General features: G+C 48.9%; 1 long non-coding RNA gene and 1 pseudogene across 1 annotated transcript; one reads left to right on the plus strand and one right to left on the minus strand.

The window, feature by feature from the left end:
* Nucleotides 1–283: 283 nt before the first annotated feature.
* LOC142302050 (uncharacterized) lies at nucleotides 284–32,438 on the minus strand. Its single transcript, XR_012752920.1, has 3 exons — nucleotides 32,213–32,438; nucleotides 9,187–9,386; nucleotides 284–348 (listed from the first exon to the last, which is right to left on the minus strand). It is a non-coding gene; the product is annotated as an uncharacterized LOC142302050 (long non-coding RNA).
* Nucleotides 7,019–8,453, plus strand: LOC142301209 (peroxiredoxin-6 pseudogene; annotated as a pseudogene).
* Nucleotides 32,439–72,089: the final 39,651 nt, after the last annotated feature.

A 72,089-nucleotide genomic window follows, 5' to 3' on the forward strand; every position in this document is an offset into this window, starting at 1 on the left:
CTCCACTGCTGCCCCCCCCTCCAGTAAGACACCACCGGATTATAAGCCAGACGCCATATTTTTTTTTTTCTAAATTTGGGGTGCGTCTTATAATCTGGTGCGTCTTATAATACGAAAAGTACGGTAAATTTCGCAATTTTTTTTCCCCTTTTCTTAACGGCCTTCAGCTCGATCTCGAGCTATGGTAACTTGATGGATGAACGCTCTGTAGGATTATTGATCTTGTGCAGCCTACATAGGTTCATCAGGATCTTCTCCGCCATTATCTCGATAGTATCAAGCAATCGGGTTGCAGGTCTTCCTCCTCACCTTATTTCTTCCATAGTCTCATTTTAAAGAGTTACTAAACTAAAAAGAAGAGAATAAAAGGAAGATAAAAATGTACCTACATTGTTATGTTTTAACATGCAAAGAAAACTGACATCAGTTCCCCCTGCGTGCCTTCTATTTTAGCAGATGAGTCCTTAAAGGAGTATTGTCACGCTCCCCGGGTCCTCACCCCCGTTCCCCGGCTCACCTGCCACGCTCTCCGCTCCCCAGTCACCGGATTCCGTCCGTCCCAGGGCTCCGGGCCCCCGATCCCGGCGCCCGACAGCTTCCCTGGACCTGGCCGGCTCCCCTGCGTCCTCCTCGCAGCCTCCTTCCCTGGCTTCTGGCACCCGGGCGGCGCGCATGCGCATTAGGGCGCGCGCGCGGTCACTGACCCTTTCTTAAAGGGCCAGCGTCCATTAACAGGAAATGAGGTTGCACAGGTACAGGGTATATAGGGGGTCATTGTCCAAGGGGGCGGGGCCTGATCTTCGTGTTCCCTGAGCTAGGAGTCAGGTCTCTTGGTGTTTATGTGCCTGTACTCACCTCTCTGTCTTTGTAGAGCCGTACCTGCCTCGCCATCCAGTCTGCCGTGTCCTGATCCCCGCACGCTGTCCGTCTGCCATCTGACAGTCCGTACCATCCCGGATCCCTGCGGTGACACGTCATCTTGCTCCAGAGGTTCCGGACCCCGCCTGATATCACCTCGGCCTCCGAACCTGAGCTACGTCACCAAGACCACCTTCTGTGACTCCGTGGTCCCTGGGACTCCTCCGCTGCCTTCTCTTGCACGGACTGTTCTACTGCCCATCAGTGCTTCAGCTGCCGGACTCCCTACCACCATCTCAGAGAGTTCGGTCCAGTGGATCCACCTCCTGGGTCTGCCCGACCGCCCGGCCGTGACAGTAAGATCAGGCCATGGATCCCGCTGCAGCACTAATGGCTCTGCAAGAGGAACTCCAACGCCAGCGTGAAGTCCAGACCCGCATGCTGCAATTCATGACCTCCGTGGACACCCGCCTGTACACATTACAAGCATCAATGACGCCTGCGGCACCCAGGTCCCCCGCCAGGCAAGCCATGGCCCCCGCACCAGTGGCAACCTCGTCAGATGCTTCCCGACTCCGTTTGGCGTCACCTCCTCGTTATGCTGGAGATCCCAAGACCTGCAGGGGCTTCATAAATCAATGTTCCCTTCATTTCACGCAGCTGCCACATCTGTTCGCCTCCGACCAAGCCAAGGTCGCCTTTATAATGTCCCACCTAGAGGGCGAGGCGCTGGCGTGGATGAACCCCTTGTGGGAGAAGGAGGACCCCATGACCAAGGATCTTCAACAGTTCCTGCAGGCATTCCGCAGCACCTTTGACGAGCCGGGACGCGCTTCTGCCTCTGCTTCATCACTCCTCCGCCTACGTCAAGGAACACTGACGGTGGGCCAATACGCCATCCGTTTTCGCACTTTGGCTTCAGAACTCGGGTGGAATAATGAGGCCCTAACAGCCGCCTTCTGGGAGGGACTCTCGAGTCGCATCAAGGATGAGTTGGCGGGTCGGGACGTGCCCTCCACCCTAGATGCCCTGATTGCCCTAGCAACTCGTGTGGACATACGTTTTCAGGAGCGCTCCAAAGAGCTATCTCGTGAGAGACGCCCGTTACGGCATTCATCTCCTCCTCAGAAGCCCTCCGTACCTCAGTCCTCAACAGCTGGGAGTCCCGTCCACGAGCCCATGCAGATTGACCGAGTGCGTCAGTCTGCACAACGTAGAGCAGAGCGGCTTGCCCAGGGTCTCTGCTTTTACTGCGGTGAGGGCACACACCTCCTCCGTTCCTGTCCGGAAAGGCCGGGAAACTCCAAAGCCTAGGGTTGGTAGGAGAGGCCACCCTAGGTGCTGGGACTCTCTCCGATCCGGTCACATGGACCGTGCAAGTGACAACGGGAGAGACGCGGTTCACGGCTGAGGCCTATCTTGATTCCGGGGCAGCAGGCAACTTCATCCAGCAAGCCACCGTGGACAAATACCAGGTGCCTGTTATCCCACTCAACAAGCCCCTGGTGATTGCCTCTGTGGATGGGAGACCCCTTTCTGACACCATCTCCTGGACCACCAGGCCGGTTGAACTGCGCATCGGTGCTCTTCACACCGAGAACATCGCCTTCTACGTCCTACCGCACATGTCCCATCAGATCCTGCTGGGTCTTCCATGGTTACGGACTCACGAACCATCAGTCAGCTGGGGCACTGGCGAAATCACCCGCTGGGGTGCTTCGTGTCATGAGAGATGCCTAAAATCCACACAACCCATCCGACGACCTCCGGTTCCTGAGAACCTACCGGGGCTGCCCTCGGCTTATTGGTCCTTTGCTGATGTCTTTGATAAAAAGGAATCCGAGGTACTGCCGCCACATCGCCCCTACGATTGTGCCATCGACCTGCTCCCTGGAACAACGCCACCACGAGGACGGATATATCCTTTATCTCCAGCCGAAACAAGGGCTATGTCGACTTACATCTCAGAGAGCCTGGCTAGGGGATTCATTCGGAGATCCTCCTCTCCTGCTGGAGCAGGTTTCTTCTTTGTCAAGAAAAAAGAGGGCGATTTACGTCCCTGCATCGACTACCGGGGTCTGAATCAGATCACTGTTAAGAACAAGTACCCTCTGCCGCTCATCCCCGAATTGTTTGACCGGCTTAGAGGAGCTCGTCTGTTCACCAAGCTGGATCTTCGGGGTGCTTACAATCTGGTGCGCATCCGCTCTGGTGACGAATGGAAGACCGCGTTTAATACGCGTGATGGACATTATGAGTACTGCGTGATGCCCTTCGGCCTGTGTAACGCCCCTGCCGTCTTCCAAGAACTGGTGAACGACGTGTTCCGAGACCTCCTCTACACCTGTGTGGTAGTATATCTAGATGACATCCTTGTCTTCTCTCCGGACCTCCCAACCCACAGAGAGCACGTACAGCTGGTTCTACGACGACTAAGAGAGAACCGTCTGTACGCAAAGTATGAGAAGTGTGTCTTTGAGCAGTCTTCTCTCCCCTTTCTGGGGTACATCATCTCTGAGACTGGACTGCAGATGGACCCCAAGAAGGTCTCCGCCATTCTCAACTGGCCTCCCCCTTCTGGACTGAAGGCAATCCAACGCTTCCTGGGATTCGCCAACTACTACCGCCAATTCGTCCCTCACTTCTCTGCTCTGACTGCTCCACTTTCCGCTTTGACTAAGAAAGAGGCAAATCCAAAGGACTGGTCGCCTGCGGCCGACGCCGCGTTTGGCTCTTTGAAGCGGGCTTTTGCTTCCTCGCCTGTACTTCACCGTCCGGAGTTGAACCGCCAGTTCACCTTGGAGGTGGATGCCTCCTCCTCAGGAGCCGGAGCAGTGCTCATGCAGAAGTCCTCCTCCGGGAAGATGGTGACTTGCGGATTCTTCTCCAAGGGCTTCTCAGCGCCTGAACGCAACTATACCATCGGGGACCGAGAGCTCTTGGCAGTCAAACTGGCACTGGAGGAATGGCGCTACCTCCTGGAAGGTGCAGTGTATCCCGTGATCATCTACACGGACCACAAGAACCTAGAATACCTGCGGTCCGCTCAGCGACTGAACCCACGGCAAGCCAGGTGGTCCTTATTCTTTGCCAGGTTCGACTTTCAGCTTCACTTCCGACCCGCGGACAAGAATGTACGCGCTGATGCCTTGTCCAGGTCTTTCATGCCCATGGAGCAGGAGGAAGAGACTACCCAACCCATCATCTGTCCTAGCAACATCATTCCGGTGGCCCCTGTTACCCTAGCCCAGATACCGCCCGGGAAGACCTATGTCTCCGATACCGACAGGCAAAAAGTGTTACACTGGGGTCATGCCTCAAAAACAGCCGGGCATGCTGGTCAGAAGAGAACATGGGGTGCGATTGTACGCCATTACTGGTGGCCATCCCTTCGCACGGACGTCGCTGCTTTTGTCTCTGCCTGCTCCTCCTGTGCCAGGAACAAGACGCCCAAACACTTGCCCCATGGCCGTCTTCTGCCTTTACCGATACCCTCAGTCCCGTGGCAACACATAGCAATGGACTTTATTACGGACTTGCCATTATCCTCCGGGCACACAGTCATATGGGTCGTGGTTGATCGATTCTCCAAAATGGCCCACTTCGTTCCTATGGCCGGACTGCCCTCTGCTCAGGAACTCGCGGAAGCCTATATACATCACATCTTCCGCTTGCATGGCTTTCCATCCCACATAGTGTCCGACAGAGGAACTCAGTTCACCTCCCGCTTCTGGAGGGCTCTATGCAAACATCTGGGAGTGACTCTGGACTTTTCTTCTTCTTACCATCCTCAGTCTAACGGCCAAGTGGAGAGGGTCAATCAAATCGTGACCTCATACCTACGTCACTATGTCAACGCCCATCACGACGACTGGTCCTCGCTTCTGCCTTGGGCTGAATTCTCCCATAACCACCACGTCAGTGAGTCATCCTCCGAATCTCCCTTCCATGTTGTTTATGGACTCCAGCCCGCCGTCCCATTGCCTATATCCCCTTCATCGGATGTTCCGGCTGCTGATACTGCAGTTCGTGACTTTGCTACCATTTGGGACTCTGTCAAAGCGTCCCTTGGGCGCGCTTCCCAGCGGATGAAGAAACACGCTGACAAGAGACGTCTGGATCCTCCGTGTTTCTCTCCTGGTGACCTGGTCTGGCTTGCTTCCCAGTACATCCGATTGAAGATACCTTCCTACAAGCTGGGTCCTCGCTACATCGGGCCGTTTAAGGTCCTCAGCAAGATCAATGAGGTATCCTACAAGCTACAGCTCCCGGCCACGATGAGGATACCCAACTCCTTCCACGTCTCTCTGCTCAAGCCGGTTGTCCTTGGTCCCTTCTCCGCTGCTGCCAGTCCGGCCCCTCCTCCTATTGCCGATGATGACATCTATGCGGTAAGGGATATCGTGGCCATGAAGACCGTACGAGGTCGACAGTTCTTCCTGGTGGACTGGGAAGGGTATGGTCCTGAGGATAGGTCTTGGGAGCCCAGGGAGAACGTGGGCACTCCTCTTATCCGTGCCTTCATGTCCCGGTTGCGGGGAGGGGGGCGTGGGGGGGGGGGGTACTGTCACGCTCCCCGGGTCCTCACCCCCGTTCCCCGGCTCACCTGCCACGCTCTCCGCTCCCCAGTCACCGGATTCCGTCCGTCCCAGGGCTCCGGGCCCCCGATCCCGGCGCCCGACAGCTTCCCTGGACCTGGCCGGCTCCCCTGCGTCCTCCTCGCAGCCTCCTTCCCTGGCTTCTGGCACCCGGGCGGCGCGCATGCGCATTAGGGCGCGCGCGCGGTCACTGACCCTTTCTTAAAGGGCCAGCGTCCATTAACAGGAAATGAGGTTGCACAGGTACAGGGTATATAGGGGGTCATTGTCCAAGGGGGCGGGGCCTGATCTTCGTGTTCCCTGAGCTAGGAGTCAGGTCTCTTGGTGTTTATGTGCCTGTACTCACCTCTCTGTCTTTGTAGAGCCGTACCTGCCTCGCCATCCAGTCTGCCGTGTCCTGATCCCCGCACGCTGTCCGTCTGCCATCTGACAGTCCGTACCATCCCGGATCCCTGCGGTGACACGTCATCTTGCTCCAGAGGTTCCGGACCCCGCCTGATATCACCTCGGCCTCCGAACCTGAGCTACGTCACCAAGACCACCTTCTGTGACTCCGTGGTCCCTGGGACTCCTCCGCTGCCTTCTCTTGCACGGACTGTTCTACTGCCCATCAGTGCTTCAGCTGCCGGACTCCCTACCACCATCTCAGAGAGTTCGGTCCAGTGGATCCACCTCCTGGGTCTGCCCGACCGCCCGGCCGTGACAAGTATTCCCAAAATCACAATATGGTGTTATAATAATGCACTTATATACTTAATCATTTGTGCCAATATAACCCAGTTTTAAATCTACCCAATTTTGCATATATCAGCACCCCACGGATGATCCTCCATGCTCTATTTAGTCTCCTTTATTACAGTGCACTGCTCATACCAGGTGCCTGACTGCTTGCAACTAAGAAGAGTGATATACTGCAGGCTGGTCTATATACAGGGGCTATGAGGAGAGATATACTGCAGGAAGGAGCTCTTTAAAGGGCTCTGTACACAGGTGCTGAAAAGCTAAATATATTGCAGGAGAGGGCTCTGTACACAGGGGTTGTGAGGAAAGATATACTGCAGGAAGAGGTTCCATATGCAGGGAACAGAAATGAGCGATGTACTGCTGGATGGGGCTATATACAGGAGGCTGAGAGGAAACATACTGAAAGAAGTAGCTTAATTCAGGTAATGGGGGCTCTGTATACTGGGGTGCTGAGATTAGTTTAGCTGTGTTTGTTGCCTTTGTTGAGAGACGAATGATGTGACACTCTTAAAGGTGTCCTATTGATGCATATAGCAGAGGATTGTCTTTTGTTATATGCACCAATTTGCAGTTCATAAAAATGATCTGTCAGTAGCAGGCAAAAAAATACAGCACTGGGTAGTAATTACAAGCTCTTGTAGAAAATAGAATGTTTGAGCTCTGCTAGAACCAGCCAATAATGTAAAATTATACCAACAGCTATACTGATATAGATGGCAGAAGATAAAATCGGCTAGGCAAGATACTGTAACAGAGAATAGAATACATATAAGCATAAGTTGAATTCTACATTTAGATTAGCTTCATGATAACTCAGAATGGTTAAGCTTGTCCCTAGCCCACATGAAAGGGAGGAAGGGGTCTGCAGCACTGAGCAGAAGCAAGCTGCTTCTTGGAAATGTAGTTTTAGCAATGTAAGCATAGGACTGAACTTAGCTATGTGAAGCTAGATGCACTGAGGCCAGAAGAAGATGAAAAATAATAGTTACAAGAAAGAAACATGCTTGACTAAAGGCCGCTTTACACGCTACGACATCGCTAGCAATTGCTAGCGATGTCGAGCGCTAAAGCACCCGCCCCCATTGTACATGCGATATCGTGTGATCGCTGCCGTAGCCAACATTATCGCTATGGCAGCGTCGCACGCACATATCTGCTCTGCAACATCGCTGTGACCGGCGAACCGCCTCCTTTCTAAGGGGGCGGTTCATTCAGCGTCACAGCGACATCACAGCAGCGTCACTGAACCGCCGCCCAATAGAAGCGGAGGGGTGGAGATGAGCGGGACATAACATCCCGCCCACCTACTTCCTTCCGCATTGCGGGCGGCAGCAGGTAAGGTGAGGTTACTCGTTCCTGCGGCGTCACACATAGCGATGTGTGCTGCCGCAGGAGCGACGAACTACTTCGTACACCGAGCAGCAGCGATATTCAAGAATAGGGGGGCATGTCGCCGATGAGCGATTTTAACAGTTTTTTCGACGATTCAAAATCGCTCATAGGTGTCACACGCAAAGACATCGCTAAAGTGACCGGATGTGCTTCACAAATTCCGTGACCCCAACAAGATCGCTTGAGCGATGTCGCAGCGTGTAAAGCGGCCTTAAGTCTGTTTTACCTAGAGGGGAATCTAGATTTTCCTGCAGCTGGCGCAAACATTTAGTGTGGCGCCTCATCTTATGCACAGTCAAGGTGATTTGAGGTGTCACCATATAATTGCTCATATGAGATTTGCATATAACAATCAAAAAAATCTGGTTCCATGAATTTTTGTAAAACTCATGGGATGTTCTTTTCTCACATCCGAGGGCCATATATGCCACAGAGCAGGGGTGGGCTGTTAAGATGGCACCAGAACTCAAAAAGCAAAATGTCCACATGATCACCCTGTGAATACGTTCTGTGCCATATCTCGGCAGGAGCAAGGACATAAATTCTCACAATTGTATAGAGCCCACAGCGATCCTGTCTTTCTCAATAATTGCTGACCTCATAAGAGCAAAAGAGACCTTGCTGTAAAACTGGATATGCTGGACCCTGATGAGAAGGTCAACAATGAGATTTTGATGGTTGTTTCAGCTAATGGTCCACCACAATGTTGCAACACCTGTAGACTGGAAGCTTGGTGACAGAGTTATGGTTCCTCCAAATGTTCCTGAGGAGAAAGCTAGCAAGATCTTCACATGCAGTGTTTTCACTAAAGAACTAACTTCTGGGAAGATATACCTGAGATATAGTGTACAACCAAAATAAAGATTCTTTCTGCTGAGGAAGAATAACATTTTACAAATAAAATCTAATTGTATAAAAATCGCATATGGATTTGTCATGTGATGACAGCTGTAACTGGCTAGCATAGCCAAATCCTAATAGTATATTAAAACTATTAAAATTTGGCATTCCAGAGTGCTTAATTTTTAAGATTAATTATCCTATGGATATAATAATTGTTAACTTGCACAATATTTTATTAACATAACCATGTATCACATTATATGAAAAGTTATGCATTGCTTTACATGTACATAATTGGAATCAATAACAGTACATAAATAGATAACCAGAACCACAAATAGTACAGAAATACAGCACTATAACCACAATCACTACATGACTACATCAACAAAACCATCATCAGTTCATGAATTCATCACCAGAACCACCATCAGTACATGTATACATAAACAGAACCACCATCAGTACATGAATACATAACCAAACTTATTACAGCATCCAACTGCAGTGTCAGTTCAGCCCCATATACAATTGTATCACATTACAACTCCCAGTATGTCCTTAACAATGGTAAAAAGGTACTGGGAGTTGTTAACAGCCATCATCAGACTGCAAACCATACAAGAACCACAGTACTGATGAGGTGTAGTCAGTGTGTTAGCCATTAAAAGGTATTAACCACTGAGGACTTCAGTTCTTTTCACCAATTTTTTATCTCTACTGGCTAACACTGTACAAAGATATATTTTACCTTTATCGAGGTGTAGTCAGTATTTCAAATAAATCTTTACATCCAGGTACATTACAAGTGAAGTCTTCTCTGATTGTAGTCATTCTCTTTCATTTTTTCTCCATCTTGTCCAGACACCATAAAGACTTTTCACATCCACAGCTCGTCTCTGTAGACTTCCATCTTCTCTGGTCTTCTGTAGCACATTCCGACACAATGCCCTTAAAAATATCAGTCTTATTAAAAAGCTCTTGAATAAAAATATCTGCCCTATGCTGTAAATAATTGACCGTCACTGTGCTGTCTGCACAAAATATGACCCACACACTGTCACTCTTATGGCATATGGCCTCAGCACTGTCTGCCCTTACTTATTTTATTCACTTATGGGACACCGTTAATTCCACAGCGCTTTACAAGCGTCATAATCACTGTCCCCATTGGGGCTCACAATCTAAAATCCCTATCAGTATGTCTTTGCAGTGTGGTAGGAAACCAGAGTACACAGAGGAAACCCTTTATAAACACCGGAAGAACATACAAACTCCTTGCAGATGTTGTCCTTGCTGCGATTTGAATCCAGGACCCCAGTGCTGTCAGGGTTCAGTGCTAACCACTGATCCACGGTGCTGTCCTGTTATGAACAATAACGACCAATGTCCATACTAATTAGCTGTAACTGCCACACTGTCCACCTTTATTCGCTATAACTGCCTCACAATCCTTTTCTTAAGTGTCCCATTTCCATCTTGGACCATCATCACACTGCCCCATGACACTCTGTCCTGCCTGTACTGCCCAGTCTCTATACTCTTCCCATTCCTCATAATCCACCCATCTATATTCTGTCAACTCTTTGCCCACTTTGTCCACTTCTGTGCCCACAAACTGTTCCTCCATGCTACCATCTCTATACTGCCCCAAAACTGCCCAGTCACTATGCTTTGCCCCATCACACCTTCCCCCATACTATCCCAATACTTCTCCCCATACTGTCACCTTACATTCTCAACAATCATACGGTCCCCTCACACTTTCCCTACCCATTCTGTTCCCTCAAACCTATTTCCCTTATATTGTCACCTCACTCTTTCCCAACATACTGTCCTCTCTCACTTTTCTCCCCATTATCTCCCTTCACATTTTTCCCCCACAGTGTCCACTCATACTTCCGCCGATTGTCCCCTCACACTTTCCTTTCCATACTGTCCCCTAACATTTCCCCCCAGATTTCCCCCTCACACTTTTCCCCCAGACTGTCCCCTCACACCTTTCCCCATACTGTTCCCTCACACTTTTCCTCCTCATAGTATCTTCTCACACTTTCCCCACATACTGTGCTTTCTCTTTCTTCCTCATACTGCCCACTCACACGTTTCCCCATACAGTCCCCTCAAATGTTTCCCCCATACTGGCACCTTACAATTCCCCCCATAGTATTCCTTTATATTTTTACCCTATACTGTCCCCTCTCAACTCTCTGCATATTGCTCCATCACACTTTCCCCTCACACATTCCACCCCCCATACTGTCCTCTCATGCATTCCCCCCCCATTTTGTCCCCTAATACATTTTCCCCCCATTCAGTCCCCTCACATTCCCACATTCTTGATGCCCAAGAAAACTTCCCTGTATGTTAGTGTCCATTGGAGTACTTACCTTATTGCAGTCCTCCTCCTTTGCGGAGCTGGAGTGACGTCAGCAGGCTGATCAGGTAATCTGATCATGTTGTTGATGTTGCCTTGACCTCGGAGGTGCCAGGAGTCAAAGCTTCAAGTGTACTCCCACCTCAAACAGACAAGGGCAATTGAATATAGGGAGTTGGCGTACCGGCTCGGAGAATCCACACATATAAGATTGCCGCATCACTCCTTGATGAAGCCCGTGGTAAAACGTTCATTGGAATGTAGAATGGCAGGATCACTTATACTTGGTATTACTTTGGTCAGGTACATGTATCCATGTTCTATAGGCATTGTCTTATATTGCAGTGTATAGCACTTTGACTCAAGCCGTGGCACCTTAGGAGGCTAAAGGACCTCTGTACACTCTTTTTTACTAACTCCTTAAATATACAACTTAGAGCATTTAATTGTCAGAGAGAGGACTTTAGAAGCATTAATCTCACAATATCATAAATTACCGGTCAGAAATTTGAGCCTTATCGACCATTTTTGTTTTCATTTGACTTGTTGGACAAAAGAATAATAACAATAATGGCCAATAAACAGGAAACATAGTCAACAATTATCTATTAACTATGATTATTTTTTGCCTAAATTCATCCTTTACTAAATAAGATGAGATATAAGGACGGCTCTATTTAATGCCTGCTTTTTCCTCCCCATTTTTTCAATGGGAAGAATATCATTAAATATACAGTATCAAAACCTCAAATAATACCTGATGGGCCCCTATGGAGTAACTAGAGTCTGATTGTCTCTGCTGCAAAAATTGGACTGTGCCCTCACCTGAATGTTGGTCATACACTGATGAGCAAAAATGATAATGTTTTGAACTTTTGACTTTGAGGCTTCATTCCTAACCATCAACTACAGCTTAAAACGTGAGACAACCTTCTTGTTATAGACAATCTCGGCTATCTCATAGATAAATGTGACTTGCATCTATTTAGCATATGATTAGTTATGCAGATTCTTGTCATGTCTCTGCATTGTTACTGTTTTGCTCCACAAAATGTAAATTTAAATTTTTATCATTTCATTAGTATTTGGTAAATTAACATTTTGTTTTTACCTCTGCCTGAATCCCTCTAGGCTCTCAATCAGATTAAAGCATGTCTCGATCAAAAATCTGTTCCCAGGTCTCTTCTACATGTTCCCAGTGTTGGTGTATACTGGTCGGCTCACTTGGGGATGTATACAGCTTTTTCTTCCCCCACAAGTATTGGATTGTGTTAAGGTCTGGGGACTGTGGGGACAAATTAGCCTCTCTACTTCTTTCTCATTGCACCATTTCTTCTCCAGTCTTGCCGTATGCTTCGGGTCGTTGTTCTGCTAGAACACTATGTCGTCCTTTTCACACCCATAGTACTGGAGTGTATGAAGTAACTAGTCTTGTAGGACATTCACATAGAGCTCAGCAGTGAAACTGTCGCGGGCGGCGGGGCGCTGCGCTCACCACGCTCGGGTCCGGCGCTGCTGCTGCTCGGTGGCTTGAGCGGTGGGCCGGATCCGGGGACTCGAGCAGCACTCCTCGCCCGTGAGTGAAAGGGGGTAGTTCGGTTTGGGGATTTGGTCCGTGACGCCACCCACGGGTTGTGGTGAGGTTGGGCACCACCGCTGCTATTGACGGGGATCCCGGGTGCGATGGCAGGGAGCAGCTGGGATGTTTCTCTCCCCTCCATGTGTAGGGGGTTGGTGGTCCCGGTGAGGTGACGGGAAGGCAGGGTTAGCAAGGTGCAGGGTCACTTGGACTGCGCAGCGCGGTGCCGGATGGCACGGTAGTACTCACTCAGCCACAAATGGATGCAAAGTCTCTGGTAAACCAAACGGCTGGATGGACGGGTCCCGCAGCCGGCTGCTGTGGTTTCTCCCGGACGGTTGGTGGTGGCTGCCTTTCCCTGCACCTTTGTGTATGTTCGGTCCCGATGGCTTCCCACCGGTAACCCGCTCCCCAGCGTGGATATGTGCCGGAGGAGCCCTTTTGCCCGCAGGCTCTGGCTCTTGGAACTCTAGCTGTGGCGGTAGCTGTATTTCCTTTTGCTGGTTGGACGGTTGCCTTCACTCGGGTCTTGGCTGTTAGGAAACCCCTGGGGTTCCGGTCACTGACTGATTTGACCTATTTAACGGCGACTCCAAGCCTGGTCGGGGTCCGCAGGCCCTGCCGGTTTCTGCTAGCTTCACTTCGCTCCCCGGTTCGGTACCGGCGGGCCACCGCCCGTCCTCGGTCCTACGGTTCCGTGTTAATCTGCCTCTCCTGCAGACGGCCACTACTGTCTGCCAACCTTGCTCTAAGTGCCCGGGCCATGTACCCGGACACTGTCAGTTTTCTCCTCCACTACTCCTTCTCCTTCCCTTACTCAACTCTCTCAACTGTTCTCTACTCTCTCAACTGACTTCCTTTTCCCGCCTCCAGGACCGTGAACTCCTCAGTGGGTGGGGCCAACTGCCTGGCTCCACCCCACCTGGTGTGGACATCAGCCCCTGGAGGGAGGCAACAAGGATTTTGTGTCTGACTGATGTGCCTATCTCGAGGTGGGGGTGTCATGTTGTAGTACCTGTGACGACCTGGCTAGTCCAGGGCGCCACAAGACCACCATCTATCCTGGTCAAGTATGCAACGCCTTTGGCTGTGAAACATCCCCATATCATCAGGCTTCCTCCACCAAACTTGACAGTTCCTTCAGTTTCTCGATCAGTTAGCCCTTTTTTTCCCTTGTTTCTTCCAGACCCATTTGCCCCAATCAGAGCTGTTTATTGACTTTCATCTCATCCGTTCAAATCTCCCGTTTCCAATCTTCCACTTTTCATACTTTTTTGCAAACTGTAAAACGCTTCTCATGGTGATATTGAAGTTGAGGCTTCTTCACCTTTTTTTGGGCCACCATTCCAGACTTGTGTAATGTGCGTCTGCATGGATGTCTGTCATCTCACTACTACGAAGCATACAAGTCGCCTCCAATGCCATGTTTGTTCCACCAGAACAGATAGACCTTGTGATGAGCGACTTATTGACTTCAATATTTTACCTGAACATCCACCTCTTGGCTTTTGAATGGATGGACAAACTTCATTTTTTTTATTCTTCCAGCTGTCATTGCCTCACATGATGCAGTTTGATCATTTTCTTGGCCGAGATATCACTATCAATGAGCTGGATGATGATGTTTCTCTTTTCTTGGGAAATCTTCTTCATGGCTGGTCCTCGATTCACACCAGTGACCTTTTGCTTGAGAATCAACCTAATAACACACTGAGCTATTAGGGAATGTGAGAAAATGTTGCAATTTGTTTTATACAGGAAGAAAAATATTTTTCCACCACCAGAAGCAAAACAGTAACAATACAGTGACATGACAAGAATCTGCATAACTAATCATTTGATAAATAGCTGCAAGTCACATTTATGTATGAGATAGCCAAGATGAAGGTCATCTCACGCTCAAAGCTGGAGTGGATGGTGAGATTTAGAGACTGAAAGTTAAAGATTCAAAACTTTGTTACCCTTTTGCTCGTCAGTGTATGCATAGGCCCTTGGCATTTCAGATTTTATAAAGACATACGTGTTTGTAGCACCCGCGGGGCAAGGGGTTAAGTTACTCGTCACTGGACCGGTGATGTCTGGTCAGGGGTGTGTCACGGGGTGGCCCTTTTGCCTGGTTTCGTGGCCCCAAGGTGTACAATAAAGAAGGGGATGATAATGGAGGTTTGATTTTGTGACGTGCCGGTCACCGTCGTGATGGGCCCCAGTCGATCCTGGATCCGCTGGAGGCCAGAACCGGTACAGCGGACGGTGGGGCCTTCCTCCTTGCGTTTGGTGTTGGATCCCCGTGGCCTGAAGCTTGTTGGGGACCCCGGTTCTTGAAAAGTGTTTACTCCCGTCCCGTATGCAGGTGCCACAGGTCCGTTATGGGTCCTGCCTTGGAACACGACCCCAGGCCCTATGTAGCACTGTGCTCTGGGAACTGTGGGGGCTGGAAAGACATGCAATAGCCTTGGATTTTGGTGGACAACCTGAAGTATGATCCACCCTAGGATTCTGCCACCCTGCTCTACGCCGATCCCAAAGGAGCAATGAAGCTCTCCCCTGGGCAACTGTATTGACTCCTGCGTCCCACCGGAGCCACTGGTAAAACCCAACTGCTCTATTCCTCTCCTGCTGGAGAACCCCTAACTGTTGTGTTGCTTCTGATTCCCCCTTGTGGGCTGTTCCTCCCCCCACTTCTCTGTTGCTTGTGGGTGGCTACCCCCCATGTTTGTAACTGCGTTAAGACCCAACCCTAGCCGGTCCCCAGTGGGGAGGCCAACCTGGTTGTGTGTGTGTGAGATGGTGTGTGGTGAACCGTTAACCGACCTCCTCTGGATCCAGGATGAGTACCGCACCTTAAGTGAGGTGCAGTACCCTGTGGCGACTGAAGCCTCGGGGGCGCCACATGTTCACCTCCTTGTAATAGTGTCACCCATCCTTGAATAATTTCCCCAATCCTGGCATCTTCCAGTAATATCGACCCCCCCCCCCCCCCCCTATCCTGTGACTTTCTATTAATGATGTCCCATATCCTGGGCTCCTTCTATTAAGTTTTACCCATCCTGGTCCCCCTCTTTTGCAACACGTAAAAACAAACAACAAACGATTCAGTTTACCTTCCCTCATTGCCACGACGTGTAATGTTCTCTTATATTGCCGGCACAGATGCTGGCAGGCGATGTGAGCATGCCCACATTGGGCGGTGTTTGACTTCGCTGCTATGCGCCGCCCAGGACGGGGATGCTAGGGGCAGGCTGTGCCGCAGACATGCGTCCACACATGCAGACATGCACTCGGGCCACTCCCTCAGCAGCACTGCACAGACGCCTGTTTCTTCTTCTGCGCGCTGCTTTAGATGTTTTCTAAACAAGCAGCTTTTTCTTTTCTTTTTTATAGCGCCAATGTATTCCATAGCACTTTCCACACATCAGCAACACTGTCCCCACTGGGGCTCACAATCTAAATTCCCTATCAGTATGACTTTGGAGTGTGAGATGAAACCGAAGAACCCGGAGGAAACCCACGCAAACACGGGGAGCACATACAAACTCCTTGCAGATGTTGTCCTTGGCGGGATTTGAACCCAGGACCCCAACGCTGCAAGACTGCAGTGCTAACCATTGAGCTACCGTGCCACCAATGGGCGCACACAGTGACAATGTTGTGGCCGGCCCAGCAGCAAGCAACTTAATGCATTGCCGGTCCAGCTGCATCACTAAAAGCAGACACGGCCACCCAGTGCACTGTTTGCGGCCATTTTTGTTAAAGTGACGGCCATCATGCAGAGCGCTCTGCAGAGCCATATGCCCGCCGGGGAGGAGCTTGACAGGAGACAAGCCTGGGGGAGGTGAGTGAGTCTTGCCGCCGGCTTTACCATGTCACAAATCTGTACTTCTAATGTGTCTGTGTGTGTCAGTGTATGACTGTATGTATTTATCTCACACAGAATAGGCCCCCGCATAACACCATCCCTTACAGGTTTTCACCAAAGCCAACAAAACCCTAGTCAACCCCCCCCCCCCCCAGGGTAGGACAGGCACACCAGTGGGCGGGACCAGGCGGAAGGACAATGCCCACCTAGGGGTCTTGAGAATCTGGGGGGGGGAAAGAGTCAGTTGAGTTTAGTTGAAGTCTAAGTTTGGAGTGGAGAGGACTTGGAGGAGAGAGGAGAAGGTCAAGTGCAAGTGAAGTCAGAGAGCAAAGTCATCGGGGTTGGAGCCCCGGCGTTCTGGCTAGGTGGCAGACGGTGGTCAGTGTCTGACAGGAGATGGGAAGACGGGTGCAGGAGATCCGAGGTGGATCGGGACAGGGTAGGAGCCCGCCGGCACCAATACCAAAGAACCAACCCAGAAACCGTTTACAGAGTGGGTACCTGGACCCTGAAGCAGAGTATGGAACCACCAACTTTGTTAATTAACCAGTTGAGGACAGGATTACAGGTCCTGTCCCACCCAAAGTCCCAAAAGCAGACCAGAGAGGGATAGGGCATCCGCAAGGGCCCCTTTAGATCCCACGGGTCAGAGTCTGCGGGCAAGGCTCCCACTTGAAGTTCTGGGAGCGGACTCCCGAGTTCCATACCGAGAAGTCCAAAAGAGAGCTAAAATAGTGCAGAGGAAAGTGACACAGACCATCCTATAAGATGGAGTCCTGGAGTCCCCTGATAAGAGGCAGGGACTTCAGGACTCTGCATCTTCCGTTCCTGGACACCACCAAGAGAGGATGTCTCACTCGTCCGGCAACCCGACAATGAAGGAGCCTGCTCCCGGAACTGCTGATTGGGTAGAAGCCCAGACCGCACGGATGTGCCACAAAATCCAGGCCCAAGCCAATTTCCTGCTGGCAGATGGACGGCCGAGATGAGGGATCTGGCTGCAGCCGTCCGGGCACGCGAAGAGGAGATGGCCTTGGAGGAGCGGGTAAGCGACCCACGCCCCCTATGTTCCACCGGAACTGGCCCAACCGGCTGAGGAGCTCAGTCTGCCCCTGTCCGCCACGTCGCCTCCCTCGCCGCCCGTACCTGTAGCTAGTGCCCCGCTCGGTCCGCTGCCCCAAGCTACGGCAGAGGAACCCATTGCATCAACCTGTGAGGACCTGGCAATTGGGATCTCAGGCCATGAGCATGCCACAGCTCCGGAAACCGTACCAGCTCCGCGCCAGACCAAAGCCCGGAAGACATCCCCTCCAGCCCCGAGCTCAGCCGCGCCTAAGATGACGTCACCCCTGGCCCCGAGTCTGGCCGCGCGTATGACGACACCGGCCCCGGCAGTCTGCCCGGCCGCATCGGAGGCAGAGCCGACCCGGAAGTCGACTGCAACAGCATCCCAGACTGCCGACTCGTACCCAGTCCCGGCTGTGGAGCAGCCGGGATATACCTGCAGGGGAGCTGAGCAGGCTAAGATGGAGCGGAGCTCTCAGCCGAGAATAGAGCCGGTCGTAGGTGGCACTGAGAGCATCCGCATGAGCCGAGCTCCCGAGCAGGAGGAGGAGTCTGAAGACCGTACCTTGTACTGGGAGTGGCAGCAGAGGCAGCTCAGAAAGGAGATCGCTGCCCGGGAAAAGAGAAAGGCGGAGGTGTTGTACCGGATATATCCAGAAAAAGAACACCTCCGGCAAGCCACCTTACGGGTGCGGGGCCCGACTTACCTTGAGCAGGTCCGCTATTTTAACCCCCAAAAGGGGTGGGGGTTCATTTATGAGCCGGACATGGACACAGAAATTTTTATATCCCGGAGGGATGTAGCCCCTCACCTGCCCACAGGACACCCGAACCGAGAGATGAGGAGAGAGACAGGAGAGATGGTCTCGTACACCCGACATTGCGGAGAGAGGGGGTGGTTCGCTCTAGTTGTGCTAAAGTAGGCGAAGGTCGATGGGCAGTTGTGCTTCCACCCCCCTCCACCGTCTTCAACCACAAAGAAGGAGTAAGGTAGCGGTTTCCCGGCTACCCAACAGTTGTTTATCCCCGTTTGAAAAATGAGGAGTTGGAGGAGAGAGGAGAAGGTCAAGTGCTAGTGAAGTCAGAGAGCAAAGGCGTCGGGGTTGGAGCCCCGGCGTTCTTGCTAGGTGGCAGATGGTGGTCAGTGTCTGACAGGAGATGGGAAGACGGCTGCCGGAGATCCGAGGTGGACCGAGACAGGGTAGGAGCCCGCCAGTACCGATACCGGAGAAGCAACCCGGAAACCGTGCACAGAGAGGGGGTATCTGGACCCTGAAACAAAGTACGGAACCACCAACTTTGTTAATTAACCAGTTGAGGACAGGATTACAGGTCCTGTCCCACCCAAAGTCCCAAAATCAGACCAGAGAGGGATAGGGCATCCGCCAGGGCCCCTTTAGATCCCACGGGTCAGTCTCCGGGCAAGGCTCCCACCTGAAGTTATGGGAGCGGACTCCTGAGTTCCATACCGAGAAGTCCAAAAGAGAACTAAAATAGTGCAGAGGAAAGTGACACAGACCTTCACCCCGGGTGAGGAACCAGAATACACCCGGCCGCAGAGCTCCGTTCACTGGCACCTTGGTTTACCACGGACTTGTTTGATTTCTTTAATAGTGAGTAAACCAACATCCCCCGGTCCGTCCGGGTGCGCCAGCCCCTGCCATCACCATCCTCAGCACAGAGACACTGGATCCGGGGGAATCAATCCCTACCCACGGAGGGTTAACAACAGCTAGCTGCCATCCCAATGCCCCGGGTGCTGCCTAATAGCAGCGGTGGTACCCCATTTTACCACACACCGCGGGTGGCGTCACGGACTGTATACAATATCCCCACCTACCATTACCCCCCCTTTTATTTCGAAGTGTCCGCGAGACCCCCGGGTCCGGAGACCCCTCGAGCCACACTGCAGATCCGGATCCGAGCAGCCCGGCTGCTGACATTGGGGTGATACATCTCTGCATACCGTGTGTGCATGTCTGCAATTTGTATGTGGTACATTTTGAGTATTGTATGTGCGCATGCCTGTGTACTGTATGTGTGCATGTCTGTATACTTTATGTATGTATGTATGTCTGTGTTCTGTGAGTGGTCAGGTCTTCATAAGTGTGCATGTCTGCTTACCATCTGTGTACATGTCTGCATTTTAGTGCATGTCTGTATGTGTTCGCGCATGTCTGAGTACCGTATGTATGTCTGCATGTGTGTGCATGTGTGCGTACCATGGGTTCAGGTCTTCATATGTGTGCATTTCTACATACCATCAGTGTTCATGTCTGTGTGTGCATGTATGACCATATGTATACATGTCTTTGTGTGTGTGCATGTATGTGCATGTCAGCATACTGTATGTGCCCATGTTGGCGTACACTGTGTGTGCATGTCTGTGTACTGTTTGTGCATGTCTGTGTATATGGATGCATTTTCTGTGTTCTGTGTGTATGCATGTCTGCGTATTGTATGTGGGACATGTCTGCATATTGTGTGTGTGTGCAGGTCTGAGTAGTGGATGTGTCTGTTTGCATGCTGTATGTCTGCATGTTTGCATATTGTATGTGTACATGTCTGCATATGTAGCTGTGTATCTAAAATTGTATGTATTTTTGTAAGATGCGTGTATGTAATAGTGTATTGTGGTGTGTAAAAACATTCATACAGTGGACAAAAATTTAAATGCAACACTTGTTTCTGTTCCCATTTTTCATGAGCTCAACTCTAAAGCGGGGTTTACACGCAACGACATCGCTAACGAGATGTAATAGTATCATAGTATCATAGTTTTTAAGGTTGAAGGGAGACTCTAAGGGCGGCTTTGCACGTTGCGACATTGCACGTGCGATGTCGATGGGGTCAAATCGAAAGTGACGCACATCCGGTGTCGCAGTCGATATATCACAACGTGTAAATCCTTTGTGATACGATGAACGAGCGCAAAAGCGTCGTTATCGTATCATCGCTGCAACCTCCGACATTTCCATAATGCCGGTGCAGCGACAGGTACGATGTTGTTCCTCGCTCCTGCGGCAGCACACATCGCTGTGTGTAAAGCCGCAGGAGCGAGGAACATCACCTTACCTGCCTCCCGGCTGCAATGAGAAGGACGGAGGTGGGCGGGATGTTTACATCCTGCTCATCTCCGCCCCTCCACTTCAATTGGCTGCCTGCCGTGTGACGTCGCTGTGACGCCGCACGACCCGCCCCCTTAGGAAGGAGGCGGGTCGCCAGCCAGAGGAACGTCGCACGGCAGGTGAGTGCGTGTGAAACTGCCGTAGCGATAATAATCGCTACGGCAGCTTTCACTAGATATTGCACGTGCGACGGGGGCAGGACTATTGCTGCAGCATCGGTAACACATTGTTACCGATGTCGCAGCGTGCAAAGCCCGCCTAAGTCCATCTAGTTCAACCCGTAGCCTAACATGTTGATCCAGAGGAAGGCAAAAAAACCCAATGTGGCAAACAAGTTCCAATGGGGAAAAAATTTCCTTCCTGACTCCACATCCGGCAATCAGACTAGTTCCCTGGATCAACACCCTGTCATAAAATCTAATATACATAACTGGTAATATTAAATTTTTCAAGAAAGGCGTCCAGGCTCTGCTTAAATGTTAGTAGTGAATCACTCATTACAACATCATGCGACAGAGAGTTCCATAGTCTCACTGCTCGTACAGTAAAGACTGCTGAGACCAGATTACCCTCAACCAAAACCCTCCCATGAACGATTAACCACTCCGAGACAAGTTAACCAAAAATACAAACTTTATTAGGAGAGCTTTATAAAATCAGTAAACAACTCTCATCTTTTGTTGTGGATGGAGGTCGGTCACAGCACAATTAACCATTATAAATAACCACTTTCAAAACGAAACTTTGTGCCAGGCCGGACTTCCGGCGCACTTTAGCTTTCGTAATTGAACTGTGTTCCTTGAAACCGCTGTGACTTTAAAAGAATCACCAAAAACCAGGGAGGGAGGGTGGGACAGCACCGTCCGGATCTCACAAGGTGAGGAGAGACCGGATCCCGGAAAAGAGGGAATATTTATAGGGGGAAAGAAAGGGATTATGGGAACATTCCCATTGGATAAACCCCTTGGAAGGGGAGGAGGGAGAATCGGACATGAGAGGGGGAACTTAACCCCTTACTACCCGGGCACAACAGTCAGGGTGCATTCAGTAAAACACTGACATGCCCCTGAAGAATCCTCGTCTGTGATTATGATTAAACCTTCTTTCCTCAAGACGTAGCGGATGCCCCCGTATTCCAGTCGCAGGCCTAGGTGTAAAAAGATCTTTGGAAAGGTCTCTGTACTGTCCCCTCATATATTTATACATTGTGATTAGATCCCCCCTAAGCCTTCGTTTTTCCAAACTAAATAACCCCAAGTTTAATAACCTGTCTTGGTATTGCAGCCCACCCATTCCTCTAATAATCTTGGTCGCTCTTCTCTGCACCCTCTCCAGTTCAGCTATGTCCTTCTTATATATCGGTGACCAGAATTGTACACAGTATATAAGTGCGGTCGCACTAGTGACTTGTACAGAGGTAGAACTATATTTTTTTCATGAACACTTATACCTCTTTTAATACATCCCATTATTTTATTAGCCCTGGCAGCATCTGCCTGACACTGGCCACTAAAGTGAAGTTTACCATCCACCCATACACCCAAGTCTTTTTCTGTGTCTGTTTTACCCAGTGTTCTACAATTAAGTACATAATCATAAATGTTATTTCCTCTACCCAAGTGCATGACCTTACATTTATTTACATTAAACTTCAATTGCCACTTCTCAGCCCAATCCTCCAATTTACATAAATCTCCCTGTAATATAAAATTATCCTCCTCTGTATTGATTACCCTGCAGAGTTTAGTATCATCTGCAAATATTGAAATTCTACTCCGCATGCCCCCAACAAGGTCATTTATAAATATGTTGAAAAGAAGCGGGCCCAATACTGACCCCTGTGGTACCCCACTATGGACTGAGACCCAGTCCGAGTACGTACCATTAATAACCACCCTTTGTTTCCTATCACTGAGCCAGTTTTTAACCCAGTTACACATATTTTCCCCTATCCCCATTATTCTCATTTTATGTACCAACTTTTTGTGTGGCACCGTATCAAAAGCTTTTGAAAAGTCCATATACACAACATCCACTGCATTTCCCTGGTCCAGGCTTGAACTTACCTCTTCATAGAAGCTGATCAAATTAGTTTGACAGGATCGATCCCTCATAAACCCATGTTGATACTCTGTCATAAGGTTATTTTTCTTGAGATACTCCAGTATAGCATCTCTCAAGAACCCCTCAAGGATTTTACCAACCGTAGAGGCTAAACTTACCGGCCTATAATTTCCCGGCTCAGTTTTTGTCCCCTTTTTGAATATGGGCACCACATTTGCTATGCGCCAGTCCTGCGGTACCGACCCTGTTATTAAGGAATCTGAGAAGATTAAAAATAATGGTCTATCTATCACAGAACTCAATTCCTGTAGTACTCTGGGGTGTATACCATCCGGACCCGGAGATTTGTCAACCTTAGTGATTTCGAGGCGGCGGCGGCGTACTTCCTGCTGGGTTAAGCAGGTAATATTCAAGGGTGAATTTATGGTATCACTGGTCATGTCATCTGCCATGGCATTTTCTTGTATAAAAACCATAGAAAAAAAGTCATTCAGCAGGTTGGCGTTAACCTCATCCCCTTCCACCATTTCACCAAGACTATTTTTAAGGGGGCCAACACTATCGCTTTTCAGTTTTTTACTGTTTATGTAGTTAAAGAATATTTTAGGATTATTTTTACATTCTCTCGCAATGAGTCTCTCTGTCTCAAACTTAGCTAACTTAATTTGATTTTTACATATTTTATTTAATTTTTTATAATTATATAATGCCTCATCACTACCTACCCTCTTTAATTCTTTTAAGGCTTTCTGTTTTTCTTTTATTGCTTCCCTTACAGCTCTATTTAGCCATAGGGGTTTCCTCCTATTTCTAGCATGTTTGTTCCCATAGGGTATATTTTCTGCACAAGCCCTATTCAGGATGCTCATAAAATTCTCCCATTTGCTTTGTGTACTTTTATTACTTAGTACATCATCCCAGTTTATTGCACTAAGATCATCTCTCAACCGTTTAAAATTTGCTTTCCTGAAGTTTAGTGTCCTTGTAGCCCTTCTACTATACATCTTACTAAAGAATACATGAAAACTTATTATTTTGTGATCACTATTCCCCAAGTAATATGTAGTATGTCGTTGGGGTCACGGAATTCGTGACGCACATCCGGCCTTGTTAGCGACGTTTTTGCGTGTGACACTGCAGGAACGACCCGTAACGATCAAAAATACTCACCATATCGTTGATCGTAGTCCAGTCGTTCCTATCCTGATTATCGTTGCTGTTGCAGGTACGATGTTGTTCGTCGTACCTGTGGCAGCACACATCACTACGTGTGACACTGCAGGAACGAGGAACAACATCATACCTGCGGCCACATGCAATGAGGAAGGAAGGAGGTGGGCGGGATGTTCGTCCCGCTCATCTCCACCCCTCTGCTTTTATTGGACGGCCGCGTAGTGACGCCGCTGTGATGCCGCACGAACCGCCCCCTTAGAAAGGAGGCGGTTTGCCGGTCACAGCGATGTCGCTAGGCAGGTAAGTATAGTGTGACGGGTGTTAGCGATGTTGTGCGCCATGGACAGCGATTTGCCTGAGACGCACAACCGACGGGGGTGGGTACGCTCGCTAGCGATATCGCTACGTGTAAAGCCCGCTTAAGACCTAAGGTTTTTTCTGTGAAATATTGTTCACAAATTTGTCTAAATCTGTGTTAGTGAACACTTCTCCTTTTCTGAGATAATCCATACACCTCACAGGTGTGGCATATCAAGATACTGATTACACAGTATGATTATTGCACGGGTGTGCCTTAGGCTGGCCACAATTAAAGGTCATTTTAAAATGTGACCTTTTATCACACAGCACAATGCCAAAGATGTCGCAGGTCTTGAGGAAGCGTGCAGTTGGCTGCTGACTGAAGGTTCATTTCTCTACCATATCTAGGTTCTGTTCCCATATCTATGTAGTAGACTGTTATGGTACTGTATTTATGTAGTAGGCTTTGTTCTGTTCCTATATCTATGTAATGGCCACTGTTATTTTGAAAGGCTTTTACATCTGCTGCTTTAATGCAGCGGCCAGAGATGAACAGTCCAATGGTGGGCTGCCGCCGCAATTCTAGGGCTACTGCTTTGTGATTGCTCCCCAGGCAAAATGTGGCTGTCAGCCCCTGAGGCTCGCCGACATCTGCTGGCTTCTGATTGGCTACCGGCATGTATTGCAGTGGAGAGAGCCAGTGGATCAATCCGCAATGCATTTCAGCTATATGTGCATCCTTGGACGCACATCTAACTGAAATAGGTGTTGGCGTCGGCGGGCCACTTTCCGACACAGGCCTGGTTGCAGTCGTACCCTCTGTGATAGCGATCATTACGCCCCTGATGGGCCCCATTGTAACATCTAATACATAAAGCTGAGTGTATGTATGTGTGTGTATGTATGTGTGTATGTCCGCTAAAGGAATTCACACCGTCGCATTTACAATCACAAAATTTTGCACAGGCACCCCATGTGACTCAGGGAACGTCATAGACTATGTTTTGACAGGAATATTCAACCCTGCGCTTTACAGTTACTCTCCAAAAAACCTGCCTCTATTAAAGTGAAAGGAGCTGCGACCTACATGTTATTAATAGGAGCTGTGAGTGGTCTCTATAGGAACAAAATAAATTGTTAGTATAAGAAGCTTATGTGTGAGGTAATAAAATGTCGGTGGGGAGACAGAAGGAGAGACAGACAGACAGAGAGAGAGGGAGACAGGGAAAGAGACAGACAGACATAGACACAGACCAAGTAAAGGGTGCTTTACACGCTGCAACATCGCTACCGATATATCGTCGGGGTCACGTCGTTAATGAAGCACATCCGGCGCCGGCAGCGACATCGCAGCGTGTGACACCAAGGAGCGACGATCAACGATCGCAAAATCGTTCAAAAACGGTCCTCGTTGATACGTCGCTCCTTTCCTTACTATCGCTGCTGCCGCAGGTACTATGTTGTTCGTCGTTCCTGCGGCATCACACATCGCTATGTGTGACACCGCAGGAACGACGAACATCTCCTTACCTGCGTCCACCGGCAATGTGGAAGGATTAGGTGGGCGGGATGTTACGTCCCGGTCATCTCCGCCCCTCTGCTTCTATTGGCCGGCCGCTTAGTGATGCCGCAGTGACGTCGCTATGATGCTGAATGCACCTCCCCCTTGAGGGAGGGATTGTTCGTCGCTGACAAGGTATGTGCGTGTGACGCTGCCGTAGCGATAATGTTCGCTACAGCAGCGATCACCATATATCGCACCAACGACGGGGGCGGGTGCTATCACGCTCGACATCGCTAGCTATCACTAGCGATGTCGCAGCATGTAAAGCACCCTTAAGAGGCAGACATAGAAAGAGACAGACAGGGAAAGAGACAGACAGAGGCAGACAGACAGGGAAAGAGACAGGCAGACAGGAAAAGAGACCAACAAAGAGACAGACAAAGACAGACAGGGAAAGAGACAGGAAAATAGACAGGGAAAGAGACAGACAAGGAAAGAGACAAATACAGGGAAAGAGACAAATACAGGGAAAGAGACAGAGACAAGGAAAGAGACAGGCAAAGAGACAGACAAGGAAAAAGACAGATACAGGGAAAGAGACAAATACAGGGAAAGAGACATAGACAAGGAAAGAGACAGGCAAAGAGACAGACGGGGAAGGAGACAGACGGGGAATTAGACAGACGGGGAAGGAGACAGACGGGGAAGGAGACAGACGGGGAAGGAGACAGACGGGGAAGGAGACAGACGGGGAAGGAGACAGACGGGGAAGGAGACAGACGGGGAAGGAGACAGACGGGGAAGGAGGAGACAGACGGGGAAGGAGACAGACAGACACAGACAGACAGAGATAGAGACAGAGACACTGATACAGAGACAGACAGAGCGATAGACACAGACAGAGAGACACAGACAAACAGACACTCATGGATAGAGACAGACACACAGACAGACAGAGAGACAGACAGACAGACACACAGAGACAGACAGGGAAAGAGACAGAGAGACAGACACTCAGAGACAGACAGAGACAGATACACAGGGAGTCAGACACACAGACAGACACACAGACATACAGACAGACACACAGACAGACAGAGACTGTGAGAGAGACAGTTACTATGCCGGGCAACACGTGGGTACTACAGCTAGTCTAATATATAAAGCTCAGTGTTTGTATGTCTGTGTGTGCATATATGTGTATGTCCGCTAAAGGGATTTGCATCGTCGCATTTAAAAATCACGAAATTTTGCACAGACACCCCATGTGACTCAAGGAATGTCATAGACTATGTTTTGATGGGAAAATTTAACCCCACGCTTTACAGTTACTCTCCAAAATCCTACCTCCATTACACTGAATGGAGCTGCGAGCTAAAGGTTATTAATAGCAACTGTCAGTAGTTGCTATAGCAACAAAATAAATTGTTAGTATAAGAAGCTTGTGTGAGGTAATAAGATGTCAGTGGGGAGACAGAAAGAGAGACAGACAGACAGAGACACAGACAGAGACAGACCTGGAAATAGACAGACCTGGAAAGAGACAGACCTGGACAGAGACAGCCGGGCAAAGAGACAGCCGGGCAAAGAGACAGCCGGGCAAAGAGACAGCCGGGCAAAGAGACAGACCTGGAAAGAGACAGACCTGGAAAGAGACAGACCTGGAAAGAGACAGCCGGGCAAAGAGACAGACCTGGAAAGAGCAGACGGGCAAAGAGACAGACAGGCAAAGAGACAGACAAAGACAGGCGGGGAAAGAGACAGACGGGGAAAGAGAGACACAGACAGACACATATAGAGACAGACACAGAGATAGAGAGAGAAAGACAGACACAGAGATGGAGACAGACTGATACAAATACAGACAGAGAGATAGAAACAGACAGACAGAGACATAGACACAGACAGACAAAGAAAGACACAGGCAGAGAGACAGACAGACAGCGACACACAGACAGAGACTAGGAGAGGACAGAGAGACAGTTACTATCCCGGACAACCCCCGGGTACTACAGCTAGTCTAATATATAAAGCTGTATATACTGTATATACATGTATGTATGTATGTGTGTGTGTCTGCTAAAGGAATCCGCACCGTCACATGTACAATCAAAAAATTTTGCACACACACTCCTTTTGACTCAGGGAACGTCATAGTTTATGTTTTGAGGGGAAATTTTAACCCTGTGCTTTATAGATATTCGTCAAAAACCTGCCTCCTTTAAAGTCAATGGAGCTGGTAGACACAATGCAGCCAGAAGTTCAGAAGAATGCGCAGCCACGCCCTTAAATTGAATGTTGGCGTGTCACAATGCAGCCATGGAAAGAGACAGACAGATAAAAAGACAGACAAGGAAAGAGACAGACAGACAGGGAAAGAGATAGACAGAGACAGACAAAGAGACAGACACAGGGAAAGAGACAAACAGGGAAAGACAGATGAAAAGATAGGGAAAGAGACAGACAGGGAAAAAGAGAGAGAGACAGACAAAGACACACACAAAGAACAAGTCAGACAAAGAAAGAGACAGAGACAGACAAAGAGACAGACACAGGGAAAGATACAAACTGGGAAAGACAGATGGGAAGACAGGGAACGAGACAGACAGAGAAAGAGACAGACAGAGAAAGAGACAGACAGATAAAAAGACAGACAGATAAAAAGACAGACAGAGGCAGACAAAGAGAGACACAGGGAAAGAGAGAGACAGGGAAAGAGAGAGACACAGGGAAAGAGACAGATGGAAAGATAGGGAAAGAGACAGACAGGGAAAGGGACAGACAATAACAAATTTTGATGATATCTTTTGATTTTTTTATATATATATATATATATATATATATATATATATATAATCAAAAGATATCATCAAAATTTGTTGGGACTCCTTAAAAACAGACAGCTCTGAGAGGATGGTTTCACACTGTCCATATCAGAATATTCCATGACAGGGGAGTACCTATAGTTGGCAGGGGAGTTGCAGTAGTTGCATACAGGCCCGGGAACCTGGTGGGGCCCAAAAGGTCCCTTTGGCCCACATTTGAAGATCATTACTAATAAAGACCTGTAATAATTAAAGACCTTGTTGAATATATAGATATAACTACCATGGTAGCAGCCATGGCAGCTGTGAGCGGCCTTAGCAACGGAGGAGCTAAACGCCAATTGTAAAGGAGCTTCTGAGGTGAGCTTAAAGAAATGAAGAGGCGATGTATGGCAGAAACCAGCTACTGATCCCACAAAGATCAAGCAAGAAAACAAAAAGTTCCAAAATAACACGCGTGATAATGTCAGAGACTGATTATAGAACTTTTCGACCTGACAAAACCTTTAGGAAAACTGTAGTAGTTAGGCAGTGTATCCATAGCAACCAGTCCATGTCATATATGACTCCAAGCTGTAATGGTGCTGAGCTGCTAGTGGGCAAGGAGAAGCAGAATACAGTAAAAGATATACTGTATAGTCCTGAATGTTGAAACTAATAGGGGCAGTCATGGCAGCCTGATTGCTTCTAATAGAAATGGCCTCTGCAGTTCAGGCCTTTAGGATAAATGGCGTTTCCAGCACGAGCAAGCACATTTGTCCACCACTAGGAGGCAGTAGAGGATCTATTTTATTGTATGGATAAATGCAATGTACTAAATGGCTTTCGCTATATAGCAAATAGCCCGGCTGCCATTTTGCACATTTACAAAATGAAGACTGCATATTTTTGCACCTTGAAAGTAAAAATGAGAGAGAGAGTAGAAATACAAGCTACATTATACAGCGTCCCCCCAATACTCACATCTAAGTGGTGTGTATGTGACATATATATATATATATATATATATATATTATACTGACAACTTAACATCTACAGACTTGTGTGTGTATATGTACTTTGTGTGTGTATTTCTACTTTGCGCAGATAGCTGATACTTTCCATATTACATTTCTGCTTATTTTGAACTTTTTCTATGAAATAATCCCTATAATAACTCTTGGAAATGTATGACATTTTCCAATACACCTGGGTGTGAATCCAATTCCAATTCACCCTGGTGTGTATTTATAATATATTCCAATAGCCACATATCTGGGTATGTATTTGCACATATGCCGATACTGAAATACCCGGGTCTGTATGTGCTTGCTGCATTCATCAGTACTGATATATCCGTATCTGGATTTAATTTTTTAATTGATTTAGGATGTTTCCGTTTCGACATTCATAATACTTCTTGCTACTGAAAAATGTGGGTCTGTAAATATAGCATATTCCAGTTCTGTTTTGTGTGTAATGGTATTTATTTTATAATTCTGATAAATACGGACTTAGATCTATGTTATAATCCGGTTCTTACATATTTATATTATGGTCGGTGTCTGATCATCTAGATTTCTAATATATTCAGATTCTGATATATCTAGAGCTATATTAGATTCAGGTTCTGATCCATCTAGATCTATGTTGAATTCTGGTTCTGATATATTTATATTATATTTGGGTTCTGATACATCTAGATGTTTGTTATATTCTGGTTCTGACACATCTGGATCTGTATTACATTATTTTTCTGACATATCTGGATCGGTGTTATATTCTGGTTCTGACATATCTAGATTCATTCTGATATATATAGATTTGTTATATTCTGGTTCTGATACATCTAGGTTTATATAATATTCTGGTTCTGATCCATCTACATCTATGTTGAATTCCGGTTCTGATATATTTATAATATATTTGGGTTCTGATACATCTAGATATTTGTTATATTCTGGTTCTGACATATATGGATCTATATTATATTCTGGTTCTGATATATCTAGATCTTTGTTATATTCTGATTCTGACATATCTTGATGTTTGTTATATTCTGGTTCTGACATATCTGGATCTGTATGATATTCTGGTTCTAACATATCTGGATTTGTATTATATTCTGGTTCTGATATACTTAGATTTATTCTGGTTCTGATATATCTAGATCTTTGTTAAATTCGGTTCTGACATATCTGGATTATATCCTGGTTCTGACATATCTGGATCTGTATTATATTCTGATTCTAACATATCTGGATCTGTATTATATTCTGGTTCTGACATATCTAGATTTATTCTGGTTCTGATATATCAAGATCACTGTTATATTCTGGTTCTGATACATCTAGGTTCATAAAATATTCTGGTTCTGATCCATCTAGATGTGGATTTATATTATGCCATAGTTTAGGCACATTGTTCTGACATATCTGGATCTTTGTTATATTCTGGTTCTGATCCATCTAGATCTATGTTGAATTCCAGTTCTGATATATTTCTATTATATTCAGGTTCTGATACATCTAGATCTCAGTTATATTCTGGATCTGACATGTGGATCTTTGTTAAAATCTGGTTCTGATACATCTATGTTTATATAATATTCTGGTTCTAATACCTCTAGATCCTGGATTTATATTACGGTATGTCATAGTTTATATACATCTGGTGCTGTATTCTGGCTCCAATGTATATTTGGACCTGCTTTTATGTTATCTACCAGTTCAAATATATCTAGTACTTACGCTGCGGTTCTGATGCATTTTGGTCCATATTTATACGCTGGTTCTGATATATGTAGATCTATATAAACATTATACAAAATTAAAGTATTTACATTAGATTCTGGTTCCTATTTTTTTTTATTTATGATATATAGCGGTTCTGATATATCCAAACCTACCTTTATATTACATTCTGATGTACATGGACATGTATCTATATTATATTCTAGTTTTAATATATCTAAATCTATATGTTGTGTTTTCATATTTACAGATTTTATTTTTGATAGATACTTATGATATAGTGTACTTCGGATACATCTAAGTCCAAAATTATATTATAGCTTGGTTCTGATATATCAGAACTATATATATATATATATATATATATATATATATATATATATATATATATATATATATATATATATATATACGGTATATTGCATTCTGACTCTGAGATCACTAAATCTATCTTATCTTATATTGTATTATATCATATTATAGTTTGGATAAATCTGAATATATATATTCATAATATATTACAGGTCCAATATATCTGGATCTCTAGTTCTGATCTATTCTGTTTCTTCAAGAACTGGGTTCATATTTATATTATATTCCCAGGATCTGTGGTAGAATATTATATCATAGTTCTGATAATCTGGGTCAGTATTTGTATTACATTCTGGTTCTGATCTGCATGGATCCATATTTACAGTACATATTTCTGTCCTACATATCCGAAATACATTATAGTAAGGTTTTCATACAAATTACCATGTATGTTCTGATATTTTGGGTCCATATTTATATTATATTCCATTATCAATATATCTGGATCCATATTTATATTGTTTTTTTTCTGCTTATATTATAAGCTTTGTATTTATATTATATTCCGATTTTGGGATATATATATATACATATATATATATATATATATATATATATATATATATATATATATATAAAGTATATATGGGCCTGTATCTGTATTTATATCATATTACATATTCAATCCATCTGGATCAATATTTATGATCAATTCTGGTTCTGATACCACTGGGTCCATAATTATAATCCCAGGTACGTCTATTTATACAATACGGTTCAATATTCCCTTTTCCATATACAAAGCTGCCGGATATTTTAGTAAAAGCCTCATTCCGCGTTCTAAATCTGGTTTTGTACTTACAATGAATTCTAGATGCCGCGTCCGTCCCCCAAAATTTTTTTGGTGTGATCTCGTCTGTTTCTCTCTCGGATGCACTTTGCCTTCTCAGCTGGTCTCATAGAAATCAAAAGAGGCAGCCTGACACTGAATAAGTTGGCAGGTTGACATATCTGGGTGTCCAATGTGTCCCAGTTGTGCGGAGTTTGAGCTCGTAAAGCACAACCGGTGAACCCGGCCAAAATTTCAAAAAATAAAGTTAAGACCAGTTCTTTTAGTGGAACGTTTCCCAAAGTAGTTTTTTTCCTATCCGCTTTTTTACAGAAGAACTAAGTGTAAAGAGTATATGCTGTAACCCAATCTCATGGAACTTTTACTGGTGCACAGTTTTACTTAGTGGAGCAGCAGGCTCGGCTCTGTACCGCTCCTCTCTCCGACACGGCCCTCTCCTTTTCTACTTCCAAGTTGCTCCCTTTTTTTTTCTCCCTTTTTTCAATTCACTGTGAATGCATTGCCTCGCTGGCGGACACCAGGGCCATGGAATGCACTTCTATTATTCCCTTATTGAACAATGACATAATATGTTCGTGCTTATAGGAAAAACATTTTCTTCAAGAGACAAAAACCAAAAAAGAAAAACAAAAGAACACAACCATTCTTTCTGATATCTGAAAAATTGCCTGTTTTCTAAAACGGGATTGCTCTTTAGATGAAATATATCTAGTTAATAATATAAAGGAAAACTTATTCCATAACTTTATGATAAAAAAAATTAAAAACATTTTGATCCCAAACTTTTAAACTTTGCTGGAAATATTTTTGGCTCCACGCCACCTTTGTACTGCGGCGGATTTATAACCAAAAGTATGAGTGATTATCTCAGCTACTAGGAATATGTGAGCTACGTAACTCAATCTTTTCTTTCACACTTTACTTTTTATATATTGTTTTAAAATTATATATACTGTATATTATATAGAAAATAAGAAAGTATAATGTATTCAGTTAAATATAAATATATGTATATGTGTGTGTATATATATATAATATATATATATATATATATATATATATATAATATATATATATAAACTCAATGCATTATTTTTTATATAAAATATGTATTTTCACAACTATATATATGCGTGTAGATTAAAAAAACGGAGTATTTTGTACTATTTTTTTCCTCTTTTTTTTCAAAAAATGTCTAAAATTTCTAAAAATTTGTCATATGACTAATCTATTATTACCTCATCCCTCCTATATATCGCCGAGCTCTCTGTATAACCATAGTTCAAGACAATAAAGGGTCTTTCCTTCTCCCCTTTTTGTTCTTGATAGGTTTATGAACCTCAGATATTCCTAACATTAGCTTACATTTTGTGAAAAAATTAATAAATACAAAATTTCAAGATTTTTAATAAAGAATAAGTGTTTTACGGTATTTAAATTTCGAGTTTCGTTTTGTAGAAAAAAATCTGGATTTTTAAAAATGAATAAGTTTATTACTTAAATTTTGAGTTTTAGAATAATTGTTATATACCGTAAATCGCTAAACAGGTAGGATATAAAATATCGTACCTAAATATAGGTTTGTGCTTAGACTGTTTTTGTTTTGTTTTTTTTTAATAATATAGGCCAACATTAAGAAATATATTTTATCCAATTCCAAAGTCGAGTGATATTTGTTTCTTCTAGAATTGTACAGAATGTTTTACGAAAATGATTGCGTTACGCTTTCCAGGCTATTAGAACATTTTTGTACCTTCTGAGTTTGTGTGTTTAATAACTATTTATTCATTTTGTTTTACTTTTTTAAAATTATTTCTGTATTTTCTGTAATAACAAGAGGCCAATCTTTCTTTGCGTAAATCCTATAACCATTTGGGTAAATTGAATTTTTTTTCAAAGCAAAAGCTTGAGGTGAGCTTGTAGAGGACTGAATGTTTTAACAGTAAAGCTTCATACCATTTTTTGTAAAGCCCACCACAGTTTTTTAGTATATTATTACAGCCAACTTTAAATTTTTTATTGAAGGAACTTGTACTTTTATAAATGTATACCATGAATAATTATATATTTTTATGACTTTTAACCATTTTTTCCTTTGTATCTAAGTTTAGTTTTTGAGAACCTTGAGTTCAACATTCAATATTTTTTAGGACCTTTCTACTAAATAATCAATTAGCTTTCTAGAAAAGAAAAATAAACAACGGTGCTCCACTAAGGTAGTAGGACTCACGGTTGTAGTGGGCATATGATCACATGTAGTAGGCACAACTCTTGTAAAGGTGTAAAATGAGATCGTTCCCGGCAGCGCCTCCTCAATGTATTCCGAGTTCCAAACATTCTGTGGGTGCCAATGGTCCAGAAGGTTAAAAAAAAAGCAAAACGAGGGTTCTCGGCACCACGAATGGGAAGAAGGATTGTGCAAATTCCAAACAATGTTGTTTATTTCATTTCATCTATATGGCGCGTTTCGGAATCTTTCAATATCTTTCTGTTTCGTGGCGGCCGACACCCTCGTCTTGCTTTCTTTCTAATCAATGATTTTAGGATAATTTGCCCTTTTGTTATTCTTTTTTTAAAAAAAAAGACAATAGAACTGATAGATGAGAGAGGTAAAGTAATGATAGACAGATACTAATCTCAATGTGTTAGCAGCATTGAATGTGAATTGCAAATCTATAATACAATCAAATGAATTGCATTTTGCTAAACGGGCAGATTGCTATTAATAGTGTCCATAAAATATACAGCCAGATATAGTACGAACTACAGCTCTCAATAAAAGTACAGGATATATGGATATACAGAAACTCTCCTAAGATTTTTTTTTTTTTTTACACCATCAATACTGCCTAATAGTCAACTAAATTTATGGACAATTTGTGAATTTATTGATGCGGAAATCCTTAGGTTTAGTATTTAAGCCTTGTTTGTGGCCAAGGCCAGAAAACACTACTGGACCTATAAGGAGTGCAAAAAATGAAGACATAAAAGAATTGTGAATTGTAACTTTACATATATAACAAAAATATAAACGTAACAATTATGTTTTTTACTACTATTTTTCATAAGCTGAACTCAAAGATCTAAGAGTTTTTCTATGTACATAAAAAAACCTTTTTCCTCTCAAATTTTGTTTACCAATTTGTCTAAATTTGTGCTATTGAGCACTTCTCCTTTGCGGAGATAATCCATCCATCTCACAGGTGCGGCATATCAAGATTATGATTAGACAGCATGGTTATTGCACAGGTATGCTTTAGGCTGGTCACAATAAAAGGTTACTCTAAAATGTCACACTATGAGGAAAAAAAGACATGGATCGCACATCCCAAAATACAATAATCTAAACCCGCTAGGCAAAAAATTAAATAGTAGAACATGAGGTTCTTTGATACCATTCTGATCAGATTGTATTAAGTCCACTGCCACGTCATGGTGAACCTCTGAGTGGATCCCTATTGTAAACCTTATTGTGTGGCCTGTGCACTAATCACAGCTGCAGGAGAGAGAGACAGAGAGAGAGAGAGACAGAGAGAGAGAGAGACGCACAATGTTGTTAACCCCCGTCACATGTACTTACCTCCCTAACAACGTCGCTGTGGGCGGCGAACATCCTCTTCCTGAAGGGGGAGGGACGTTGGACGTCACAGCGACGTCAAAAAGCGGCTGCCCAATAGAAAAGGAGGGGCAGAGATGAGCGGGACTTAACATCCTGCCCACCTCCTTCCTTCCGCATTGCCGGCGGCTGCAGGTAAGCTGTGTTCGTCGTTCCCGGGGTGTCAAACGTAGCGATGTGTGCTGCCTCAGGAACGATGAACAACTGGCGCACAGAAGGAGGAACGACATTATGAAAATGAATGACGTGTCAATAAACAACCGAGCACGTGACTCACTCTCTAGCGCCCCTTTTATAGTGAGGCCAATTATGGAATTGCCCGACAATAAGCAAGGAGGCTGATATTCTACTATGCCAATGATTGAAGGGTTCCCGGTGAGAGGTATATATTCCCCCGACTCCCGCGAGCGGAATATATCTAAACCTCCCCAGATCTCACTGGGTGCCCCACAATGATCCTTGGCATAAACTCGCTTCCACCAATCGATTACGATCACTATTAAGCCGAGCCCACAGATGTGAGATTCAGGATTGAGATAACAGAACAGCTCAAGATTAAATTCTATATGTTTAATCGCCGTAAGGGCACACTAGATACTACATTATATACAATATGGAATTTACAAAATATTTATGTACATGTCAGAGTACATTTACAGATAAGACGTGCTCACAAACAGAGTCAGATCAAGCAGTTACCTTATGCGTCTGGCCACAGGGGGGCGCCGTTCGACCAGGGTTTCATGGACTTCCTCACATGTGTATAGCACGCATGACCCCCGAGTAAAGACAATGCGCAGATCCCTTTACCTACTTTTATCTGTTCTCTCTCGGGCTCATACGGCACCCCCCTCGTGATATCATCCTGGCTGGGAATTCTCTCCCCCTGCTACTAGCTGAGAATAATCTAACATTATATTTCCCAGCCTAGCTCTGCCCCTGAGCTACTCACACGGACGATATGACCCTCATTTTTTGTCGTTGTGAATTGATCTCCGTTTTGATAGGAAATATGAGAGCCCTGCAGGCTTCCTGTGGCCAGTTATTAATTATTGAGGGCTACGCACATCATACAGTTTTGCCGAAATATATGTTACATGCGTCTGGCCCTCAGGAATATGAAAATGTGCCTGTCTCGTTTGTGGGGACGATGTACCCCCCAATATCGAAACTCTTCTGACGGGGCCGAATCGCCTGGAGGAGACGATTGAAGTTAGGTTATAAACCTGGAGCTCCCCTCTCACCTCCTGTGTAGGGAAATTCACTCCGCAGGGGGTGTGCTGGTTCAAGAGCTGTTGTAATTGGATTTTGACACCTTCCCAGTTGCTGATTTCTGGCAGAGCAGGATGTGTGTTCTCCTGGCTGTGCTGCAAGGGGGGGGGGTGGTAAGTGGGGGATATGTACAGTGACAGCCAACTGACCTCTGTCATAACTCCCACAATATATTTCAGCATAATCCTCACACCTCCTCCTTTAGAGGGCGCTAGGGGTAGCACATTCCTGTGGTTCCCCGTTCGCCCAGTCGTAATCTCCCCTGGATCCCACAGAACCCTTTCCCTTTCAGAAACATTTGCCTCTGTGGGGTCACCCAGCGCCTCAAGACTGACACCTACTGTTAGGGCAGTCTGCAACCCCTAGCACGATGTAGCCAGAAGAGGCGTTAAGGACCCACCTTCACCGGGACCCTCCAGGCCCTGCTCTGGGTCAGCACCTGGTTCTGTTATCCCTCTGGTGGATGAGGGCTCAGAAGGCAGTGTGTTGCCTGCATTCTCAGCACTCGGCCTGCGGGTGACAGCAGCTAGGCACGATGTCTCCCCAAGGAATAACAACCCCTCCTCATCAGCCTGACTGGTTGGGGACCACGCTTTCCTGTCATTCTGACAGGCGGGGAATACCGCTTTCCCACTACCCTGACAAGTTGTGGGCAACACCGGTCCCTCAACTGGGCAGGCTGCGGGAAACACACCCTCTCCATCCTGACAGGTGATGGGTACCGTGGTCCCATCCCCCTGACAGACAGAGTGTCCAGCCTTTCCCCTCCAGACAGGCTATGGGTACAACTTCCCCATCACCCTGACCAGCTGCGGGAAATACTTTCCCACCACCTTGACAGGTTATGGGGACCGCTTTCCCATACCCCTGTCAACTGGTGGGTACCCTCCTCCCATCACCCGGGCAGGTTATGGGTGCAGCTCTCCCATCACCTTGACCAGCCGTGGGAAGCCGTTCCTCACTGCCTTGACAAAGGATGGGGACCGCTTTTCCATCACCCTGACAAGCAGTGAGTACACCCTTCCCCTCTGCTGGACAGGTCATGGGTAGAGTTGAGCGCAGTTCGCGGTTCGTAGTTCTCCAGTTCGCGGTTCGAGTGATTTTGGGGGCTGTTCTAGATCGAACTAGAACTCGAGCTTTTTGCTAAAGCTCGATAGTTCTAGTTACGTTCGAGAACGGTTCTAGCAGCAAAAAGCCAAGCTAATTACTAGCTGGCTTTCCGCTGTAATAGTGTAAGTCACTCTGTGACTCACACTATTATGAAATTTCAGCGTATAGTGTGCGGGAACAGCGCATTCAGATCACTGCTGCTGGGATAATGGCGATCGCCTTTTTTTTTTTTCTTCCTTGTCTTCCTTCCCTAAGTGCGCGCATGTAGTGGGGCGGGCCAGCATGTCAGCCAATCCAGACACACACACAGCTAAGTGGACTTTTAGCCAGAGAAGCAACGGCATGTGTGATAGGATGTCCATGTCACATCTCCCTGCATTATAAATACGGGCATCTGCCCGTCTGGACGCCATTATCTGCCTTCTGCGTCTGGGTGTCAGTCACCGTTGGCGTAGCTCCTGTCTCCGATACTGCTGCGTACGCTCTACACACAGCGCTATACAGAATAGGGATAGAAGTTTCTATTAGCCCTTGTAAGGGCTAATACCAGCAGGCTCAGAGCCATGGGTGACAGTCAGGTCCGTGAAAACAGATTTTAACAGCTACACAAGATAACGGCGTCTGTGTAGCTAAGGTCAGGGATTTCCTCGCTGCATTTCCCCATTAGGAGGGATAGAAAGTGAGGCTTCCTTTCCTCTACCCAGACCCACAACCCTGCCACTGTACCCTCCTGCCCTTTGCACACTCAAGCTCATTGTTACTAAGCCATTATACTAGCAAACACTGAGTAAACTTAGTGGCATCCTAAAAGTGGCTGTTGGACTTCCATTAGTGTCCCACTAGTGCAAATCTATTTGCAGAACCTCTGCATTGCACACTCAAACTCATTGTTACTAAGCCATTATACTAGCAAACACTGAGTAAACTTAGTGGCATCCTAAAAGTGGCAGTTGGACTTCCATTAGTGTCCCACTAGTGCAAATCTATTAGCAGCACCTCTGCATTGCACACTCAAACTCATTGTTACTAAGCCATTATACTAGCAAACTATGCTGCCAGTTTAAGGGCCGTAGTTGCATTGTCAGGGATAATTATTGTTGTTTATTCTGCTGTTAATAAAGCTAGACCACCGCTGCAATCTACATCACTTCTCAATTTTTACTACCACATTTTAAGTGCACAATCTTGTCACAATCAAAATGAGTGGCAAAAGGACAGATGCTGGTGGAAAGGGGAACAGGCGTGTTGGAAAAGGAAAAAAAGGGTTTGTCCGTGGGGAAGGTGGCAAAGCTCCATTAACATCTGCTGAAGATAGACCATCTTCCAGCAAAAGTAAGATGTCTACTACTTATCGTGGACAATCCGATGTGCTCCCTTTTTTACGGACACGAACAACTGGAACAAAGGTAGATGACGGCCAAAAAAGGAAAATGCTTGAATGGATCTCAAGTGGTCCAACAAGTGCCCTCTCCACCACCTCAACTACCGCATCCAAAAAACACCAGTCCTCTGAGTTGTCAGCCCAATCGCACTTGCTTTCTCCCAGCTCTGAAGTCTCCATCCGCCCTGCACAGTATGGTGGAACTGAGATGGCTGAGTCTGCAGAGCTGTTCAGTCACACTATAGCCTGGGAATCAGAGGTCTGCTCCCAAGCTACAGTGAGTACAGACCAGGAAATGGTCTGCAGTGATGCCCAGAACCTTTGTGACTCAGATTCAGGCCGTGAGGACCACGTTTCTGAGCATAATCATATCATAGTATCATAGTTTATAAGGTTGAAGGGAGACTCTAAGTCCATCTAGTTCAACCCGTAGCCTAACATGTTGATCCAGAGGAAGGCAAAAAAACCCCAATGTGGCAAACAAGTTCTAATGGGGGAAAAATTTCCTTCCTGACTCCACATCCGGCAATCAGACTAGTTCCCTGGATCAATACCCTGTCATAAAATCTAATATACATAACTGGTAATATTAAATTTTTCAAGAAAGGCATCCAGGCTCTGCTTAAATGTTAGTAGTGAATCACTCATTACAACATCATGCGGCAGAGAGTTCCATAGTCTCACTGCTCGTACAGTAAAGAATCCTCGTCTGTGATTATGATTAAACCTTCTTTCCTCAAGACGTAGCGGATGCCCCCGTGTTTCAGTCGCAGGCCTAGGTGTAAAAAGATCTTTGGAAAGGTCTCTGTACTGTCCCCTCATATATTTATACATTGTGATTATATCCCCCCTAAGCCTTCGTTTTTCCAAACTAAATAACCCCAAGTTTAATAACCTGTCTTGGTATTGCAGCCCACCCATTCCTCTAATAATCTTGGTCGCTCTTCTCTGCACCCTCTGCAATAATGTTGACCCTTTTTCACAAACTGTAACACCTGTTGTTATAGACAATGAGGAACATACTGATGACGATGAGACGCAGATACCAGATTGGGATGATAACTTAAATATTCTGTCAGGGCAAGAAGAGGCTCGGTCTGAGGGTGAGGGGAGTGCAAACACAACAATTGATGAGGAAGTTCTAGATCCCACCTACTGTCAACCCACAGTTAGGCACTCGAGGAGGTCAACAGAGGCAGTGGAGGAGGATGCAATCGATGACGAAGTTACCTTGCACCTTCCTGGACAGAGTCGGAGCACTGGTAGCACGTCTACAACTGCATCCTCAGCCACCACTCTGCCTCTGAGCACTAGTCGGGGTGGATCAGCAGGTTGCATGCCCTCTAAGCCTTGCCTAGCCTGGTCCTTTTTTGACATAGCAAAAGATTGCCCAAATTATGTGATCTGTAAAATTTGTCGTGATTCTGTTAGTAGAGGGCAAAACCTCAGCAGTTTGACAACTTCTTCCATGAATCGTCACATGATTAAATATCATATGTCCCAGTGGGAAGCTTACCGTGCTGCAATGCGGCCTAGCGGAGCGAACCATCCACCGCCTGCCCCTTCCAGTGCATCCGCGCGCTCTTCATCTTCTAGGACTGTGGGGACAGCTGTCACACCTGGTTTTCCACGCACAACTTCCACCACTGTAACAGCAACAGGCAGTTTGCTTGGTAGGTCGTCAGTTGGTTTGGAAGGGGAAACAAGTGCTTGTGTACAGCTCTCTCAGACATCGATAGCACCAACGTTGGATGAAGGCAACATCATGTCTACGCCTGCACTTTCCTCACAAACCTGCATTTTTCCAGGGACACCGTACTCAACACCGTCTACACACAGCAGCCAGATCTCTGTCCCTCAGATGTGGACAAATAAAAGGCCATTTCCTGCAACCCATGACAAAGCTAAGAGGTTGACTTTATCCCTCTGTAAGCTCTTGGCTACCGAAATGCTGCCTTTCCGCCTGGTGGACACACAGGATTTTAGAGACCTTATGTCTGTCGCTGTGCCCCAGTTCCAGATGCCCAGTCGCCACTACTTCTCTAAGAAAGGTGTGTTGCGCTACACCAGCATGTCGCACACAACATCACCGCTTCGTTGAGAAACTCTGTGTCTGAACGGGTGCATTTCACCACCGATACTTGGACCAGTAAGCATGGACAGGGACGTTACATGTCGCTGACTGGGCACTGGGTAACTATGGTGATAGATGGTGAAGGGTCTGCTGCACAAGTCTTGCCGTCCCCACGACTTGTGTGTCAATCCTCTGTCTGTCCAAGTTCCGCCACTGCTTCTGCCTCCTCCACCTCGTCTGGGTCCTCCACCTCCGCCCCAAGCCTGCCTGGTCAGGCCACCAGCTTTCTAACTGCGCAGAAGGAATCACGCACCCCTCATTACTATGCTGGCAGCAGAGCGCAACGGCATCAGGCGGTCTTTAGCTTGAAATGTCTTGGAAATAAGAGTCACACAGCGGCTGAGTTGTGGGCAGCTCTGGAGACTGAGTTTAATAAATGGTTGTCTCCACTCAACCTGCAGCCTGGTAAGGCCGTGTGCGACAATGCTGCAAACCTGGGTGCGGCCCTTTGCTTGGGCAAGGTGACACACGTGCCTTGTATGGCTCACGTGTTGAACCTTGTTGTCCAGCAATTTTTAACACACTATCCCGGCCTAGATGGCCTTCTGAACAGGGCACGAAAACTGTCTGCTCACTTCCGCCGTTCAACCACCGCTGCTGAGCGACTTGCATCGCTCCAGAAGTCTTTTGGCCTGCCGGTTCATCGCCTGAAATGCGATGTGCCGACACGCTGGAATTCGACTCTCCACATGTTACAGCGACTGTGGCAGCACCGTCGAGCCCTGGTGCAATACGTCATGACGTATAGCCTGGGCCAACGAGATGCAGAGGTGGGGCAGATCACCCTGATGGAGTGGTCTCAGATCAAGGACCTATGCACCCTTCTGCACAGTTTCGACATGGCGACGAATATGTTTAGCACTGACAATGCCATTATCAGCATGACAATTCCAGTCATTTACATGCTGGAGCACACGCTAAACACTATTCGGAGTCAGGGGGTGGGACAACAGGAAGGGGAGGAACTACAGGAGGATTCATAAGCGCAAGACACAACAACATCACCAGGGTCCAGACGTGCATCATCACCAACGCAGCAGGCATGGGACCATGGGGGACAGGGATCAACAAGGGCGCATGGTAGCAGGCGAAATGTTGAGGAAGGTGCAGGAGAACATGAAGAAATGGAGGACGAACTGTCCATGGACATGGAAGACTCAGCGGATGAGGGAGACCTTGGTCAAATTTCAGTTGAAAGAGGTTGGGGGGAGATGTCAGAGGAAGAAAGAATGGTTAGCACCTCTATGCCACAAACACAGCGTGGACTTGGTCCGCATGGCTGCGCAAGACACATGAGTGCCTTCTTGCTGCACTACCTCCAACATGACCATCGTATTGTCAAAATTAGAAGTGATGATGACTGCTGGCTTGCCACACTATTAGATCCCCGGTACAAGTCCAAATTTTGTGACATAATTCCAGCCATAGAAAGGGACGCACGTATGCAGGAGTATCAGCAGAAGCTGTTACTCGATCTTAGCTCGGCTTTTCCACCAAACAACCGTGCAGGTGCAGGGAGTGAATCTCCCAGTTGTAACTTGACAAACATGGGACGGTCTCGTCATCTTCAACAGTCTACCCGTACCAGTAGCACCGTATCTGGTGCTGGTAACAGCAATTTTATTGAATCTTTTCATAATTTTTTAGACCCTCCTTTGCAAGGCCACCAGAGACAACAAGTCTGACACATAGACAACGGCTGGAGAGGATGATACAGGAGTATCTCCAAATGAACATCGATGCCATGACTTTGCAAATGGAGCCTTGCTCATTTTGGGCTTCAAATCTTGAAAAATGGCCAGAGCTCTCCACTTACGCCTTGGAGATTTTGTCGTGTCCAGCTGCCAGCGTTGTCTCTGAACGTGTCTTCAGTGCTGCTGGGTGTGTGCTGACAGATAAGCGCACGCGTCTGTCCAGTGACAATGTGGACAGACTAACGTTCATCAAAATGAACAAGTCATGGATCCACAAGGAATTTACTACCCCGTGTTTCATCCTGGGGAGAGTAAATGCTTGTGGATTTGGAATGTGCTTGATGCAAATGTACCTGTGAAGTGTACAACTGGGGCACAAGTGCTGCCACTGAAGGGGTGGGTGTGTGTGTGGCCCAATTTTTGGAAAAAAGGGAGACTCCGCTTGGAGTAACCCTTGCTTCCTGTGTTTTTTAAACTGATCCAAGATGAACCGATCTGGGATCAGCAAAGACTTTGCCACCTACCCCGTTGCCATCCTGGGGCCGGTGAAGGATGGCGTATTTTTGAATGTGTTTGATGCAAATCTACCTGTGAAGTGTACAACTAGGGCACAAGTGCTGCCACTGAAGGGGTGGGTGTGTGTGTGGCCCAATTTTTGGAAAAAAGGGAGACTCTGCTTGGAGTAACCCTTGCTTGCTGTGTTTTTTAAAAGGAGCCAAGATGAACAGAGCTGGGATCAGGAAAGACTTAGCTACCTACCCCGGTGTCATCCTGGGGACGGTGAAGGATGGTGTATTTTTGAATGTGCTTCATGCAAATCTAGCTGTGAAGTGTACAACTGGGGCACAAGTGCTGCCACTGAAGGGGTGGGTGTGTGTGTGGCCCAATTTTTGGAAAAAAGGGAGACTCTGCTTGGAGTAACCCTTGCTTGCTGTGTTTTTTAAAAGGAGCCAAGATGAACAGAGCTGGGATCAGGAAAGACTTAGCTACCTACCCCGGTGTCATCCTGGGGACGGTGAAGGGTGGTGTATTTTTGAATGTGCTTCATGCAAATCTAGCTGTGAAGTGTACAACTGGGGCACAAGTGCTGCCACTGAAGGGGTGGGTGTGTGTGTGGCCCAATTTTTGGAAAAAAGGGAGACTCCGCTTGGAGTCCCCTTGCGGTGTTTTACATGATTTTAGAAGGGCGTGCCATGCCTATATCTGTGTCTCCTCCTATTTTTCCTTGTCCAGCTCTTTTGTTTTCGCATGAGTATATGTCCTTGTCACTTTCCCATGTGTTTGTGTCGTGTTGTGAGTTGTTTGTCACCTTCTGGACACCTTTGAGGGTGTTTTCTAGGTGTTTTTATGTGTTTGTGATTGCCTACCATTGTTTCCTATGTTGTTCAAGCGGTTCGCCGAACATAACTCAAACGGGACCTCCGTTCGGCGAACCGAACTCGAGCCGAACCACGGCCGGTTCGCTCATCTCTAGTCATGGGTGCAACTTTCCCATCACCCTGACCAGCCGTGTGAAGCCGTTCCTCACTGCCTTGACAAAGGATGGGGACTGCTTTCCCATCACCCTTACAAGCAGTGAGTACACCCTTCCCCTCCGCTGGACAGGTTATGGGTGCAACTTTCCCCTCACCCTGACCAGTCGTGGGAAGCTGTTCCTCACTGCCTTGACAAGGGATGGGGACTGCTTTCCCATCACCCTGACAAGCAGTGAGTACAATCTTCCCCTGCTCTGGACAGGTTATGGGTGCAACTTTCCCATCACCCTGACCAGCCGTAGGAAGCTGTTCCTCACTGGCCTGACAAATGATAGGGACCGTTTTCCCATCCCCCTGACAAACAGTGAGTACACCCTTCCCCTTATCTGGACAGGTTATGGGTGCAACTTTACCATAACTTTGACCAGCTATGGGAAGTCCTTCCCCACTATCTGGAAGGTCACTGGGTACCGCTAACTGCCGGACCCAGGGCCATGCCTCTGGTGGACCCTGCAAAGAATGATTTGAAGAACACTCCTGTGACAACTCAGACCTGAAAGTGCTCTCTAAGCCAAAAATTGACTAAATTGGGGTGTTTTTTTCCACTCTTGAACCTCGTAGATGTGGATGTGGCTGCAGGTTACGATCCTCATTGCAAACCTTATGCCGGCGTCACACGGTACGATATATCGGGGTCACGTCGTTAGTGACGCACATCCGGCATCGTCAGAGATATCGTACCGTATGACCCCTCTGAACGAGCAAAATACTCACCTTATCGTTGCTCATTGACACGTCGTTCATTTTCAAAATGTTGGTCCTCCTTCTGTGCGCCGGTTGTTCATCGTTCCCGAGGCAGCACACGTCGCTCAGTGTGACACCTCGGGAACGACGAACACAGCTTACCTGCGGCCGCTGGCAATGCGGAAGTAAGGAGGTGGGCGGGATGTTTACGTCCTGCTCATCTCCACCCCTCCGCTTCTATTGACCGGCTGCCGTGTGACGTCGCTGTGACACCGAACGTCCCTCCCCCTTCAGGAAGAGGATGTTCGCCGCCCACAGCGACGTCGCCCGGGAGGTAAATGCGTGTGACGGGGGTTAACGACTTTGTGCGCCACGGGCAACAAATTGCCCGTGTTGCACAAACGACGGGGGCGGGTACGATCGCTCGTGCGATCGCACGATAGATCGTCCCGTGTGACGCCGGCATTAGATTGGCAGTTGTGATGCCCTGGCAAAACCAGGTAGTCACAAATAGGCCCCTGCAGCCAACCATTAAACCCTAGTCACCCCCTTAGGGACAGATAGACACACCAGTGGGTGTGGCCAGGCGGTTGGTGAACGCCCACCCAGGGGTTTAGACAGCCCGGGGCGGGAAAAGCAGCAGATCAGTTAGTAGTTCAGTTTGGAGAGGATTGTGGGCTGGAGCTAGGGGTCGCTCTAGCAGTGAAGTCCAAGATGAACGGTGCCAGGGTAGGAGCCCTGGTGCCTTGGCTAGGAGGCAGATGGTGGTCTTTGTCAGCAGGAAACGGGAAAACGGCTCTGTGGAACCGAGGTGGACCGGGAAAGGGTTGTAGCCCGCCGGTACCGACACGGGGAACCGACCCGGAAACCATAGCACAAAGGGGGGGTACTCGGACCCTGAAGCCAGAAACCAGAATCGACTGGAGCTGGTTAATTAACTGATTGAGGCCAGGACTAGAGGTCCTGTCCCACCAAAAGTCCCTCATAGAAGACAACAGCCCACCGATTAGGGATAAGAGGTCACCACCAAGGCTCATAGATTCCACGGGCCAGCGCCTGCGGGCACGGTTCCTTAGGCCACATCTAGCCGGGAGCGGACGCCTACGTTTCATACTAGGAAGATTTTTCTACTTAAACAGTGCAAGAAAAGGATAGAGACCACCAGCCGGGTGTGGACCAGAACGCAACCGGCCGCGGCACCGGCCACCATCAACTTGGTTTACCAGAGACTTGTGTGTGTTTCTAACCGTGAGTACACCAGCACCCCATGTGGTCACCATCCCCTGCACGCACCAACCGGGTCCCGGGGCCACCATCCCTGCCCACGGAGGGGTTAACAACTTGCTGCACAACATCTCCCCCGGGTGCCCCGTAACAACAGCAGTGATGTCCCACCTCACCACGCACCGTGGGTGGCATCACAAACCTAATACGGCTCAGCCCGTACAGATACGTCCCCCCATTTATTCGGCCTGTCCGCGAGACCCCCGGGTCCGGAGACCCTCGAGCCACCTCCCCTGAAGGCTGGGACCCGAGCAGCGCCGGCTGCTGGCACGGGGGCGGCATACAGTGGTAACGCAGCATATATGAAAATGTAGAATGGAACAGACTACATCACAATGAAATCACTCACAGTACAAGTTAATGTCAAAGAGAAATGGTTATGCACAAGGTAGAGGTTATGATCCATCAGGGACAGGTTGCCCAGGCAAACTAATGGCACCTTACTACTGCAAGACAACAGTACCAAAAGCAAAACCATGTAACACATGACATCAAACAGTATCAAACACTATCTGCTTTGGTATAAAAATAGGAGAATTACAGTATATACTTGTCACATCTCTACACAGATCAGCACACACTGTGAGCGGCACTGGTGTTAAAGGACATGTTGTAACCAGTACCTCTCCACAAGTGACCTCAAACAAACATTATTCTGGCCGAAAACTGTTGTTTTACCCAGCCAGGCTGACCAGCATGTGTGCTGTCCAGCAGCTCAACAGGTGAAATATTCTCCTAAGGCTATGTGCGTACGTTGCATAATTGCATGCAGTTACGCTGCGATCTGCACTGCAGTGTAACTGCATGTGTCCTGCGTCCCCAGCACAATCTATGGAAATTGTGCAGGAGACGTGCGCACGTGGCATATTAGAGCGCAGCGCTTCGGCTGCTGCCCGAAGCGCGCGTTCTAAGAAGTGACATGTCACTTCTTTCCTGCGCTTTGCCTGCATCCACCGCCCAGTCTATGGGAGGAGCTGCAGTCAGAGCGCATGGAATTGGCTTTTTTTTTTTTCATTACGGACTGTTTCTGCAGCGATTTGAAGCGCACGTCTGCTGTTCAAATCGCTGCAGAAATTTCTGCAGGGACAGTACGCAACGGGCGCACATAGCCTTAGTGTGGCCAATGGGACATCACCACACTTTAGATCAGGGGTCTCATTGTGACGCCCTGGGCAAGCCAGGGGTCACAGGTCACACACCACCACACCCTACATCCCAGTTAGGAACACCAAAGCTAACCAAAAATCCTTGTTGCCTTCCTCCAGAGGCTGATGATTCACACCAGGGGGTGGGCCAGGCGGTTGGCTCCGCCCACCGAGGAGTTCACAGCTCTGGAGGCGGGAGAAACCAGCAGATAAGCTAGGGGAGTGAAGGAGTAAACAGCTAAGATGAGTTAAGGAAGTGAAAGTAGAAGGAAGTAAAGTGGTAAAGGAGGAAAGCAAGAGTGGTGACAGAGAGAAAGCCTGAAGTAGTCCAGCTGTGTGCAGGACAGGTCAGCAAGGTCAGCAACAGCGGTGACTGTCTGGAGGGGGACCGTTTGGAAGTTCCTGGAAGGACCGCGGACGGGGAGTGGCCCGGCGGTCTGGAGCAGTGTTCCGAAGGACAGTCAGCACCAGGGCAGGGGCCTCTCGGACCCCGGCAAGGCTAGGAGTCGCCAGAATTTGCCAAATCCGTCAGTGAAGGGGACGTAGATCCCCCAACAACCAAGTCCCGATTGAAGGCAACAGCCCAACCAGAGTAGGAGAGACACCGCCACCGCCAAGGCACCAGTTTCTCAGGGCCAGCGCCTGCGGGCAAAGAGTAGAGCTCCCCCGGTCCAGCTTGAAGCCGGGGAGCGGGTTACCGGTGGGGACCCATCGCAACCAACAAGTAAACAAAGGTGCAAGGAAGAGGGACATCACCGTCAACTACTGGGAGAGCAAGTGCAGCCGTCCGTGGGACCGTCTTACCAGCCGTTTGGTTTACCGTAAAAACTGTGTCAACGTCTCAGGCTGAGTGAGTACCACAGTGCCGCAAGGCACAGCGCTGCCCCCGCGTCCCTGCGCCCACCAGGCCCTGCACCTCCCAAGCCATCACCGGGCCCCGGGATCACCAACCCCTACCCACGGAGGGGCAACACAACACCTGGCTGCTCCGCATCACCATCCCCGGGATCCCCATATAGAGCAGCGGTGGTGAAATCACCACAACCGTGGGTGGCGTCACGGACAATAAACTATCCCCACACCCAACAAACCCCTTTCACTCACGGGCGAGGAGTGCCGCTCGAGAAACCCCCGGGATCCGGCCCACGGCTCGAGCCACCACTGAGCAGCAACCACCGGACCCGAGCAGAAGGGGTGAGCGTAGTGTGCTGACACCCTCCTCCCTGCCCGCGACAACAACATCACATGCACCCCACCTTCCTTGCAGGTACACCGAGGCTAACCTAAAATCCTTGTTGCCTTCCTCCAGGGGCTGATGTCCACACCAGGGGGTGGGCCAGGCGGTTGGCTCCGCCCACCGAGGAGTTCACAGCCCTGGAGGCGGGAAGAACCAGGCAGTGAAGTTTAGGAAGTGGAAGTAGAAGGAAGTGGTAAAGGAGGACAGTAAGAGTGGTGACAGAAAAGGAACAGTTAAGCAAGCCTGAAGTTGGTCCGGGTGTGTGCCCCGGACTGAGACAGCAAGGTCAGCAGACGGCGGTGATAGTCTGCAGGGGGACTGCTTGGAGGTTGCTGGAAGGACCGCGGACGGGTGGTGACCCGGCGGTACCGGAGCAGTATACGAAGAACAGTCAGCACCAGGGCAGGGGCCTTTCGGATCCCGGCAAGGCTAGGAGTCGCCATAATTTGCCAAATCCGTCAGTGAAGGGGACCTCTGTCTCCTAACAACCAAGTCCTGATTGAAGGCAACAGTCCGACCGTGAAGGGGAGACACCGCCACCTCCAAGGCACCAGTTTCCCAGGGCCAACGCCTGCGGGCAAAGTAGGGCTCCTTCGGCCCAGATTGAAGCCGAGGAGTGGGTAACCGGTGGGAACCCATCGCTACCAAAAGACTTTACATAGGTGCAGGGAAGAGACCATCACCGCTAACTGCAGGGAACCGCAGCACCATAAGCCGTCCGAGGGACCCGTCCAACCAGCCGTTTGTTTACCGAGAACTGTGTCGTGTTTACTGACTGAGTGAGTACCTCCGTGCCGTGCGGCACAGCGCTGTCCCTGCGCTCCTGCACCTCCACCGGCCCCATACCCGCCTGTCCACCATACCAACCCCATCACTGGGCCCCGGGACCACCAACACCCCTACCCACGGAGGGGCAAACCAACAACTGGCTGCTCCATACCATCAATCCCGGGCTCCCCAGACAGAGCAGCGGTGGTGTCCACTTAATCACCACAACCGTGGGTGGCGTCACGGACAATAAACTATCCCAAAACCCAATCCCCTTTCACTCACGGGCGAGGAGCGCCGCTCGAGTCCCCGGGATCCGGCCCATCGCTCGAGCCACCGAGCAGCAGCAGCAGGCCGCAGCAGCCGCAGCGGCAGCCGGACCCGAGCAGTGGGAGAGCGCGGCGTCCCCTCCTCCGTCCGCGACAACTTGGCGTCACGAACAGGATCTTACCGCTCTGCCGTTGGGTAGAGGTGCGCCTTGTGACCGCCGGAGGTATCCGGCCGGAAAATTTCAGAAGTCGCCATCTTTGGCGAGAAAAGTTCCCGCTCGAGCGTCTTCTCGAGTAGTAGAGGCGCGAAGGCCAAAACCCCGCCCCGATAGAGGAGGGGCCGGAAAGAGGCTAAGGGAGACGGAAACAAGATGTCTGCGCCCGACGGAGCCGCTGGAGAAGCGGTGGTCGCAGCCGCAGTGGCACCCGTGGATGGGAATGGGCCTGCCCAGGTCCCGGCCGCGCTGGCGGGAGGTGCTGCGGCCCCCGCGCTCGCTCAGGTGATGCCGTTCTCCTTGCCCTATGCGCCCGGAGCTACCTGGCTACCGCAGTATGATGGGAAACCTGATGCTTTACAGGTCTTCCGGAAAAAGCTTAACCCTTTGCTAGAACTGTACCCCCTGACCGATAAGCAACGTGCAGCGGTAGTGCTGGGCCAGTTAACCGGCGCGACTGAGCAGGAGGCGGAGACCTGGGCCGAGGGGGACCGGTTATCTGTAGCCACCATCTTTGAGAAGCTACAGACTGCCTTTGAGACCCGTACTGAAGCTGAGCTGAGGATGCAGTTTTACCAGTGCCGGCAACGGTCTGTGGATAGCATTCGGGACTATGCTTTACGTCTGCAAACTGCCCTCCGCACGCTAAAGCGGGTGAATCCTATCAATGAGGCGGACAGCAACAAGATGTTAGTAGAGCAATTTGTGCAGGGGATGATGTCCCCTGAGGATCACAAACAACTCCGGCTGTGGGCCCTAGAACACCCTGATGTGGACTTTGCCGTGTTAAAGGAACGGGCCATTAAAGCACTGCAGCCCCCAGCTTCAGAAATCCTGGAGCCAGCCCCGTGGCCCATTGAGACGGCCCCAGTTGTGGTGGCCCCTGCCCTACCAACCTCTCCAATACCTACAGCCCCAAGCAGCACGATGGAGGAACTGGCAGCCCAGGTCCGTCGCATGGACGGAGACCTCGCCAAGATTCTCGCTGCACTCCAACCTTTGACCAGATCTCAGCCTCCAGCACAGATACAGCTTGCCGACAGCCCTGAGGATGTTCCCTGGATGCAGCGGAGAGGTGCCAACAACCCGCGGAGCAGACCTCCAATCTGCTACAAGTGCCGTAAGCCTGGGCATTACTTCCGACAGTGCCCGTTAAACGAGCAACCCCTGGGGCCCCGGGCCAATCCTCAGGAGTAGAACCCCGTGGCCCCCCAGACTGGCGGGACCGGTATATCGGGGCCCGGCCCATCATCCCCGTGGCTGTGGACGGTGTACCGGTGATGGCTCTCTTGGACACTGGATCACAGGTAACCACCATACCATACACATTGTACCAGCGATATTGGGGGATGGACGAGCTGGCACCCCCAGATACTAGTATAACACTAATTGCTGCTAATGGACTCCCATTGACCCAAGTGGGGTATAAACAGGTGGCTATGACAGTGGGGCAAGCTGAACTGCAACACCAGGGCATGATTGTGATCATGAATGAACCCAGTGATCATAACCCGAAGATAGTGCTAGGAACTAATGTGATGGAGCACTGCATGGGTGATGTGTTGGCCCTACTGCAACAGCTGGCCGCCACGGCGGCGGGGAGCCGACAGAGAGCTGTGCAGCGTGAGATCCGAGCCTTGATGTACCGCCAGCATGTAAACTCAACAGGAGGAGAGATTGGTGGAGTGAGAGTGATGGATGTTGCTCCGTTGATTGTGCCCCCTAGGAGTGAGATGATGATTTGGTGTAGGGCAGCGGTAGGGCCTCAGGGGCGTGACTACCCTGCCATGATGGAGCCCATACCCTCCGAGCACTGGCCCACTGTAATGGCCGCCCGAGGGGTGGTAGACGTAAAGAAGGGGAGAGTGCCCGTGAGGGTACTGAACTGTGGGGAGGAAGAAGTCAGGCTTCCCCGGTATGCCACCATTGCCAAGCTGCTCATCCTGGATCCCCACACCATCCACGAGGCCACTCCCTCGGTTTCCCCACCTACCACCAGCACTCCCCCGCCTCAAGGGGAGGTAAATGAGTGGCACCAACAGCTACACGTGGGCACTGATGATACCCCTACACATCACAATGCAGGGGTATACAGGGTGGTGTGGGAGTATGAACAAGTTTTCGCAAACATCCACTAGACTTTGGGCAGATCAAAGGGGTCCAACTCCACATCCCCACCGGTGAGCACCCCCCTATCAAAGAGAGGTACAGGCCCATTCCCCCTGCACATTACCAGTGTGCCAAAGATATGTTGAGGAACATGAAGGAGGCAGGGGTTATTCGGGACAGCTGTAGTCCCTGGGCCGCTCCATTGGTACTGGTTAAGAAGAAGGATGGTACCATGCGGATGTGTGTGGACTACCGGAAGATTAATCAGATAACGCATAAAGATGCCTACCCACTGCCCCATATTGAAGAGTCTTTGGCCGCACTGAGAACCGCAAATTACTTCTCTACCCTTGACCTCACCAGTGGGTACTGGCAAGTGGCAGTGGCCCCGGAGGACCGGGAGAAAACCACCTTCACCACCCCAATGGGGCTCTGTGAATTCAATAGTATGCCGTTTGGGCTGTGCAATGCCCCTGGAACCTTCCAACGGCTGATGGAGTGCTGTCTGGGACATCTAAACTTCGAGACCGTCCTGTTATACCTGGATGATGTGATCGTGTACTCTCAGACGTATGAAGCCCATCTGGAGCACCTAGCCGAGGTGTTCGCGTCCCTTGCCAAATATGGGATGAAGTTGAAGCCCTCTAAGTGCCACCTGCTGAAACCCAGAGTGCAGTACCTGGGGCATGTGGTGAGTGCGGAAGGTGTCGCCCCCGACCCTGAGAAGATCACTGCCATCCAGGACTGGCCAAGACCAACCACCGTGAGGGAAGTAAGGCAGTTTCTGGGTCTGGTGGGGTACTACCGGCGCTTCATCAAGGGGTACACGAAGATGGCTGCTCCCATGCAAGACCTCCTCGTGGGACAGACCAAAGGTGGTAGACCCATCGGAGCCCCACTGGTGTGGGAGGACAGGCATGAGGAATCCTTCCGTCAGCTGAAAGCGGCCTTGACTGGAGAAGAGGTCTTAGCGTACCCTGACTACGGCTGCCCATTCATCCTCTACACAAACGCCAGCAATGTGGGTTTGGGGGCAGTCCTGTCCCAGGTCCAGGAGGGAAAGGAGAAGGTGATTGCCTATGCTAGCCGAAAACTCCGGCCGACTGAAAGGAACCCTGAGAACTACAGCTCCTTCAAGCTCGAGCTCCTGGCACTGGTGTGGGCTATCACCGAGCGGTTCCGCCACTACTTGGCCGCAGCCAAATTCACCGCTTTCACGGATAACAATCCGTTGACCCACCTGGACACGGCCAAGCTGGGCGCGTTGGAGCAGCGGTGGGTGGCCAGACTAGCCAACTATGACTTCACAATCAAATACAGGGCCGGTCGTGTCAACATTAATGCTGATGCACTCTCTCGGATGCCCCACTTGTCAGAAGGAGGGTGCGAGGATGATGACCTCGAAGAGATCGAGTTGCCTGCATTTCACCGGCCACCAACTGAGAGGGTACATGTCCACCAACAACGGGTGAACCTGGATCCGCTGCCCAGTCAGGGGTGGCAGGAAGCTCAAAATCAGGCGCCCGCTGTCCGCCTAGTCAAGACCCTGGTGGAGCAAGGCGCTGCTGGGATGGACCCTGCCGCCCCAGCTGAAGCCCAACGCTTGTGGAAGGAACGGACCCGGCTGTGTCTACATCAGGGGAGGTTGTACCGTGAGCTGATTAACCCGAAGACCCATGAGAAGATCCGCCAGTTGGTGGTTCCCCAAGCTGATGTACCCACTGTTCTACAAGCGTACCATGATGGTGCCGGCCACTTCGGATGGAAGAAGCTGGAGATGCTGTTGAGGGAGCGGTTCTATTGGAGTGGGATGCGGGAGTCTGTGGATGCCTGGTGTCGAGAGTGCGGTCCTTGTACGTTGAGGAGGAAGGATGAAGCCAGCCAGAAGGCTCCCCTACGCCCGATCATTACACACCAACCGCTGGAGCTGGTCGCCTTGGACCATGTAAAGCTCACCCCCAGCCGAAGTGGGTACACTTACGCTCTGACCATAGTAGATCATTACTCCCCATTCATGGTGGTTGTCCCGGTCAAAGACCTAACCGGCCGTACCGCCGCTAGAGCGTTCCAAGCTTACTTCTGTCGACCCCATGGATACCCTGAGAAGGTGCTTACCGACCAAGGTCCAGCCTTTGAGGCGGAGGTGTTCCATGAGTTCTGTCAGCTGTACGGCTGCAAGAAGATCCGGACCACACCTTACCATGCCCAGACCAACGGTATGTGTGAGAAGATGAACCATCTGGTCCTTGGCCTCCTCAAAACGTTGCCGTTGGAGGAGCGGAACCTGTGGCCGGAGAAGCTGCCTGCCTTGGTCGATATGTACAACAATATCCCGTCTAGCTCAACGAAGTGCACCCCAGCGTATCTGATGAGGGCTCGGCCCGGCCGACTGCCGGTGGACCTGGAAATGGGACTGGAAGCCCCACAGACACTCCCCTCAACGGCTGAATGGGACACCCGGCAGAGGGTGCAGTACCAACAGATTCAGGAGTATGTGGAAAAGAATTTAAGTCGGAGTCGAGAACAACAGGAGCGGCGCTTCACCCAGACGGCGTCCGCAGGCCCTTTTCAGCCTGGAGATGTGGTGTTAAAACGGAAGAGGAAGACCCACAAGCTGGATGATCAATGGGAACAAATCCCATACGTCATACAACCCACAGGATGGGAAGATGGAAAGGCCTACCAGATCAGTCGTGACCAAGGGGGCACTTTGGCCACGGTTTCTCGGGACCATCTGAAAAGGTGCCCACCAGCATTGAGGGCGACAGCTGAAGTACCAGTTCCTCCACCAGCAGAGAAGGCAGAAGAGGTGATCCACACTGTGATGGGTGACTTCCCAGCAGACTGGCCTACGCAGAACGGCGCGGTGATTCTTCCAGTGATACTGTTCCCACAACCTGTGGATGAAGAAGTGGTGGAAGCGGTCAACCGTGAGCCAGAACCAGTGCCAGTGCCCAGGGATGAACGTGTGCCCTGCTCCCCTATGCCTCCGCCTGCCCCACACGATAGCAGGGAGGAGGAACCGATTGTTCCCTCTGCCCCACTGCCTAGCCCCACTGACACCGGACCCCGGAGGTCCACCCGTCCCAACCTAGGTAGGCCCCCACTTAGGTACAGGGAAACCATTCTTTAAAAGGGGGAGGGGGAAGAAAACAGGTGTGTTTAAAGTGTGTGCGTTTGTTTAAAAGTTGAAAATGAAAATGATAAGAGAAAATGAAACCGCGAAGTTCACCTAATTTACCGTGATTTGCAACCGTCCGTTGCCGGCACCGTTGTCCCCGTGGGGACCGCTTGAAAAGTGTTTGCATAGAGAACTTTCTATGGACAAGCCCGTGAACTTGCAGGGCAACCACAGACGCTAGTGGCTTGTAAATAAGTTGAGTTACCATTACCGTTTCCGCAAATGCCGCCTCCGGAGAGGCAGGTTGGAGGGAGGGCCCGCAGTAGAGCAGGCTGGGGCCCAGCCACCATAGGAACCGGTGGCTACCCTCTGGAGGGGAAGGACAGATCCCGCTCGGGTAACTGGTTCAGGACTGGGGTCAAGGGGTGCTGCCTGGGTTTTAGGGGCCTAATCAGGGCCAGGTTACTTGGGTGGGAGAGAGTGGAGACCGTAACCGTTAACCGTTTTAATGTTTGCAACGTTTAAGAACCGAACCTCCCGATGTGGGATGATGTCATAACTTGTATATATGTTACCGTTTTATCTTTACAAAAAAATTAAAGGAAAATAAAACCGGTGTTGGACGGGCAGCCCGAGGACGGTCTGCGTTTTGCTAAGGGGGAATGTGACGCCCTGGGCAAGCCAGGGGTCACAGGTCACAACATCACATGCACCCCACCTTCCTTGCAGGTACACCGAGGCTAACCTAAAATCCTTGTTGCCTTCCTCCAGGGGCTGATGTCCACACCAGGGGGTGGGCCAGGTGGTTGGCTCCGCCCACCGAGGAGTTCACAGCCCTGGAGGCGGGAAGAACCAGGCAGTGAAGTTTAGGAAGTGGAAGTAGAAGGAAGTGGTAAAGGAGGACAGTAAGAGTGGTGACAGAAAAGGAACAGTTAAGCAAGCCTGAAGTTGGTCCGGGTGTGTGCCCTGGACTGAGACAGCAAGGTCAGCAGACGGCGGTGATAGTCTGCAGGGGGACTGCTTGGAGGTTGCTGGAAGGACCGCAGACGGGTGGTGACCCGGCGGTACCGGAGCAGTATACGAAGAACAGTCAGCACCAGGGCAGGGGCCTTTCGGATCCCGGCAAGGCTAGGAGTCGCCATAATTTGCCAAATCCGTCAGTGAAGGGGACCTCTGTCTCCTAACAACCAAGTCCCGATTGAAGGCAACAGTCCGACCGTGAAGGGGAGACACCGCCACCGCCAAGGCACCAGTTTCCCAGGGCCAGCGCCTGCGGGCAAAGTAGGGCTCCTTCGGCCCAGATTGAAGCCGAGGAGTGGGTAACCGGTGGGAACCCATCGTTACCAAAAGACTTTACATAGGTGCAGGGAAGAGACTGTCACCGCTAACTGCAGGGAACCGCAGCACCGTAAGCCGTCCGAGGGACCCGTCCAACCAGCCGTTTGTTTACCGAGAACTGTGTCGTGTTTACTGGCTGAGTGAGTACCTCCGTGCCGTGCGGCACAGCGCTGTCCCTGCGCCCCTGCACCTCCACCGGCCCCATACCCGCCTGTCCACCATACCAACCCCATCACTGGGCCCCGGGACCACCAACACCCCTACCCACGGAGGGGCAAACCAACAACTGGCTGCTCCATACCATCAATCCCGGGCTCCCCAGACAGAGCAGCGGTGGTGTCCACTTAATCACCACAACCGTGGATGGCGTCACGGACAATAAACTATCCCAAAACCCAATCCCCTTTCACTCACGGGCGAGGAGCGCCGCTCGAGTCCCCGGGATCCGGCCCATCGCTCGAGCCACCGAGCAGCAGCAGCAGCAGGCCGCAGCAGCCGCAGCGGCAGCCGGACCCGAGCAGTGGGAGAGCGCGGCGTCCCCTCCTCCGCCCGCGACATCACACTCTGCTAGGTATAAGGGCCGCACATGGAAAGAAACAGGACAAAGTGACATTTTAATTGGTACCATTTTTTTTTTTCTATTCACCTCTCGATCACTGTTGTTGAACATTTTTCATTTGTTTGTTTATTATAACAAATGTACAGATATATAAAATTTTTGCTGGTAAAAAAAATCATACTTTATTTTACATTTTTTTTTACATTGTATCCCCTTATTGTAAGTAATACAGTTTTTTTATAGTTAGTGTGACGCCCTGGCGCCGCCAGGTAGTCACAGAAAACATACACCCCACACAACACCTTCCCACACCAGGTCCCATCAGCCACAAAATCCTAGCTGCCCCCCTCAAGGTAAGGAGGACACACCAGTGGGCAGGACCACTCGGATTGGGAGCGCCCACCTAGGTGTCTTGAGGATCCGGGGGAAGGAACCAGGGAGTGGAGTTCAGTTCAAGTTGGAGTCGTACATATACGTCCCCTTTTATATGAGTGTCCGCGCGACCCCCGGGTCCGGAAATCCCTCGAGCCACTGTGGATCCGGATCCGAGCAGCCCGACTGCTGATGTGGGGGCGGCACACCTCAAAACCTGGCGTCATGAACAGGATTTTAACTCATCCACCTACCTGGTGGAAGTGTGCCTTGTTTTGGACTGTACACGGTGATCCGTTTGAAAATTTTTCGTCAGCTGCCATTTTGCCGCCATTTTTGGGCACGAAAAACATCAAGCCTGGCGTCTTCTTCCCCGAAAAGGGCGCAAAGTTGAAGCCCCACCCGCTGGGAACGCGGGCGGAAGTTGGTGACTCCCCAGACAGGAAGTGCAAAGGACAGTGGGTCCCGCGAGACTGCTGTCGAAAAACCAAGGGGGAGGACAGAAAAAGCGGCATGTGACACAAGAAGATAAAAGGCAGGGACACCAGGACTTTGCCAGATCCCGTTCCTGGACAAGCAAGCGGCAGGATGTCTCAGGGGCCCGACAACCAGCAAGTGGAGAGGCCCGTTCCCGGGACCGCCAACTGGATTGAAGCGCAGACTGAGAGGATGTGTCGGAGGATCCAGGCCCAGGCGCATTTTCTCATGACGTGATGGACCACCGACATAAAGGGCTTGGCTGCCTCTGTCCGGGCACGCGAGATGGAGATGGCCTCGGAGGAGCGGGTAAGCAGTGACCCACACCCCTATGTTCCCCAGGAACCAGCCGTCTCGGCTGAGGGGCCCGGCCTGCTCCCGTCCTCCACGTCGCCCCCCTCGCCGCCCGTGTATGCAGCCAATACCCCGATCAGCCTGCTACCTCAAACACCGGCAGCAGAACCCGTCATGTTTACCGAAGAGGCCCCAGCCATGGGGACCTCGGGCCCTGCCAGTATCCCCGCTCTGACACCCGTCCCGACCCCCGCGCTGGAGCGCAGTCAGGAAGACATCCCCTCTGATCCCGAGCCCGGCCGCAGTGCTGATGACGTCATACCCGGCCGCAACAGAGATGGCGACTGCTCTGGCAATCCGCCCGGCTGCAACAGAGATGGCGACGGCTCCGGCAGTCCGCCCGGACGCAATGGAGATGACGACGGCCCCGTCAGTCCACCTGGCCGCACCGGAGGTGGTGCCCACCCAAAAGTCACCATGTGATGTACCTGCAGGGAGGCAGAGAAGGCAAATGAGAGATGGGCCCCTCGGCAGAGTGAGAAGGTGGTCATAGCCGGCACCAAGGGCATCCATGTGAGCTACGTCCCTGAGCAGGAAGAGGAGCATGGAGCCCGTGCCCCGTACTGGGAGTGAAAAAAGCGACAGCTAAAGCAGGAGATTGCTACCCAGGAGAAGAGGAAGGCCGAGGTGCTGACGTGCACCTATCAAAAGAAAGACAACTTACAGCAGGCCACCTTCCGGGTGCGGGGCCCGATCCACCGAGGACAAGTGCGTCACTTTAACCCCCAAAAGGGATGGGGGTTTATCTACGAGCCGGGACTGGATTCCGAGATCTTCGTGTCCCGGAGGGATGTGGCCCCTCATCTGTCTATAGGTCACCTGGACCGAGAGTTGGAGCCCGGGGACCTAGTGAGTTATACCCGACACTGTGGGGAGCGAGGGTGGTTTGCCCTTGATGTGAAGAAATGGGTGGTGGTGAATGAGAAACCCTGCCCAAGAGTAAGGCTAGGTTCACATTTCCATCAATTTGTATCAGTCACAATCCGCAGCTCTGGTAAACAACGGAATCCGTTTGGGGAATTCCGTTGTTCCCATAGACTTGTATGAGCGGCGGATTGTGACTGATGACGCTGCGTTGCATCCTCCACTCGACTGATCAGTCGTGGAACGACTGACTGCCGGGCGGCAGGAACGCAGCTTGTAACGTTTTTTTGAGCAGCGCAATCCGTAGTATTTCGCTGCGCATGCTCTCTCTGGCTCCCTGCACACGTAACCAGGGTACACATCGGGTTACTAAGCAATGCGCTTTGCTTAGTTACTTGATATTTACCCTGGCAAGGTGTGCAAGGAGTCAGAGCTAAGCGGTGTACGCTGGTAACCAAGGTAAATATCGGGTAACCAAGCAAAGTGCTTTGCTTAGTTACCCGATATTTACCCTGGCTACGTGTGCAGGGAGCCAGACACTTCCCCTCTCGGCTCCACCCCCTCCCGCACTCGGCATGTACACACACACACACACTCACCTGTCCCCAGCCATGCAGTCCCTGGTACTGACGTCCTCAGCGCCATGGCCCCGCGTGGCTCCACCCACCCCGCACTTCGCCCCCCGCACACATTCTCGGTGGTCGAACGATCAGCTGATCACCCGGCGGCTGGCTGCTGTGAGCGAACAGCTGATCACCCGGCGGTCGGCTGCTGTGAGCGAACAGCTGATCACCCAGTGGCTGGGTGCTGTGAGCGATCGGCTGATCACCCGGTGGCCGGCTGCTGTGAGCGATCAGCTAAATCGCTCTCATTAGCCGGCTGCCAGAAGATCATCTGTTCGCTCTCAAAAGCCGGCCGGCTATTGTGAACGATCAGCTGATCGCTCTCTCTTTTACAACGGACTCCGACAATGAATTCTAATTCTTGTCATCCGTTGTACAACGCAGCAGTCACAAGTGTCAAGCAACGCATGTGACTGATGCAAAGCAACGGAAATGTGAACCTAGCCTAAAAGGTAGCGGTTCCCAGCTACCCGTTCAGTGTTAAAGTTAACCCCGTTTTCCGTTTTAATCATGGACCATGACCTCAGGACTGGTGAGGTCAACCCAAAAACTTTCTGGAATCTTGTAAATACCCCCTTCCTACCTTCTTGTTATTTTTCACCACCTACACTGCCTCTAGAGAGGTAGATTGGAGGAAGGGCCTGCGGTAGAGTAGGCTGAGGCCCAGCCACTAATGAAACCGGTGGCTAACCTCCAAGCCAAGGGTTCCCCGCACTTGGGGCCCTTGAGATGGACTGCTGGGTAAGGAAAGTTTTTACCCGGCCCGTGTAGGCGCTACCCGGAACTCCTGTGGACTGGGGAAAAGGGGTGCCCACCATTCTTAGCGGTGGCACCAAGGAACCAGGTTGTTTGGGTGGCGAGTGAAGAAGGGAACGTAATGTTTTATGTTTTGCAACGTTTAAGAAATGTGCCTCCCAAAAAGGGAAGAAATGTTTTGCCATGTTTTTACCTTTTCCTGTTTCTTTTAGAAAAAAATAAACGTCAGTGATCGGACAGCCCGTGGACGGGCTGTATTCAACCAAAGGGGAATGTGACGCCCTGGTGCCGCCAGGTGGTCACAGAAAACATACACCCCACACAACACCTTCCCACACCAGGTCCCATCAGCCACAAAATCCTAGCCGCCCCCCTCAGGGTAAGAAGGACACACCAGTGGGCAGGACCAGGCAGATTGGGAGCGCCCACCTAGGGGTCTTGAGGATCCGGGGGAGGGAACCAGGGAGTTGAGTTCAGTTCAGTTCAAGCTGGAGTCGAAGTGGAGTTTGGAGGTCGAGTGGAGAGGAGTGACAGTGGCAGACTGTCAAGGGAAAGCTGAGCCTAGTGAAGGATGGACAGGGTAGTGGCCCTGGTCTACTGGCTAGGTGGCAAGCAGTGGACCGTCTCCAAAGGTGACGGGAGTCCGGTCGCGAGAAATCCAAAGTGGACCGGGACAGGGTTTGAGCCCGCCGATACCGACAGCCGAGATCCGGTCCGGAAACTGTACACAGGCGGGGTACCTGGACCCTAGTTAGAAGATGGTTGCAAGCCCCTTCTCTAATTCACCAGGCCGAGAGCAAGGTTCCAGACATTGCTTCAGAAGTGTTAGCCCAGATAGAGCGAAACAGCAGCCCACCGCGGGGGATAGGGTATCCGCAAACACCCACTGAAATCCTAAGGGTCAGTTTTCGCGGGCACATCTCCCAACCAGAACATACCGGGAGCGGAATTCCCCATTCCATACGGAGTTGTCCAGAATTGAGGAAAATTACAGAGTGCCGGAGGAAGGGACATCGGTACACCAGTCGGGTGTGGGACCCGAGTACACCCGAACGTGGCAGCCGGCCACTGACACCTTGGTTTACCAAGACTTGTGTGCAATTATTCAACAGTGAGTACACCAACATCCCCTGGTCCGGCGCGCCACCTCCGGCCTACATCACTCCCCGTGTCCTGGACACTGAGCCCCGGGGCATCCACCCCTACCCACGGAGGGGTTAACACCCAGCTGCCATTCCATCATCCCCGGGTGCTCCCCAACAGCAGCGGTGGTACTCCATATTACCACACACCGTGGGTGACGTCACAAAGTATCTACAGCAATCCCCGTAGATATAAGTCCCCTTTTATTTGAGTGTCCGCGTGGCCCCCGGGTCCGGAAATCCCTCGAGCTACTGCGGATCCGGATCCGAGCAGCCCGACTGCTGACATGGGGGCGGCACATTAGCACCATGTAGTCATTTTGGCGAACATCTTGTAGTAATGTTCCCATCCTGGTCCTCATCTTTTAGTAATGTACCGGTCATGTTCCCCATCTTGTAGCAATGTGCACCATCCTGCTCCCCATTCTGTAGTAATGTACCCATCCTTGTCCCCTTTATAGTAATGTGCTCATCCTTATTTCCATCCTGTAGTAATGTGCCCATCCTGTAATAATGTGTCAATCTTTCTTCCCATCCTGTAGTAATGTGCTCATCCTTGTCTTCCTCTTGCAGTAATGTGCCCAATCCTTGTCCCCATTCTGTAGTAATGTATCCTTGTCCCCATTCTGTAGTAATGTCCACATCCAGGTCCTCATCCTGTTAAAATGTGCTCCATCCTGGTCCTCATCCTGTAGTAATGTGCGAATTTTGTCCCCATTTTGTAGTAATGTGTCCATCCTTGTTCCCTTGTAGTAATGTGCTCATCCTTATTTCCATCCTGTAGTAATGAGCCCATCCTGTAGTAATGTGCCCATCCTTGTCCTTATCCTGTAGTAATGTCTCCACCCTGATCCTCATCCTGTTGTAATGTGCCCCATCCTGGTCCTCATCCTGTAGTAATGTGCCCATCTTCATTCCCATTCTGTATAGTAATGTCCCCATCCTGTAGTAATGTGCCCATTTTTGTCCCCATCCTGTAGCAATGTGCCCATCCTTGTTCTCCTCTTGTGGTAATCTGCCCCATCCTTGTCGCCATCTTGTTGTAATGTGCCTCATACTTATCCCCAACTTGTAGTAATGTGCCCATCCTTGTCCTCATTCTGTAGTAATGAGCCCATCCTGGTCCTCATCCTGTACTAATGTGCCCATCTTGGTCCTCATCCTGTAGTAATGTGCTTGGAAGGTGGAAATGAACAAACGGTCCGTTGGAGCACCAAAAAGGAGATTTTCTTCTGTCTTTTAAAAGTCTTTATTGAGCATAAACCACAGTGCAGCATTTCAGTAGGCAAGCTATCTTCATCAGGTGGTTCCAAACCATTTACTGTTGTTTTGTCAGGAGTTCTCTAGTGTCGTGTGTCTCTTTGCTATATCTACAGCGATGATCGGCTATGTGGTGGAGGATGCTGCCCTGAAGACAACAGTAAGTGTTGTACACCCCATCCCAAGCAATTTCCAAGCACTAGCTTTCTCTGGCGAAGGAATGCGGAGACCTCATGGGCCCGGCATCCACACCTTCTGACCCAAGTTTGTTTGACCATCCTTACTTAAGGCTCGCTCCTCCAGCCAGCAGCCTTTCCAAGGAAGCAACCCAGGGAATCCTGTGGAAATTCCAGATCACTGTATAGGGGGTTTAAGAGTGAAGACTGGGATTTCCTATGGGATCTGTCAGGTGGTGTGGATAGTGCCAAGTCTGTCCAAGGTAGCCGTTTTATGACCTAAGACAGCCTTTACAATAGTGTGACAGAGTTTCTCAAAGTTAAATTAAATCAGCTCCAAGGCTATGACAATACACCATATTGCACCTATAAAAGTCAACATAAAAGTACAGCATTAGGACATAACAAGCAATTCTAGAGACATTACGTGTACCCACTGAGTTAGAGGTAACACTGGTGAACAATTTAATTTAGTTTTTGTCATGCATTTAGAATAAAAGGCCAAAGCAAGTGCCACCTGAGTAAAGAGAATTTCCTTCTATTTCAGCTTTATTTCAAAGACAACCTGCCAAGTCTATTTTTTGCCCCACAGGTGTCTCCAAACATGTTCCTGCCCAATATGGCCTGATTGACTTCACTTATAACAATCCTAGTGCTCAGTGTCATCAGTTAAGTCATAAAGAGCAGGGACAGCTTGAGTTTAGTTTACAGCATGTCATCCTACTTTACTTTATGATCACTATAAATTGACAGCCATTTTTGAAATCCTAAACTCAATCTCTACCCCTGTAGCCCAATTGATTACTCCTCAGTGTCCCTCCTCCCTGCTGTTGAGTCTCCACCCCACTGCCCAATTTACTTCCTTTTTCAATATGGCCATATACTCCTTAGTAAATATGTAAACTCAATCTCTTCCCTCCTAGCCTGATTGACAGCTCATTAGTGTCCCTCCTGTTGAGATGATGATGATGAGACTCAAGCGGTCTCTCGGGATCTGACTGCTGTTCCAAATTATGTCATATGTGCACACGAGACTAAATAACGGACTACAAGTCAGTTATAACTATCTCCATGACAGACGCCTAAGCTTCTGGCCTTCTTTATTGTTTGAAACTTTTTATAGCTTTACAGAAGTGAAGGGTGTAGACAAAATATAGTCCAATCAAGTATCGCAGGTTGGACTCAAGAAGTATAGGAATTTGCATAATCTCTGTTGGATTGGTCAGTCGAAACTTTAGGAATTCTCCTTTGTTCATCATCTTGGGTGTAGACAGGATGTGGCAGCCATCTTTAAGTTACATATGCTGGTATATACTGTGTTAAGGAAAATCACTAAATATGCAATATACATATATACGTGTCAGTAAGAAACAAAAGCATACATAAATATGTGCGTTAGTTTACATCTACTAAACTATATACCTGAGTCTATGAAATGGCTGAATTAAGTATTTTTGGTTACTCAATTCTTATCCTCAACACTCCTACTGCAGAGATTTCACATTGCAGAGTACAAGCTGCAGCTGTCAATCAGGTTGGATCGCCCAAAACTAAATATGCTTGAATTCATGAACTCTCTCACTCTCTAGCTAGACTCATAAATTGCTCATATTAATATCAAACATTCTGACATACATTTTTAAAAATAAGTACTCCAGCCTCATACGGTCTAAATCAGGGATGAGGAACCTTTTTTCTGCTAAGGGCCATTTGGAAATTTCTACCAATTTTTGGGAGCAACAAAAAATTATCAACTTCAAAAATTACCTTGCTATATTTGGTCAAACAATTAACTGAACCCTAGTGTGGTGGCTGGAACTTATTCTCTTTGGTGTGGCTGTGATGTTAAGTGATATTGTCACACGGAGTTCTGCGTAAGACTCATTGACTGTCATGGCGGCATCAGGCTCTGTTCACATTGCAGGATCTTATGTATGGGGTACTCGGTCCCGGGCCGTATATATATGAGGGATGCTGTGTCACGGGTGTGCTGTGGCCGTTGCCCGGTTCTGTGACCCTGGGGGTGCTTTTGAATAGGGAGATATTTACAGGGGATTTGAAAGTTTGTATATCGTGATGCCACTTGCGGGTTGCGGCTAAGAAGAGGGAGCCGCCGCTGTACAGTTTATGGCCGCTGGGACTGGTGGTGATGGCAGCTGGGATGTTGGGCCCTCCGCAAGTAGGGCTGAGCCCCAGGATGTAGATGGAACCACACGATTGCACTGCATCCTTGGTTTTTACTCACTGAGGTAGGCAATGCTGGACGGCTGGTTTAGACCGCTGGTCCCTGTTGTCCCAGTGCCGGTGTGGTACCCTGATGGCTTCTTTCTCCGCACCTCTCTGATACTTGTGTGGAACCTCTAAGCTTGGAGCATCTGGGGGTCCCCTCCTGTTTGTTGTCAGGCTCTCATCCGTATGGCGGGCAGTGTGAACCCTGTTAGCACGGTGTTCTGTTCCGGTCCCTGGCTCAATCATTACTCCTGATGCCCTGGGATTCTTGGGTCAGTCAGGTCCGTGAAGGTTCCCTTTCTGTGAAGGTATTTGTTAGGCTGCTTAGAGTATCCACCTAACCTAGGGCCCTGTGCCCCGTCAGTGCTTTGGCTCAAGGGGTACCTCTTTGTACCTTCCCAGGCAACCACTCTCCTGTGCCCATCAGGTCACCGTTAAATGACCCCATTTTTAGACATGTCCGTCTCTTTCACTGGTCTCGACCAACTGACTACTGTCTGTCTCCTCCCCCCCGGGGTGTTGGCTAGTGGACTGGATCGGCTCCACACCTAGGTGGCCATCCATTGGGTCCCCAACTAGTCAGTAATCCCTATCTGGGTGAGGGAAACTGGGTATGTTATGTGTGTAGAATGGTACCGGCATTGAGTTTTCAGGTCCCTGGGGATAGGCCCTGCATCGGTGACAGGATGCAGTACCTTGTAGTGCCCTGAAGTGTTCAGGGGCCCTACACTTACACTTTGTCTGATGGTTTCTCTGGTGTTTCTGATCCACTCAGGCAGACCCAGGCATCGACCTGCTGTCTGCTCATTCATAGACAGGCTAGTAAGAGTTAACCTCTGCTGGCCTGCCACTTAGGCTTCTTTCATCACATATTGTAAGTAAACTAATTACTTCTCTTCCTCCCATTTTAAGGCTGGAGGAAATCTACATAAGTCAAATATAGTTTCTTCTGTGTTGGTTTGTGAGTTGTGGTGTACCAGACTTGCTGGAGAAAGTGTTGCTTTGTGCTTGGTGTTGTTGTGGAGTTACCCATTGTGTTGTTGTTTACACCTTGCTTTGGTTTCCTCCTAATCTCTTATTGTTTTATACCTCTGTGTGAGTGTGCTGTGTGACAGAGTTGTGGTTTCCCCTGTTTGTCTATTTCTGTGGGTTAAATGATACTCCTCTCCTGGGCCCCCCTGGGGGATTGGGTATAAGATCAGGGCTTGTCAGGAGCAGGGACAAGAAGGAGACTCAGACATCCCCATCATTTGGGGTATCTCTAAGACTAGGCATAGCACAGGGCCAAGGAAGAATGATCCAGCTTTATCTTACGATAAAATTCAGCTTTTAATGAAAAATTAGTAAAACCACAGTTCACATTATCCAAACGTTTGTATAATAACACCAGGTCTAGGAAAAAATATTCATGGTCAAAACCGGAGCTGGATCATTCTTCCGTCACCTGTGTTTCAACGCTGGTCAGCAGTGGGACCATTTGCTTCTACACCGACGAGAGAATGGACAGATCTCCGGGTGAGCAGGATATATTTTCTCCATGAATAGCACAGGTCTCCCTAATCTGAGAGATAGCTTAGTGGCCCGAGTTTCCCGCTATCCCCATAGTCCCTCGAGACATTATAGTTGGCCAGACAAACTTTAGCATTGACCCAGTTGCTGCATTGTCTAGGCAGTTGCAGCCTAAAGGCTACTTTACACACTGCGACATCGCTAGCGATCTCGTTAGCGATGTGAAATTCTAGTCGGGATCGCACATAGGTCATTTTACGCATGTGCGATCTCAAAAGATCGCACTTGCGATCTAGAATTTCACATCGCTAACGGGATCGCTAGCGATGTTGCAGCGTGTAAAGTACCCTTTAGTCTCCAGGTGACTGAATTAAAGAGGGTGGTACAGCACTGGCACAATCCATGTTGGTTGCTGAATCATCTGAACTAAACTACCCCTCCCGGAAAGATTTTTGGGAGAGCGCAGGGAAGCATAAAGACTGTACTTCCATCTACAAAAAGGAGACAGTTGCACTCTAATCCTAAAATATGTGGAACAATTAATATGGGAATATAGACATGCTTTACTGTTATGAAAAAAATGAAAAAAATTAAGATACTTAGGACACAAAAATGGCCCGTTTTATGTGAGCCCAACAACCCATGGCAAGTTGACCTCTTTTTGTTGGTTACCTGCCTACTCTAATGCCTCTCTTTGGGTTAAAAAAAACCTTCCAATTTATGGGCTTACAGGAACCTGCAAATGAAGAATTAAGATCGCCTGACGCTAAAGAGCAGGAGTACTCAATCAGAAGGTATGACCATGTAATCTAAGAAAAAGCCTGATGGCACATCCTACCTTTTTAATGTGAACAGGTGCAAACTGAACATGAAACATAGAAACAAAAATGTTTGTCTAAACTAGACGTTAAGGGGGCCTATAATCTGATCTGGGTCAGATAGGGGAATGAGTGGAAGATGGCGTTCAATACGCCGGAGGGGCACTTAAAATATTTTGGTGATACTGTTCGGTCTGACCCAGTGAGGAACCTGTCCCCATCCTTTAGAAGGGAGTGGTTGTGTCGGCGTTCAGTACTGATGTTGAATCGTAGTTTGCCAAAGCTCAAGGTGAGGCGCCATCTGGAGTTCCAGCTAACGAGTCCCCTGAATCTTTACCTTAGGGTTCTGGGAGAGCATCATGATGCTGTTCTGGCTGGTCAACCTGGAGTGAAAGGCACTCTGGATCTCATGTCACTGTTGGTGGCACAAAAACCGGAGGGATGCGGTATCATATGTGTCTGCATGTGCCACCTGTGCACGCTCTAAGGTATCTCACTCTCGTCCCTCAGGATGTCTGCAGCCTTTGAGTGTTCCTAGTCACCTTGGACAGACATTTCCATGCACTTTATTATGGATCTACCTTCCCCTGCTGGTAATACGTTCATTTTTGTAGTGGTGTATAGGTTTTCTAAAATTATAGATTTTATCGCCTTACTGTTATTACTCAGTGCTAATACGTTAGCCAGGTGTTTATACGGGAGATCGTCAGACTCCATGTGTGGCGCCCGTGACCTGGTCAGGCACCACTGAGTACTGCACCCATGCTGGGGGCAGTACAACACAGGTAATCCAGAAGGCTCACCGGGGTGTGGTTACACAGGCATATAGTAATCAGGTCTCCCACATTGACCTTTGAAGGGACCCCTGGGGAATCCAGGAGGGGGCGTGGCCTCCATCTCCACTCAAGGGGTGTGGTAGAGAGGCTGGTTGCTAAGTTGCGGAGGCAAGCACAGAGGGGAGGAAGCAGTGAGTCAGTCAGTTAGTGAAGCTCAGGGAGAGCAGTCGCAAGGAGGCTCCCTGCAGGCTGTCATTAGTCAGACACCGCAGGTGCAGTGGTTGCTGGCAGGGGAGAACGGTCACCTGGTAGTGCTGCCCGAAATCCACCTAAGGCCGGAGTGCAGAGAGGTGGTTGAGTATGGGGACTGCCAGGCGAGGACCAGGCCGCACGGGGTTACAGGTCCCCAGAGCAGGGGCCCATTCAGTTGGCCTGCTCAACCTGCAGGTGGGGGTACTTTATACCCTCCACCAAAACACCACAGAGTCCGCAGCCACGTAGCAACGAGAGGGCTCATAGATTACAAGAGGCAAGCAGCCGGAGTGACCTGGTCTAGGCTACAAGCAAACGGGCCGAAAAAGGGGAGAACAGGCAGAAGCAACTTCCCTGGGTGACCCCCGTAGGACTACAAGTCTGGGTCACCACAAAAACACGAGGGCTAAGAAGGCGAGTCAGCAGCCACCCCCTAAGTCAGCCTGAAGGAGCCTGGTTCTCACTTGGAGCATCACAGCATCACCCGGGTTAACTCACCACTGCCATCTGAAGTGAGTAAAAAAAAAAACCCTGAAAGATTCCTGCTGTGCGTGTGAGTTCTTCTGCGACCTGTGGTACTACACACCTACACCGGGCCCTGGGGCCAGCCTCACTCTCGGGAGGCCACCACATCTAACTGCATTCAACATCAGCCCCAGTCGTCCCCTAATCTGCAGTGGCGGTCGCCCTGACCGCAATACAGAGAGTGGCGTCACGAATCCTATTGAAGTCAACCTACCTGTGACCAGAAGGACCCAGGACGCGCCGTCCCTGAAGACCCTGAGGTGACCTGAAGGTAACGGGGCCACGGGGCGGTACAAATCGAGTCCCTTCTAATGTTGTTTTTGATAAAGGAACTCAGTTCATTGCCAACTTTTGTAGGGCTCCCTGCTCTTGGTTAGAGATTTAACTGTCTCATTCGTTAGTCTTTCATCCTCAGTTTAATGGGCACACTGAACACATGAATCAAAATTTGGAACAGTATTAGTGTTGTTTTGTTTCTTATAATCAGGAGTAGTGGTCCTCATTCCTTCCTCTCGCAGAATTTGCTATCAAACAATCGCCGCCATGAGTGGTCTGGGGTATCTCCTTTTTATTGTCTTCATAGTAGTCATCCTCAGTTCTGTACATTTCAGTAGAGGCAGTCATCAGGGGTACCTGGGGAGGACCAATTGGTTTCATCATTGTCGTCTACATGGGAGAAGGTTCAGCACATGTTTCGTGACATGGGCTCTAAGTATAAGCGTGTGGCTGACTGTAGATGTATGCCTGGTTCGGACCTGTGTGTGGGTGATCTGGTGTGGTTGTCTACTAGAAACATTAAGCTTAAGGTGCCTTCATTTAAGTTAAGACTTTGGTTTATCGGCTTGTTCAGATTCACTGCTGTCATTAATCCACTGGCTGTTCGTCTGGCGTTACCGGCATCCTACAAGATTCATAATGTGTTACACAAATCCCTGTTAAAAAAATGTGTGGGTTCGGGAGCTCCTCTTGCTATATTTTAGCCTCTGGTCTTAGTAGATAGGTCATTGGAATTTCAAGTATCTACGATAATTGATTCTAGTTTCGTTCATCGATTTTTTTTTACAGTATCTGGTTCATTAGCAAGGTTATGGTCCTGGAGAGATGACTTGGGTACCAGCATCAGATATCCATGTGGAATGTCTGATTAGTGCATTTCATCGCCTCCATCCAGATAGACCAGGTCCTAAGGATACAGATGCCCCTCTTAGAGGGAGGGTGTACTGTCACATGGGTTTCTGCACAAGACTCTCCAACTGTCATGGCTTTGTCAGACTCTGTTCATATTGCAGAGTCTGACATTCCGTCCGAAGGTTACTCTGGTGTTTCTGATCAACTCAGGCAGACCCGGGAGTACTGGGGGCCACAGACAGCACTGGTAGGCATTGCACAAAGCACAGGTGCGCACAAAGCACAGGAGGTTACATAGAACTGGGGGGGCACAAAGCAATGGTGGGGGGAGGCACACAGCACTGGGGAGCATGTACAGTACTGGTGACAGTGGGGCTGGGTAGCATATAAAGTACTGGGGACAGTGGAGATGACGGTCCTATTCTCCTGTGGGGCAGGAGCACATCGTGCTTGTCCCCACCCACAATGTATGTCCTCAGCAAGCTGGCACTGTCCAGCATGCTGAGGACCTACTCCTTCAATGTATGCAGTGTTCAGCAACGAACGCGGCATGAGCGAACTCGCAGCACACGTTTGGGTTTAAAAGGCCGGCAGTCGGCAAGGCGTGATTGCCGCCTAAGCACTGCGGTATTCATGAATCTGCCCAGGGACCGATATATATGTACTGCTCAAAAAAAATAAAAGGAACACTAAAATACCATTTTGTTGTTTAAGTGTTCCCATTATTTTTTTGTGTTATTTTTTTCTCCAAGTGTTCAGTTTATTTTATTGAGCAGTATATACAGATATATATATGGTCAAAGATCTCTTTTAAACCTAATTTCCTGCAATATCACACATTGACTTGGGCTATAGTTACTTATTTATTCTACCAGAGTATTGCTTGAACAAAGTATATTCTATTCTAAAGATGCCACACCTATAGAAGCCCTGGCTACAGTAATACCAAAGGAGACCTACCAAGCCAACAATAATAAGGCACTTTTATGTACATTATTGTGAAAAAAATGGTTTTTATACCTTACTACGACTATTCTGATTACTAAAGTTACAGGTAAGAACCATGAAGAAACATTGGCATCATAAGCCATCCCATTTTCCATAGCACTCAGGAGGCTCCAGGAAAAAAAAGAACATTCTGAACTCGTGGAACAGTT

The sequence above is a fragment of the Anomaloglossus baeobatrachus genome, chromosome 4, assembly GCF_048569485.1.
Source record: "Anomaloglossus baeobatrachus isolate aAnoBae1 chromosome 4, aAnoBae1.hap1, whole genome shotgun sequence".
NCBI classification, from domain to species: Eukaryota; Metazoa; Chordata; class Amphibia; order Anura; family Aromobatidae; genus Anomaloglossus; species Anomaloglossus baeobatrachus.